Source organism: Panicum virgatum, chromosome 2K, assembly GCF_016808335.1.
Source record: "Panicum virgatum strain AP13 chromosome 2K, P.virgatum_v5, whole genome shotgun sequence".
Classification (NCBI taxonomy): domain Eukaryota; kingdom Viridiplantae; phylum Streptophyta; class Magnoliopsida; order Poales; family Poaceae; genus Panicum; species Panicum virgatum.
Window position 1 is genome coordinate 49262234 of NC_053137.1, and position 57379 is coordinate 49319612.

General features: G+C 48.4%; 2 protein-coding genes and 2 long non-coding RNA genes across 4 annotated transcripts; 2 read left to right on the plus strand and 2 right to left on the minus strand.

Moving 5' to 3' along the window:
- The first annotated feature begins 9163 nt into the window (after positions 1 to 9163).
- Positions 9164 to 10879, plus strand: LOC120696099 (DIMBOA UDP-glucosyltransferase BX8-like). Its single transcript, XM_039979251.1, has 2 exons — positions 9164 to 9840; positions 9919 to 10879. Exons 1-2 carry the CDS (start codon positions 9342 to 9344, stop codon positions 10803 to 10805), a joined length of 1386 nt encoding a protein of 461 aa, XP_039835185.1. The 5' UTR covers positions 9164 to 9341; the 3' UTR covers positions 10806 to 10879.
- A 4071-nt stretch (positions 10880 to 14950) lies between these two features.
- LOC120696100 lies at positions 14951 to 16795 on the plus strand. Its single transcript, XR_005684010.1, has 3 exons — positions 14951 to 15142; positions 15256 to 15810; positions 15924 to 16795. It is a non-coding gene; the product is annotated as an uncharacterized LOC120696100 (long non-coding RNA).
- A 1248-nt stretch (positions 16796 to 18043) lies between these two features.
- On the minus strand, positions 18044 to 22508 carry LOC120682116 (phosphatidylinositol 4-kinase gamma 7-like). The gene is made up of 2 exons (XM_039963874.1): positions 22265 to 22508; positions 18044 to 20630 (listed from the first exon to the last, which is right to left on the minus strand). Exon 2 carries the CDS (start codon positions 20430 to 20432, stop codon positions 18474 to 18476), a length of 1959 nt encoding a protein of 652 aa, XP_039819808.1. The 5' UTR covers positions 20433 to 20630; positions 22265 to 22508; the 3' UTR covers positions 18044 to 18473.
- Positions 22509 to 32601: 10093 nt separating this feature from the next.
- Positions 32602 to 33280, minus strand: LOC120696101. Its single transcript, XR_005684011.1, has 2 exons — positions 32931 to 33280; positions 32602 to 32832 (listed from the first exon to the last, which is right to left on the minus strand). It is a non-coding gene; the product is annotated as an uncharacterized LOC120696101 (long non-coding RNA).
- Positions 33281 to 57379: the final 24099 nt, after the last annotated feature.

Below are 57379 nucleotides of genomic sequence, written 5' to 3' on the forward strand. Positions count from 1 at the left end.
TGGAATAGCCGACCGCTTTCCTCTTGGGCAGGATACCAAACTGATCTCTCAGTATTGCACTGACCTGCTCCACACTAAGAACTCCTGGGGCCGATGGCTCAGCACTCGGCCCAGTAGCGTACTTTGCCAGCCACGCTTGTTTTTCTGCATCTACTCCAGAAGCTCCTGGGCTGACCACCTACATCGAGCGTGTTGGACTAATGCTGTAAGGGATGTAAGTGCACGTGTAACCGTGCGGGATCTCCTTGGGTGGCTCGGTGAGGAATTGGCCTTCTCCAGGATCGCCGCCGATCTTATAGATGACGTAGATCGGCGAATTTCGTGGTCTTGGGGCCGCAAACGAGAACGGCAGCACCGGTCTAGAATGCAGTGTAGCTTCCTCTGTGTGACTCCCCAGGGTTGGCCCCGATGGAGAGTACTGGTTCTTGATTATCTCCTGGATGACGTGGTGCGCCATACGCTCGAGCTCGTTCGTCAGGCTCTGAGAATGCCGATGAAGCGAATGGGCCACCATGTAGTTCATCTCCTGACGCAGGGCCCTAGTGCGCTCCTCTGATGGTACAGACAGGTCCACGTTATCGAGAGCGCCTTCAGGGGAGAATCCCTTCCATCTGATGCCATGGTTGCGGGTCCTCTCAAAAGAGCCGATGAGATCGGCTTCCAGCAGAGCTTTGACCTCGTCATACTTCTTCTTGTGTTCAGGAGAGAGCTCTTCATACGTGACGGGCTTAGTAGCAGGTTCTTGATCTTGAGCTCCGGTCATTGTTGTAGTGGACGTTGTTGCCGAGACGGGTCCCACTGGGCGTGCCAGAATGTGTTGTCGGTCGAAACCCACCGGCGAGCAGCGACAGGCAACACGAAGAGCCGGGAGGTTGCTGGTGAGCTGGCAGGCACTGCTCCCTCGTCGACGGCCCGCAATTCCGTCACGCGCCCGGAGAATGTGTGAAAGCCGGGCGTGCCACCTGACCTATACCCGATCAGGAGGGTGTAGACGTGCTTCGAACAGTTTCCTGCATACAAAGACACGTGTAAACGTAAGTCCGAGCCGTAGTCGGCTTCCCGGGACGACTCTTGCATCGGCTTTAAAGAGCCGATCGAGTCCCGGTGTCAGATGGGATCTGATTGTATCCAGATATGATTAATAAAGCAAATAACTATGAAACTGCTTCAATTAAGTCTAGCTAATCCAATCCACGATGGTAGAAGCTTCACTGCTAGATCGGAACATCCTACACGTGACTAGGCCTAATGAACGTAACAGACAACTGAACCAGAACCCAAAACAGAGGCCTAAGAACTAGTAAGAGCCGATTCCCAGAATAATCCCTATCAAGGCTAAGATAAAGCGTCTACTACTCCACCGGATCATCCAATCCGTCGGATTCCAAGAATCAACCGCTCCTCTATCAATAACCTCTTGATCTTGAGCCGGCTTGAATCAAGGAACTGCTCCACACCTCGATTCCACAAGAGTTGCTCTTCACCACTCCGGTGAGGTGAGCACAAGACCTCTCACAACCGAAATCGGGGCTCCTCAACAATCTCCTTGGAGGAGCTCCACGAAATCCTCTTCTCCAAGCCGTCTAGGGAGCGGCAACTCCCAAGAGTAACAAGTCGATGACGCTTGCTTGAAGTTTCCCTAGTGCCACAAAGCTCAAACTCTTGATGCAATGCATTAGGAAGCCCTCACACACTCAAGAATGCAATCTCTAAGAAAGTGTGTGTGAGAGAGGGATGCCTTAACTCTATAGTGTCAAGTATGCAGTCCAAATGGTCAAGAGAGAGACCCAATGGCCGGGCATTGGGCATATATAGACATCCCCTAAAAAACTAGCCGTTACACTCTTTTCTGCGAAGTCGCGGACCGTCCGATGTTCAAAAATCGGACCGTCCGCCGTTATAAGCCAGTGAGTCAGAGTGCATTTAATGCATGTCAGAACTAGCCGTTACAGCCCTGGCGGACCGTCCGCGCCCCAAGGGCGGACCGTCCGCAGTTAAGTGTTCCACACCACCAGAGACGAACATCGTCTCTGGCACAACTTTGAAATTAGCCGGCGGACTGTCCGCGCCCCAGGAGAGGACCGTCTGCCGTTCATCCTTGAAATCCACAAGAGACAACAATGTCTCTGGTACAAATTGTCAAATAGTCAGCGGACCGTCTGCGCCCCAGGGGCGGACCGTCCTAAGCACAGATCATAAGCCCAACCAGAGAAAACACCCTCTCTGGTACATTTTGAGTTAGAGCGGCGGACCGTCCGCCCACCTGGGCCGGACTGTCCCTCAGTCACATCTAATTTCCACCAGAGCCAAACATGCTCTCTGGTACGGGTGCAGACCGTCCACGCTCCAAGGAGCGGACTGTTCGCACTTGTGCAGTCAGCTCTCAAACTTGTTCTTTTTTAAATCTTGTCAAAGCGTCGTTAGCCCTCATGCATGCACCTAGACATTTTGAGCAAACTGGCACTAAAGACCCGTCAAGCACGAGTACACAACCCCTCTTGATAGTACGGCTATCTATCCAACAAATCCGGTTACCTTTCATCCATTAAATGCCTTGTGACCGGTAAAATACAAAATCCCTATTTTATACCTTTGTCTTGAGCCCGAGCTTTGCATATCATCTCCAAACTTCACACGTTCACAACAAAATCCCTTTCATCCGTGGATCAACCTATGCTCATAATCTCGAATGAAATTGTTAATCCACAAATTGTTGTCATTAATTACTAAAACTTGAATTAGGGGCCTAGATGCTTTCACTCGCTGCTTGGCGGGATGGGTTGTCGTCGGCTTAGCTGGTTTGGGCTGGCTTGGGAATGGCGGCCCATCTTCTCCTTCTCTTCTTCTTTTCTTCTTCTTCTACTGACATCATGGGCTCTCCTGCCGGCGTCTCCGTCTCCCTAAGATTGGTGGGTCCCACTGGTTAGTCTCAGCTGGATCGTCTGCAGCAGCTCGCCGATCCGGTGTGGCTGGTCCGCATGTGTGCGTGCGTGAGCTCGTGACCGGCCGTGCGCGTGCGCCAGGCGCGGGTACGCGTCCGCGCAGCGGCGACGGCAACGGCGGAGTGGGTCCAGGGCAGGGCAAGGTGGAGGCGAGGCTCCAGGTGGGTCGAGGCGGCGACGGGAACAGGGATGGCACGAGGACGAGGTCACGGGTCACCAGCAAACCAAGTCTGCGACGAGGCAAGGCTGGGCACGGGCTCGGCGGCGTGCCGTGTGTGCGCGGCCACTGCACAAGGCAGGGCCACGGCGAGGTCGAATGGGGGCGTGTGCGTGCGGGAGGTTGCGCACGAGACGTGTGGCGCGCGGGGCACCTGCGCTCCGGGCCCGCAGCGGCGGTCAAGGCGATGGCGAGGTACGGAAGGGCTGCAAAGGTTCGTCCGGCGTGCACAGGCGTGTGGTCTCTGGGCCCAGGCGGGCTAGAACAGGCCGACGGCGGCGAGGGCAGGGACGTGAGCACCCGGCTTGCCGGGGCCACAGCGGCGTGGTTAAGGCGTGGCTACGGCGGCTCGGCTTGGCGCGGCCATGACCGGCATGGCGGTGGCGGCGCAGGTCAAGGTATGCGTGCGCAGACTCTTGGTAAGGCAGAGGCGGCGGCGCGGCGACACAGGATGGCGGCGGAACGGCGTCGTGGATAAACAAGGGCGCTTACGCGTGCGAGGCCTGGGCGTGTCCACAGCGGCCGCAACAGAGCATCGCCGGCGAGATTCACGGCGACGGCTTGCCGCAGCGTGCAAAAGCAACGCGTTGGCACGGGTGGCGCACGCGCACGGGGCATGACCACGGCATAGCCATAGCGTGGCCGCGCGGCGAGGAAAACAGGGGAGACAGCTTGGTGGCGGGCTCCTGCACGCGAGGGGGCGGGGTCCTCTACGGCGGCTCAGGACGGCGAGCACGGGTGGACACCAGTGCGGGTGCGTGCATGGGCCAGGTCGAGAACGCAGCGGCAGTGGCATGGCCACGGCACGCGCGTGTGTTCTAGGTAGCCGGGTTTGCGCTCGATGCGGTCGTGGCGTGGCCACGACGCACCGGCGGCGGAGCAGAGCACCACGAGGATTGGACGGGGTTTCCTATGGCTAGCTAGCAGGGTTCATCGGCGGCCAATGGCAACTTCGGCAGTAGGAAGGGGCCGAGTGTGTTCGGAGGTGGGCTCACCCGTCGGGACTGGGGCAGATGAAGCTCGACGCAGCGGAGAGGCAGAGCAGGGAACGTTGATGTCATGCAGTGCCGCGCAGCTACGTCGATGTCGAGGTGCGGGAGCTAGCTTGACGGAGTCCGGCGGTGGTGGCGCCTCCTCCTTCCTCTGCTTTTCCTTTTCTCCTCCTTCCCCTGCTTCTCCTTTGCTTCTTGGTGGCTGTGGCGACGGATTGGGGAAAAGAGCCCGAGGGCTGGCTAGGGTTTGGTGGAGCGGCGGCCGCGAGTCTTATAAGAGGCGCTGAGAGGTGGCTTGCGTCCCACGGCGGCACGGATGCCGAGGATTGACGGATGGGGGCTCAAGGCGTCCGCGTGGCTACGTGGCGGGCATCCAGGCCTTCTCCGACTCGAGGTCGGGTTTGTGAGGGGGGGTTGTGGCCGACAGCGAGGCGCTTTGGCAGGCGGGCGGGTGAGACCGGTGGACTTTGATGTTCGCGCCAAGGCGCGACGCGGGCGGGAGCGCGCACGTGCGCGGGATGTGGCCGGCAAAGGGGCAGGCGAGCAGAGGGGGTAGGCGCTTTTCAGCGGGTCTCGCGGCGTGGAGACCAGGCGGTTGCGGAGCCCTGTTGTGGAGCGGGGAAAGGGAGGCGCGCGCGGCGTGATTGAGAGGGCAGGTGGAGCAGAGGAGGGCGACGGCGTCATCGTCCGCGTGAGGAAGAGGAACAGAAGGGAGAAGTGGAAAGCTGCAAGCGAGGCCCTCCTGTCAGCGGCGGAAAGAAGGAAAGGGGCGGAGCGGGCTGTGGCGGTGTTAACGGGCCGGCGGCAGAGCATGCCTCAACGCAGTTTGGGCCGGTGGTGAAGGGCAGTGCGGACCGGCGCGTGCGTCCGTGGGGCAAACGGGCCGAGGTTGAGGGTGTTGGCCGCTGGGGCTTGGGGCAGGCTGAGGGCAGTGATGGGCCAAGCAGGCCGGTTAGGTTAGGGAGATTAGCAGGCCGGGCTGAGAGGGTTTGGCGGGTTTCGGCCTAGGTTTGGTTAGCTGGGCTGGTTAGATAGGGAAGTTAGATGTTAGAGGTTTATGCTAGCGTTTGTAATTAATTTGAATGGCTTGATTCAAATTAATTACCACTCAGATTCATACAAAGATCCATAAAAATATGTTTGAAACAAAAGAGATTCAATAACTCCAAATAAATCACAATAGCATTAGGGTCCTTATGTTAATTAGCTTTTTAAATCTAGGAATTTAGAGAGAATTAGAAAGCAACCTTATATTATTCTAGCTAATGACACAATCACACAAAAAAAATTTAAAACTCGTATTTTCGGGGAATTTAATATTCCGTGAAATTTACGAGATGTTACATGCCGCCTCGCCAATGCCGCGCCCGTCCATGGGAGCCAGCAGCTCCAGCCTCCGCCCTCCAGTGCTTCCTTTAGAGTGCTCAGACGCTGCCAATGGCCGCATGAGTATCCTCGCCGTCCGCATAGGCATAGCCGTCGGAGTCCGCTGCCAATGGCCTCAGTCATCAACAATCCGCTCGCCGGAGGTGCCACTGCCACCTCGTTGCGCTTGCCGCCCCTCGATCGCCCCCCAGCTCTGAATGGCCAGGAAGCCTTGTCCTCCCTAATCCAAGGCGCTGTCGTGTTCCATCTCTCTCGGTGAACATCCTGCGGCTCAACAAGGACGAGACCAACCGTGCTATTTATGTCTGAAGATTCGACTCATCCTCATGTATGAAAAACTTTAGCGTTCCTGCATTTCCAAAGTTTCCTGACCACGATTGCTCAGCAGTCCGCACCCAAGGAAGGATTGTTGGAGAATCAGAAATCTGAAATTTGTGACGGGGTGGCTCCATTGGCCCCATCCATTCATCATGTCATATTTACAGTATCGATGTTCATGTCAACCCATCAGGGGCCTCTTGCTTTTTCCTCGGTTTCAGAGATCGAGCGTGCAGAAATGCTCCAATTAAGGCCTCGTTTAGTTGCACCCGTAAAATTTTTGAAATAGAATATTTTCACATTTAAAGTATTACATATAGACTAACTACAAAACTAATTACAGAACTAGTCTGTAAACTACGAGATGAATTTATTAAGACTAATTGACTCGTCATTAGCATATATTTACTGTAGCAATTGCTATAATAATTTAGTGTCTAATCATGATCTAATTAGGCTCATTGGATTCGTCTGGTAATTTACAAGCAAACTATGCAATTAGTTTTTTTTATTTGGTCTATATTTAATACTCCAAGCATGTAAGATTCTCATTCGATGCGATAGTTTTGGAATTTTAAAGTTTGCAACTAAACAAAGCCTAACTAGTGCGTGGCCTGTTTCCATTGCATATGGCCCCTTTTTCGATTTTAGTATATGGTTAAGCGAGGTAATTATAAAATGCGCTATTAAATATGACGTGTAGAACCAAGTCAAGATGATACGGGTCGCTCCTTCTTCTTGCGCAAAAGATCTTACCATTTTCGAAGGAACCGAGGCTACATTTCTTTTCCATCCATTCAAGAGTTTCTATCTATTTCCGCGCCCTTTTTTTGAGACCTCGAAACATGAAATGGACAAATTTCTTCTCTTAGGAACGCATACAAGAAAAAGAATAATGGTAGCCCTTCCATTAACTACTTCATTTTCATTTATGAATTTCATAGTAATAGAAATCCATGTCCTACCGAGACAGAATTTCGAACTTGCTATCCTCTTGCCTAATAGGCAGTAGAGGTAGTACGAAAAGAGGTAGAAGGAGGTGGTATGCCTTTTTTGTTAAAAAAATATGAACTTAGATTGCTTCATACTTTATTTATGTGAGTACTATCAGTATTAGATATGGCGCATTGTTGTAGGGTTCGTATGATTTATATTAAGCCGGAAGCTTAATATAACTGCGAAAATGGTATTTTCTTTAAGAAAGTAAGGGTTATATTAAAATGTGATGCATTGTTGTCGAGGTAGCAGAAAAAGGCATAGAAGAATGTTAGTATATTTTTTCTATAAAAAGGTTTAGTTGTACCTACAATAATCTGTGCTAAAAGAGCAGCTATCGTGTGTAAGCATTTGTGCAAATAAATTATGAAAGTATTTTTAATTTTAAAATTTGCTTTATAATTTAGTTATAGTTTTATAATTTTTTATCAAATATTGACCAACCTTTAATTTTAACGTGTTTTGGTGTTCGTATTGTACAAATAATGTTGCTCGTGTAGATGTATCGAATGGAACATGTTAAGGTTTGACTTAATTAAAATCTGAGTGTTTTTTTTTCTAAAAATACTACGAGAGGACCAGGATGGCGGGTTGATTTTTATAAAATCTTAAAACTTTCTTTGTAAATTTCTTATGATGGTTGGACTGCTAGTTGATTTAAGTAAAACATGAGGGGGATTCGCAAATTGTACTGGGAGGGACCCTGGACTGGTATTGATTTTCAGTAAATATAAGAACCAATTTGCAAAATAACTCGAGATTGGCACGATTTGGACGGTCCGTCCGACCGATCCGACAGTCGGTAAAAGCAGGCGATGTGGCCTGCTTCACTAGCCATCCTTTGATCCGTGAATCGTAGTAAGAGATTGGAACCATGAAGCATTGAGGTGAGAACAAATTCCCCTCCCATATTTTTATTGGTTCTGCACGTTCGAGTGTATTTGAAATAACTGAAATTTAAGACCAATCCTTCTTTTTTTTCTTTTAAAAAAAGTGGATCATAAGGATTAAAATTTAGTCCTGTCGCATGTTTCGATGACAAATAGGAGAACTAAATATGAGCTAATTATAAAACTAATTATAGAAATCTATGGCTAATTTATGAAAGAAATTTATTAAGCCTAATTAATTTATAATTAGCATATTTTTATTGTAGCATCACATATGCTGATCATGGATTAATTAGGCTTCATAGATTCGTCTTATGAATTAGTCTATGAATTATGCAATTAGAAATCTATCGCTTTACTATATAGCGAAGCTGTTTAAATTCAAAGCGTTTTCATAATTTATTCAATATAAATATATAACATCTTAATTTGCTAAAAATATAATATCGTACCACTGTTCTTTTATGGCTTCTCATGCTAGCTCCACAATAATGTGTCATATTTTAACACATAACCACTACTTCCGTAAAAAATATAACATGTCTGTTAATTACAATATGATTTCGCAAATACAGTAAGTATCCGACTAATTATGTTCCACCCTCCCTAATAAATAATCTTACCTCTTCTTTCACCACAATTGTTTTTGTAATTCTTCAACATAACATCTTTCTTATTTTGTTAAAAATATTATATTGTACTATCGTTTTTCTATTGCTTCTCATGCGACCTCCACAATAATGTGACATATTTTAATATATTCACTGCTTTTTAAAAAACATCACGTCTATTAATTACCTCATAATTTTGCAACTACATTAATTATATGACTAATTTTAATCCACGCCTACTCCCTCCCTAATAAATTATTTTGCCCTTTCTTTCGCCATAATAAATACAACAACAAATATCATACCTTAATTTCAATACCCAAAATAATATACTACTTAAATAATACCGTCAAGACAATGCCCAAAATATATCAATTTTAACGCCGGGTTGCAGATCATGACATCTATACGAAAATAACAAATCAATGGATTTATTTTAACTACGCTGCTTAAAACAATTATTCATTATACACAACAACTACTACATGCATGAACTACAATTCACATCAACTACCATACTGCGATGCAGGATACGGGCCTTTCCAGTGGTAAGGAATCCTGGTCCCATGCATGGCCTGTAAGAGCAGTGGATACATACGCACGGTTGAAAACTTATTATTGAGCATGTGATGGCACGTGCGTATACGAATTTTGTCCAGGCTCCGGATCGACGGCCGTTCTAGAGCATTACTACTGTTAGTTCTGAGATCGTGCGATGCCCATATGAAGCTATATATATTCTGATTTTCTCGCAGCCCTAGAACTCTGACTTTAGTTAGCCCACTTGGACCTTTTTTAGTATCAGCAACAGTTGTTTATGTAGCATTTGCGGGCCACTCAGCTCGCTGCTAAAGTAATGTAACCTTGCCGCCCATTATTTCCGTCTACTTATTAGTTAGCTTGCAGTTCTTGTCTGCTTCTAACCACGATTGAAGATTTGAAGTCCTAATCCAGAAAGTAGTTGGCATCTAGGTGGCAGATTGGCAGCAATGGCGGCCTCGCCCAGCCGAGCCGGCCGCCGCGTCCGCGTGGTGTTCTTCCCGTTCCCGTACCAGGGCCACTTCAACCCGGTGCTCCGGCTCGCCAGCGCTCTGCACGCCCGCGGCCTCGCAGTCACCGTGTTCCACACGGATCTTCGCGCGCCAGACCCGGCCGACTACCCCTCAGACTACCGCTTCGTGTCTGTGCCCGTCCATGTGCCCACGGATGTCGTGGCGTCGGAGGACATCGCCAGACTCGTGATGGAGCTGAACGTCAGCTGCGCGGCGCCGTTCAGGGAGCGGCTGGCGGCGCTGCTTGCCGAGGAGGAGGACGAGGAAGCAGGAGGCGTCCGGTGCGTGATCACCGACGTCATTTGGTACTCGGCGCAGGCGGCAGCGAGGGAGCTCGGCTTGCCGGCGCTGGGGTTCATGACCAGCAGCGCGGCGAGCTTCCGGAACTTCATCGCCTACCCTACACTGATCGAGAAGGGCTACTTGCCTGTCCAAGGTAACTAACTAGAGCAAATTGAAATCTTTACGCTGACAGCCAAACACCAAAACTCTTCATGTCTTGTTTCCACTGCAGAGGAGCGCAGGGATGACCCAGTCGACATCCTGCCACCGTTCCGCGTGAAGGACCTGCAACGCATCGAAACGAGCAGCCTTGCCGACTTCGCCAGCCTGCTTGGGCACACCGTTGATGGAGCGCGGCGGTCCAGCGGCCTCATACTCAACACCTTCGAAGCTCTCGAGGCGGCTGACCTCGACAAGATCCGCGGGGACATGTCCATCCCCGTGTTCGCCGTCGGCCCTCTCAACAAGCTCGCGCCGCCGATCAAAAGCAGCCTGTACCAGTTGCAGCAAGACCGCCGGTGCCTCGACTGGCTGGGCACGCAGGCGCCTCGCTCCGTGATCTACGTCAGCTTTGGGAGCCTCGCTACCATGGACCCGCACGAGTTTGTGGAGCTGGCCTGGGGCCTGGCTGACAGTAAGCGCCCGTTCATCTGGGTGGCCAGGCCGAGCCTCATCCGCGGATTCGAGTCCGGCGATCTGCCTGATGGGTTTCGTGAAGAGGTAGGTGATCGAGGAAGGATCGTCGATTGGGTTCCGCAGGATGAGGTGCTTTCTCATCCTGCGGTCGGCGCTTTCTTGACGCACAATGGCTGGAATTCGACGATGGAGGCAGTATCAGAAGGTGTGCCCATGATTGCCCGACCATTCTTGGGGGACCAATACGGAAACGCCATGTTCGTGTGCAGCGTTTGGAGGGTGGGAGTGGAGGTTCGAGTGGAAGATCAGCTTGACAGAGGGAAGATCCAGGATGCTATTGGAGAACTGATGGTGAACAAACGAGGGAAAGAGGTTAGAGATAGGATGGCAAACCTAAAAGAGATGGCGGAGAAAGGCATCAAGGAGGGTGGATCGTCTCACACAGCTTTACTTAAGGTGGTTGATCTCATATTGTCAGTTTGAAACATTTGGACGCTACAAAAAAGCATATTTGTGTACTTCCTTTTTTATTCAATTTCCACTTTTTGAACCAGGCACCTAAATTTACCAGCTCGACTGATTCTGGATGAATTGTAACTCAAAACGTTGTGTTGGTTCCTGAGCACAGGGTCAGTCAAAAGTGTGCCCTGAACGCATTATTTGGCCAATAGCCCAATGACCGAATAAAATAAACTATCACTTGAAATTAAAAAAAAATGATTCCACCATTGGAAGCTTAATATAACTGCGAAAACGATATTTTGTTTAAGAAAGTAGGAGTTATATTTTAATGTTATGCATTATTGTAGAGATAGCACGAAAAGGCACAGAAGAATGTTAGTTCTTTTTTATAAAAAGGTTTAGTTGTACCTATAATCTGTGCTTTCGAAGTATGAAAGAGCAGTTATCGTATTGGGCACTTTTTAATTTGAAGACATTCCAGCATTCAAATCGTAGGTACAACGAATCATATATAGTATATAACTATTTATCATGAGCAGAGTTGTTTGGCTTGCGTCGAAGTTCTAATTCGACTAGCCTGAGTTGCGTGAGTTGTGTTAACTTGAGTTGCGCTCGGCGCGTGTTAATGTCCCAATCTAATCCGTCGGTGTTATTTTTGCGTTTTCGTTTCTTTTCTTGGTTATGACCTCCCAAGAATATAATTTTTTTTACTATATTAATAGAAACACACTCATCGAGTGTCGTTCGTTAAAAAAATTACGGGACCCACCACTCAGTGTGGACTGGCTAAGTTTAAGTTTGTGTGCCTAATACTAGGCATACGGTCGTCATGTGGACTGAATACGAAGCTGATGCGCCTCCCTGCCGGCAGGCTTGAGACCGCAGCCCAATAATAGTGGAGGTTGCCGGCCGCCCCGTCGGCCATGCAAGCCCATCCGGTCCGGTCCGCAAATTTCCATTTCTCAACATGGCCCAAGCCGTCGACGGCTTCACACCCCGGAGGTCGCGGACCCGCGTGTGTCCCCCCGTGCGCTGCGGCCGGGTGGGCGCGCCGCGCGCCGCGCCCACAGCCACCGTGACGACGTCGGGCCGGCTCATGATTTTCAAGGGTCCTAGGGCGAGTCAGACACTATTGTTCTGCTCCACATTTTCTTGGCATCGCATGAAGCAAGCATCGTCTCTCATAGTGTGTAGACTGTAGAGTAATGCACCCAATACTCTTTCTTCTTTTTTAGCATCGCTCAAGCCTCACATTATAGAGGTTCTTATGCTAACTATTTTTCATTTGAGACTGTAATTAAAAGAAAGATAACAATTCTAATAATATATGTAATTCAAGCGGATGTCCGAAAGATCTGTGTGTGACTGGTTGCGTGTCTAGCTGTCTGCTCGTATACTCCGAGTTGAGTCAAATATTACTACCTACTGCATACTAAATCTTGGGCCCCCTAAATCTTTGGCCCCGGGCCGTCGCCCTGCCTGCCCCCCTTCTAACCAGATTCATATCCATCTTCCGGAAGAAATTTACTTATCTATCTTCCACTTTATAATTCGCATGCAATCAGTTGCCCGAACGAGACGGGCTGAGCCTGAGCGGCTGGCCCATCAACAGGAGCATGTGGGAGCACGCTGGAGGCTAGTCTGGTAGGGTGGCAGGCTATTGCTAGTGGATGGATCGTTTGATTTTTTGAAGTTCAAACGTGATTTCCTCTCAAATGGTGCATCCAATTTTAATTTTATTTGAACCACTGCATTCTTCAGAATTATTCTAATAAAATGAGGTCCACTATTGTCATATTTTTTTCTATTTTTATTGTTTTAAAATGTCAACATTTTTAAATATATTGGTTCAACATTTTAGTGATACTACTTCAATATTTTAGATATACTATTGCAACATTGCCATATAAATGTTGAACTAGTTGATTCAAAAAGTTGAATCAGATTTGAAGAAATGTTGAATACAGTGTCTCAAAATGTTGAACATAATAGATCAACATAACTCATTTTTTTGCGGGTAGTCCAACGTAACTCATGTTAAGTAAATTATAAAGACATATAGTTTGAAGGAAAAAATTACCATAAATTTATGACATGTGTTGATGGGCTCATGGTCGCACTGTACAAATTTATTAGCTCCAGTAGGACCATGTGCCTCTGCTAGTGCGTTGTTCTCCATTGGCCATTAGGGCCTTAGCACTCCGCTAGTAAGCAGCAACAAATAACAAATCAGGCACGCCTGTTTTTGTTCCGTGGAGGTTCGTGGGCTGCTATAGGCCTATCAGATATATTAGCTGGACTGCTACTAGATCTAAGATGGATAGCCTATCTATTAAGATGGATAGTCTATCTATCTACCAGAAGATAGATATGAGTTCTCCCCCTTCTAAGCCGGGCTCGCGTGGTGCGTCAACAAAAGACCGCGCGCCGCACGCTCTCGACTCGACGCCTCCCGCCCCCGTTCGTTCCGACGCGCCGCCAGATGCCTCGCCGCCGCAGCACCGGGCACGAACAGCCGGCTCCGCACGCTCCGGCCCGGCCGCCGTCGCTCGCCTAGCCGCCCGCAACCTCTTCCACAGTCCTCCCCCGGGCCGACCGTTGCTGACAACGAACGAGACCGTGCGCGCGTCGTCGGGACACGCACTCACGTGCTCCGGAACTGGCCGGGGTGCTCTCGAGTAGTACTGCGTTTCGAGCCGGAGCCCGAGCGCGACACGAGCAGACGACAAGCAGACGCCAGCACGGAACGCCGGCCACTTGTGATTGCACGTTCATGCTGGCGCCCCTCAAAGTCTCAAACCCTCCGCACGAGAACTCCAGTCTCCAGCCTGCCGCGCGCCGTCCGGCTCTGAGTCAAAGATCTGGGACGCCAGAGCCGGGCTCCGGCGCTGGAGTGGAGCAGCAGCAAAGCCAGCAGCCCCACTGTCATGTGGGCCCACGCTCCCGACCGGCCCCACGTTCAGTGCCTCGGGCGGGGTAACCCCCGGACCCCGGGGGCTTGAACCCTCGCGTGATGTCTCGCGCCCATTTTTGTTTAATCCGGCCAGCACGACGCAGTTGGCGCCAGATCTTTGACCGGCCGGGGGGGAGCGCTGAGCTGATTAGACTGAGATCAAAACAAACAAGCATTAGGCCCTAAAAGATTGCTGCTTACTAGGGCCAAGAATCTTGACTGTTACGTAACGTGGCCTCGCATCACTTGGGTAACCTCAAACTAAACCTCCCCGATCAGCTTTAATAATCCGTCTCTCTCTCTCTCTCTCTCTCTCTCTCTCTCTCTCTCTCTCTCTCTCTCTCTCTCTCTCTCTCTCTCACCACTAACCACTGCCGCCACTTGGACCTCCGGTTCGATCACGCTGCGCAGGGTGGTGGCCCGGCCTCGGTCGCAACAAATGGCAAGGCGCCACGTCGAACGGGCGCAGCCGCACAGGCGTAAACAAAAGCAATCGTCTTCTTTAACAGTTTAACTCCGTGTCGTGCAAGTAATTAAGCGCAGATCTTGGTAGCGCTTCTAGCGCGGTGCTGTGGACCTGCGAAGGTAAGGAATCCGAGACCGTCGCTAGCCTAGCCATCTCCCTGACCTGCACGCGCCCAAAAAAAAAAAGCACTGCGCTACAGAGGGCTGGATGGATCGATCTGACGCGACGTGACTGCCGATGTTTTCACCGCGCACCATGGCTCGCCGATCCGAAGACACGGCAGGAGGGCGACGCGTGCGGCTCGCACAGCTCATGCCTCCACTCCGCGTGCGTACGGGAGGATCGGCACGGCAGGCGCCTCAATGCGAGGGAATCGGAGCCCGCGACGGTCGGCCCGGAGTGGCCGGCCGGCGACGCCGTGCGCGCGCCGGAGATCGGCTGAGAGTGAGGCTCCCGGCCGGCCTCGCGTCTTGGCATCCTCCGTTCGGTTCCATGTGCGGGCCGCCAACCGACGCGCGATCGAGGACCACCGCATCGGCGCGCGGGACGCGGGACAAGCCGGGGGCTTAAGAAAAACGGAAAGGCACGACGCGACCAAGGACAGTTTGGTTTTCTAGAGGGGGAGGCGTGTCAGGACGGCGATTTGAATACGCACTGGGCTCGCTTTGACTAGCATCGGAGTTTCGCAGTTCTTTGAGCAGATCACTGTGGGTTCAGCTCCTCTGCGGCAGACTCCTTATAAAACCCTGCACCTGCCACCTAAACCTCTCCTTTCCTTTGATTCCGGTTCTGAATCAGCGGCTCCGTGCAAGACTGCAAGTTGCGAAGCTGCTGAGCAGCAAGGGCGTGGCAACCGGCAAGATGAGGCGCGCAGGTGTTCTTCTGGCGCTTCTGCTCTCCTTGTCTGCGCTGTCTGCCTCCGCCGCTGAAGCACACAAGGTTAGTACAGCTTTGCAGGAACATCCAGTTCATGGCATCATCAGGCTGCAAGTACAACTAGGAACAAATATTCTCAGTGCCAGTTCTGACTTTTTCCGCCGGAAATAATGCAGGTACAACGATTGGGAGGAAATGCGATCCTGTTAACGGGCCGGAAATGGTTGAAAGGCCGGAAGATAATGGCAGCTCTTGGGCATGGAGATGCCGCCAAGAAGGATGAGGTGGTGGAAGGAGAGGGAGCCAAGAGCACAGGTGCAAACACTGTCCATGTCCATGAAGAGGAGAAAACTGTAGAGGATACTGTTGTCGGGTCGAGTGGTGAGAGCGGCGGCGGCAATCACAGATTTGCCGGCCTCGTGCCGTTCAGTGCCGATTACCGCACTCCGAGAACTCACCCACCAAGGAATAACTGAAAATGAAGCAGGCAAATACTTCTCCTTGGTTTCTAGCCTCTGATAATCGATGTCTTCCACCTAATCTTCTGCTGCCACTGCTCATTGCGTAATCAAGTGTAGTTGCTGCTTTTCTGAATGCAAACCACCAGTAGGACGAGTAGAAGTATAGCATGAACGTTGAAGACTGAACAGTGGCCTGAAATGCATCATTTTCTCGTTGCTGCAGGAGCAAATCAAGAAGCAGATGCACCTGCTGAAGCTGTACATGACTCGGTAAGTGCACTGCTCTACCAATTCAGGGTGTCATGCCTTTCTGCAGCACACATTTGCTGACCACTGTCTGCTGTGTTGCTTTGCTTATATATGTCTGCAATCTCCGCTTTCAGGGTAAAAGGAGCAAGGGATCAGCAACTCATGCCACTTTTTCGGCGCCAAGGCAAGGCGATACGGCTGCCGTGGCCCCTGAGGTCCTCGGCATGGATTACAACTTGAAGCTGGATGCCCGTCACCACCGACCCATCAACAACGACGCTCCGCTGCTGGACGATCTCGCCAAGATGCCCTAGGTATTGTGAACTCGGGTATAGCTCCTGGAGCATGGCATATGCTGGATTATCTTGCTTTACAGATACATCTAACCACAGTAGCCATTAGCTAATGGTTAGCTTAGCTAGTTAGGATCGGAGCTCGCTCTCCAAGCCACATGTAGCCCGTTCTTGGCACTCGTGGACCCATCTGAGTTCACTGGAACGGGCAGTTTTGATTGTAATGTGCTTGGATGGAGAGCATCTGCAATTTCTCAGCAGTACTTCTGAGTTCTGAAGTTGCTGACAGTAGAGTCTGATGGTGGTCTTCAGGTAGTATTCACGAATCAGGATCAGGTTGCAGGATGTGGGCCTACAAGGCAAACAGTTATGGAGCTGTGCCCAGACTTTCAGGGAGAGAGATGTTTCGGCCTTCTTGAGCCGGAGCACCGGCCCACTAAAAAGGGGCCGATCTATATTGGGCCTATATTTGGGTTTATGCTTTTAGATCCCTCATACCGATTTTCTAAAGGCTCCAGTACCTCTCATGCTCTCAGAGAAAAAGTTTGAGGTTACGGCACCAAAAATCAAAAAGAAAAAAAAATTGAGAGTTTGACCTGAACCGCGGTCTACGGATTATAAAGTTTTTAGTGGAGGCAGAGACACCTCTGGTGGGTAGCTTATCCTTGGCAGTTTAATTTGGGATCTGGAGCTTGCCTAAATTTTTTTCTTCGTCATGCTGCCTGAATCAGTCTGTACCTTCCTCTCTCTTTTTCAAAAAAAAAAACATAATCGGTCTGTACCAGTTGCAAGATTCAGTATGTTGTAGTTCGTGGCGTCTCCCCCACATAACGCCAACATGCGCCCACCATGCTATCGCCGCTCTGCACTGTCTGCAGGAAGCGAAGAGGCATCATCGCAGGCGTACTAGGCGCGTAGCACACCAGAACAAAGCAGGGCGACACCAACTAGGCAACTTGACCTGCGGGGGCCTGCGGCGACGGTGACGCTTCCGAATCTTGTGCCTGCTTGCCTGCTCGGGGCCAATGGCTGCCGTGGCGGATCACGAGAGCTTTTTTGCACTTTGGGCCCCATGCTGCCCGCCGGGATAAGCCCGCCGCGACGCGGCGCTGGCTGCCAGTGATAGTGGCAGGCGGCCTCGGCCTCGCCCTCTCGCTGTCGCTCGAGCCGCGCTCACCATCGAGGCAAGAGCGGCCTACGCGCATACACATGTTGCTGTTGGACTCGGCGGATGGATGCCACCGCCGGCGATGGACGTCGTCGTCCGCACCCAGACCGGACTGGTCACTCTCCTGCTCCGAGTTTTATCTCATTTTTTCGGTGTGGAACAAAAAAAACACGCGATTTGACTGAGCCGTGAGCCGGACCGGCCACCTAACCCGACGGCAATAAAAAATGATTCAAGGGTCAATCATGTTATAGATAACGAAGGGATAACACCACCGGTGACGAGAACGAGACGTGCGACGACGCCTTCAGACCTTCTCCGGATACCGGAGCCCACAAGATCGCAGGCAAAATCCTGCTGGCGATATCAGGAACTAACCTGCCCAGCCACCGGGCTCGAGCTCCTCCAGGCGCCTGCTTACGTCGCAGCAGGGAACTGAGTCAAAAGATTGGCTCTTTTCGCGACAAGATATTACAGGATATCATAGGAGAGCACAAAAAAGATTACAACAAATTAGTCAAATCAGCGGATGTTAATAAACCATATCTGGAGGCGAGAGAGATCGACGTGAACGTACGAGCCCCACGCCGACGCGATCGACCAATCATTGCAGCTGCGGAGTACGCGCGCGCGGCACATGGGACGCAGATCTGTGGGCACATTTCTTTGACACTTGCTGAACCAAAGTTCCAGATCGTTCCTTCGAAGTATCAACGTACTCCAGTTTTCAGCACGGCTAGGGCACAGACAAGCTCCAATGAAGAGGAATACAGAGACAGAAACTGGCAGAAGATAAAGTGACAGCAGGGGATGTTCATGCACATATCTGTAGCAATATCATAGTTCATATCATCATGGTAAGCGTCTCCAAAATGGTACAGCGGCAAAAGCCGAGACACACAAGGCGATTCATGCCCCAGCAGGCCAGCACGCTCACCACCACCATCATCAGGTACGGGCCGAGATCGAGCCCCGTGTTGCGAGGTAGTAGGAGCACTATGTACATATACAAAGAAGGAAAGAACAAGGGACCCCATATGTCAAACGCTATGCACAGACACACCCCTCTCCCGCAAGCCTCTTATCTCATATGCCAAGGACGGACGGTCTTATTCTCGAACCACCTCTACGGGCTCCATACACCTAAAAGAGTATATATAGTACCTGCTGCAAACCAGAGCTCGAAGAACTACATTACCTTGGTAGCTTCTCTTCTACTGCTTTCAAAACTGGCAAGACGTGCCCAGCCTCAGCATCGGACGAGGGCCGCCACCAGTAGTGTGCTTCCGGGCACGGAAGGCGTTTGGGAGCAGCTCCTGGAACATGTCGAGGAACGCACTCCACTCTCTAGGGCCCATGTCCGACACCTTCACAAAACTGGTGCTGGGCGGGAGCAGCTCATTGGCGCTCCTGCTCCCGGACTGATGCTCACTAGCTTTGCCACGGTAGTTTGTTTTACACACTTTACCCTTTGGGATACCTGTATGGTAGGCTTTAGATTTCCCAACGAAACCAAGCCCCTTCATGGACGAGGATAGCTTTGAGATAGAAGGAATCTTCTGGGGTAATTCATTGGTCGAGGTGTAAGCATCCTCCCCAGTAGTGCAGGCATCATCCTCGTCCTCTTCGTCTTCCTCATCACACTCATCTAACTTGGACAGTGGATTCCTGGAACTTGCCTTCATGCTCCCGAACTTGCTGAAGGCTGGTAGTTCAAAGGCATCATCAGAATCATCCTCGCTGTCAAGAGGGAACTGGGTGAAGTCATCATCGTCATCTTCAACTCCGGCTTCATCAGGAAGAAAAAATTCTCTTTCCTCAACCCATTTCCTTGCTTCCATGCAGAGAAGCTCAAGCTCACTTGGTTCCTCTTCTTTTCCAGTGAACAGCCTGCTCATCATCTCTCCAATCTCAGACAGGCAGAGGCCAAATGTTGCAGCTTCCTTGAGAAATATTGTTGACAGCACCAGCACTCTGATGCACGCCTCACGTATCATGGGTAGCTCCATCCTGAGCATTTCAGCATCTTTAACAGGGTCAAGTCTTGCAATGTAATCAAGCTCCTCCTCAGAGAAAGGAACTGATGCCTGAGGCCAGTGGATCCACTCAAAGTAAGGGTCTTCTAGGCATTCTGGCAGACAAAGACCATGGTCAATAGGAATGAGTTGTGTCTGCTCTCCAAAATTGTCAGCCCCAGGACCAAGCTTCCTGACCAGAAGATTTCCAGCATGCCTATCAGTGTTGAAGATCCTAATGTCAAGTATGCCAATCCTATGCACTGCAGATACAGGGAAGCTTGACGTCCCATGGTCACTGGCATCAAAATCATGTGGAATGAACTGCTGCAGTGATGCAATCTTGCTCACAGCTTCTGACTTGTTGCAGAAAACTTTGCTTTTGCACCCAACACAGTCATTCACATTGAACACGGTGTGTGTTATCTTGACCAGCATGGTGAGAGGAACATTTGCAAAGTGATCATAGTCAAGAAGGTAAGCAGCAACCTCTCGGAAACCTGTCTCACCAACTCGCACAGATCTTTTGAGGCCTGGCTGTCCCAGTGCCTTACCCACAAAACCTTTTGGGTTGTTTGGGGCAAATGGTTCCTCATCAGTTGGCTTGACAATTGCAACACGCTCTCCCCAGATGTTCTTGAAGTAGTAAGCACCACCCATCCCACTGTTAACTGCTACTGGGTCAACACCATTCCTTATGGCTTTGATGACATCCTTAGCAAGCTGCTTCATCCGAGAGGAAGGGCTTGAACAGCCAAGGATTTCAATAAGCCCACTCCTGTCTTGCTTCCAAACATCCTTTCCAGTAGGGGAGAGGCAAGGTGTGGAATTGCTTCGGTGAAGCTGATTCCTTTTGAGAAGCAAAGGTGAGTCATTGCGAATGCTGCTAAGATCATTACTCAAAACCAGATCACCAAAGGTCAGAGAGCTCTCATCAGTGGGCACATTGAGGGCTATCTGCAGCTTCTTTTTCACAGCTTGCACATTTTCACCCCTCTCCAACTCGATGCCTAGGACAGAACCATTGTCAGTTTGGACAAAGACTCTCTTCCAGCTCGGTTGCCTCCCCTCAGTTCTGCTACCTCCAGGATAATCACTGCTGAAGCTCCGATCTAGGACTGCCACAGCCATCTGTGTCTGAACAGGACAGTCCAAGTCCCTGGACATAGAAGAGCTGAAAGGAGCTGACTTTATCTGCTAACTCCTCTCCGTGCACTCAACCAGAGAAGCAAGCAAATAAGCAGCAAGGTGTGGACAAACTCTTGCAACTAGCAGACAGTAATCTTGGAGAAGAGAAGATGCTTTCACCACCTCCGCATCAACTGAAAGCTCGATATCACTGAACCATTGGTTGGTATATGTATCCTGAGATAAAAAAGAGAAAAATGGATAATCAACATATTGCACAAAACAAGCTTCCATGGATTGATAAATGTAAGATTCAAGACGACGACGACAACAACAACAACAACAACATAGCCTTTTTTCCCAAGCAAGTTGGGGTAGGCTAGAGATGAAACCCGAAAAAAATAAGTTCAAGGTTCAGGCACATTGATATCTAGTCTCCAAACGCTCCTATCCAAAGCTATCTCTTTAGAGATATTCCAATCCTTAAGGTCTCTCTTAACCGACTCATCCCACGTCAGTTTAGATCATCTAAATTATAAAACAGCGGGATAAACTTTGATACAAATGGATTAAGAAGCATGTAGCATACTGACAGAGCATCTAAATTATCCCTCTAAATAATATTCTTTCTACCATCTTGTTTGCTGAATCAGGTTGTAGCACTCTTTTACAGAGCAAGAGGTAGCATGGTTTTATGAGGGATAAACCTATTGCAGTTGTTGATCAGAACAAGTTGGGCAGAATACACGGAGAACTTGTAGAAACCTTGCATCTGGTTTTCAAATTTCTTAACAGGAACATATTGATCAATAATATTTTGGTTTGACCATAACAACATTAACAAGAAATAACAGTAAGCTTAGATCTCAATATCAGGGAGACAGTAGAATGAATTGAGTGGCATTCAACATCCCACATAAGAAGGTAACTGTACCCTTGTCTTCTTCACCAAATCACCAAAATGAAAAAAAAACGAACATTTAATTAGCCTCTTATCAGGAACAATGACCATCTGAATATAAATTGAGATCATTTTTCCTTTTTGTACAGAAGGTGATAGTAGCTCATGAGAATCAAGTAAATGAAACAAGGCTACGTCCCTATGGCATGTCTGTAAGACAAACAGATGATTATACGATGAATAGCTACCGAAACTAATCTCAATCGCTTCAGGTATAGGCAGATTTGAGTTGCATGCAAGCAGAAATGAACTGGAATGAACTAACGGTGAGAAGCTCTGTAAGAAATCCACGGTTCTATTGATTGCTCCACAAAGTACTCAGAACAAATCATTTCCCCACGCAGACAAAAAAAAAACTCAAGAGTTTAAACTGGATAAATCCCCCCTTCGCTGACCCGATCAAATTGTTCAAACAGCTCATACGGTTTCAAACCAGCGGGTTGAATCATAAGGAGCGTGTAGATTCCAGTAAAATGGTATTTGGATTTGTGTGCCATTTTACTGGAATCTACACGCTCCTTATGATTCAACCCCACAAATCATCGATCAAACAGCTTTAGAGTACAAGCTACGCATAGATCCTACACGTTTCTTCAGGAATTAAGCCAGCTCCAAATCCCACACATTGAATAACACCAAAAATCACAAAACTGAAACACGCCTCCTGCGCATTTTAATATCCTGTACCTTGCATTCACCGATGAAATTTTTGAGACGATGCCAGCGGTCTTCACTGATGCGCTGGATCGACACGAGAACGAAGCAACACGAAATCACTCGGAGTCGCAGGTTCTCATTTCCATCAAACAGTTCCGCAAAATCCGGAAATTTCCCAAGCCCGCACAAACCCCGCCCGCTGCAGCTCCGGCTCCCGTCAGATCACAGGCCGAGGAGTGAGGTGGGGACTCACCGGCCGGACGGATCCGAGCACTCGCGAGCAAGAAACGGCCAGAGCGCCGCCTCCCTCCTCCTGCGGCGGCGGAGATCCGACGTCCGGTCGCGTCGCCGGCGCAGATCCGGCGGCCGGGCGGTGCACCGTACGCGTCCCACGGTGGCGCGATTTGTGTGCCTTTTTTCCGCTCTTTGTGTGATTTGTCCTTTTCCCTCCGGGCTTAACTCGTCGTAGACCCAAGAGACGGGTTAATGAGATAACCGCGGTTAACGTGACCCCTCCTCGCATTCTTATAGCCTCGCACATTTTCGATGAAGTCCCTCGGAGTTCCGGTATTTCTTGGAGTTGTACTAATTGTCCGCCCCTAACTTCAGGAATAACGACAAGAAAAATTGCGAGTTGCACAATATGGTACTAAAATGTACATCCCTCGTGCAATTGGCCGCATAAATTGCGCACAACAAGATTGATGAGGTCAGCCTGCGGGCTCGTGCGACAATTCGGAAGTTTTTCCTTTTGTGTTTGTCCACATCACAAGATGAAAAGAGAAGTATTATAAAATTGAGTATGATAAAATTAAGGATGTATATAATCATTAATTGTTTCGCTCAATCCATCCTGTTTTCATTGTTGTTTTCTAAACTTCCATTAAATTCTACCATTTTCGTCCTGTTCGGGTGCACTAAATCCGCTGGGCTGGCTGGCTGGGCTAGGTGGTAGGAACGGAGGCTGGTGCACAGGGTCTGAGCGCCGTTTGGCTGGCTGTCGCGTGCCACGGAAGCCCGCAGCGCCCCGAGACGCTACATGCACACGGACCGCCCCGCCACGCGCACACGTGGCGTCCTGGGAGTGGCGTGCGGCCGGCAGACCCCGGATGTCAGCGGAATATCACAGCGATTTGTGTACGCAGCGCGGGTGGGCATAATATGGGAGGAAGGGCGGAACAAACCACACCCTGTATTTATTAATCAGTCCATCTAACGCCGCCGACTAACATCATGTTGGGCTGCCAGCCAGCCCAGCGGATTTAGCGCATCCGAACAGGATCTTTGTTAACATATCTTTGGTAAATAATTTAAGTTGACACCACAAAGGTAACAAAACTTAAGACTTACCCATGTGGCCATGTATTCATGTACAGATAATCAAACAACAATTTAGCTTCTAAAACAAAAACCAAGTTATGAGAGCTAAGAGTAGTTAGTGTAGTCATGTTTAAAGTGTGGCAAGCTATCATACTTTTAGGAGCAAAACCTCTTGGCAACAACTCTGCTTATTAAAAAAAAGGAACAAGTCCATTTTACCCCCCTGAATTTGTCAAGGAGTCCGGATTACCCCCTAAACTACAATAACGGGCATAGAACCCCCCCTCAACTCTCAAAACCGGACAAATCACCCCCCTCGACTGTGTGGAGGTGGTTTCCCATGGTGGGTCCCACTTGTCAGTCCCTCATCTCTCTCTTTCCCTCTTTTCTCTCTCTCCCCAAGCTCACCGCCGCCGCCGAGCTCTCTCTCTCTGCGGATCGAGCGCGCACCTCCTTGCCCTCCCCGTCGGCCATGGACCTCGCACGCGGGCGGCGCAGCGCGCCTCCCTTCCTCGCCAGCCGCCGGCGCCCCTCCTCCCTCCCCTGCGGCGGCGGCGGCGGGCGCGCGCGCAGGCGGGGCGTGGCAGCGGCGGCGGCGGGCGGGCGGGCCATGGCCGGAGCTCGAGCTCGGTTGTTGGCGGAGGGCCACGCAGCGTGACTCTCCGGCCTCCCTCCCTTCACCGCGCGTCGCAGCAGCGGCGACTGGATCCGCCCCTCTCTCTCCCCCCGAGCTCACCGCCGCCGCCGAGTTCTCTCTCTCCAGCGCGTAGGCGGCGGCCGACCCAGGCCTGGCCGGCGGGAGCCCGGCGCGGCGGCCACCACACACAGGTGGCCAGGCCATTGGCTGCGCCTGCTCTCCCCGCATAGGTGGCCGGCGGGCGGAGCTCCAGTGGCGGGGCGAGGCGGCGGGTGGGCGGATGGAGCTCCAGCGGCGGGGCGAGGCGGCCGGCGGCTCGAGAAGGCGTGGACCGGCGGCGGGCGGCGCTGGCGTGCGAGCGGCGCGGGCGTGGACCGGCCCACGGCGGCCGGCGGCGCTGGCGTGCGAGCGGCTCAAGATGCAGGGGTTGGTGAGCTCGGGGAGAGAGAGAAAAGAGGGAAAGAGAGAGATGAGGGACTGACAAGTGGGGCCCACCGTGGGAAACCACCTCCACACAGTCGAGGGGGTGATTTATCCGGTTTTGAGAGTTGAGGGGGTTCTATGCCCGATATTGTAGTTTAGGGGGGTAATCCGGACTCCTTGACAAATTCAGGGGGGTAAAAATGAAAGCCAAAGTGCTAATGAAGTATCGCACATGGCAGACCTGGCTGGAATCAGGAGAGTAGGGCAGCCTTGCTTTGCTTCGCTTTTGGGGTAATGCCATTATGAGCAGTCCTAATCCTACGACGATTGGTCAGCATTTATAAATGTAAGTGATAATTCACTAATTACTCAGGGTCCGTATGGAAAAGGTAATACCAAGTCCCTGTCAAGAAAAATAAAAATATCTACGTACTTTTGTGCAAAACGAGCCCTGATACTTTGATGCGTACAGTAGCGCGCCGAAGACAGACGAAAAAGAAAAAAAATATGGAGCGGAATAAGGACAGCCATCACTCCAACTGTTTGCTTTGGGATCGGAAGGCTCTAGAATCCCCAGTACGACGGCCTCCACATGGCGACGCGCGACGGGACGGTGAGCGCACCGCGGGAGGGGCCCACATGGCAGCCAGCGCGACCGGGCCCGGCCGCTAGTACAATCAGGGTTCACCAAACCGGTCCGGCCCGGTTCCGATTTGGACCGGTACCAAACCGGTCCAAATTCAAAATTCAAATTTAAATTCAAAAAATAAAAAAAAATAAAAAAATCATAAAAATACTTCAAGGTGCGACGGATCTAATGGTGTCAAATTTTCTCAAAAATTCATTCATTTAGTATAGTTTGCGGCGATTTGAAGTTAAACAAAAAAATGTGCATACAAAAGTATACAAATACAATGTAAAAGTAGTAAAAAAAGAATTAGAGGGTTCATTTAGACTAAAACATGTTACAAAAACATTCATTTAGTATACTTTGCGGACATTTGAATTTAAACCAAAAAAATTTTGAATTTGGCCGGTTACCAGTCAAACCGACCGGTAAACCGGTCCGAACCGATTGCACAGCGGCTTTTGAATTCAAATTTGAATTTGACCGGTTCCGACCGGTTACCGGCCAAACCGGACCGGTATAACGGAACCGGACTCCTCCGGTTTGGCCGGACCGGTCGGGAAGGTAAACCCTGCGTACAACACGTCTCCTCGGCTCGTCTCTTCGTCGTTGATTTTGCAGAAAGCACCCTGTTGTGGCTTGGAGACGGAGGCCGCGTCATCTCACGAGACGACGGGAGCGGCTCATGCTCCGAGGTGGAGAAGGCGGCTCCATCAGCGTTGTACGGCTCGTCTCTTCGACTCGACGACGACCGGATCTCGTTTGCATGCGCTCTCCTCTCTCCTCCTCCGTTGCCTTGACGCCCTCTCCGCACCACCCATTGCCATCCTCGACTCCACCATGGATCTTTGGCGACGGCGGCGCCACTGGCCGGCACGGCGGGGGAGAAGGCAGCAGCGGCAACCGAGAAGACGTCTTCGAGCTACGGCTAGGCCTTCAACGCTGTGAGCGAGATCGAGGCGTATGTGATTGTTGAGCGGATCTGCAAGAGGCCATTCTTCTCGAGCTTCTATGTTCTGATGAAAGAGCTATCTGCTTTCAGTTAGATGTGTGGCATGCTTATGTTTAGGAACTTCAATATACTGCCTATTCAGTGATTGCAGTTATGTTTGGCTTCAGAAATTATCTCCTTTGGCAACCATTGTTATGCTGCCTACTCAGTGATTGCAGTTATTTTGATCCCATAAAGAATAAAAAAACTGTTACCTGAATATACAACTATCAGCAGGATGGGATCTGCTTCTGATTTTTTTTTTATTGTTTCGGTTCTTACTTTGATTTATCAATCGAAATGAAGTAAGTTCAATTTGGTCTCCAAGTAGACACGTTACTATCATTGGTAGCAGCTTCTGAAGATTGAAATTGTATGACTGCAGTTTTGTTCAATTCAGAAAATAGAAGTTCTGAAAATACGTATCTAATTTGTAGCTGCAATTGTTTTAGTGGCTGTTAGTGCCTGCGAGCATGCATGCTGTTCTTTGTTACTTTTCTTGGTTATTCTATCTTTCTTGGATTATCTAATTCTTCTGTATTATCTAGTCTAGTTCTGAAAATAGCATGGTTCTAAACTACTATCTGATATCTGTAAATGACAACATAATATTATACAAAATGGTATTTACAATTGATATTGACTACATGCAAAACATTAAATTGCTTGCAGATAACTCACAGTCTGTGGATTGTATCATCTGTCTTTTTAACTGTCTCTATGTCAGATTCCAGTTCCTTAGAGATGACCCGTCTGTGGGTTGTACGTGCCCTAACCCGCGGTGCGCGGTGAGACCGAGACGCGAGAGAGGCGAGTGGCGAGAGCCCCGGGCGCGGTCCAGTGGTAGCGCGCGGTCGTCGAGGAACGAGGAGGCAGGAAAAATCTGGCCGCCCCGCCCATGGTCCGCTCGTGAGCTCCGATGCTCCTCCGACGTGTGCTTGTGGGTTGTGGCTGATTTTTTTTATAATGGTTGTGGCTGAAATTGACCGAGCAGACTAAACGATTGGGTACAACTCTTCGACATGAGAAACTAATAATTTCAACTTTAGCCAAAAATATATAAAAAATAAAAAATTAAATAGATTTAAGATGAAAAAATATTATATAATTAATCTAATAATATTTATTTTATAATATTAATATTAATATTATTTTATATAAATTTGATCAAATTTAAAATTGTTTAACTCGTCGGAGGTAAGAGCTACAATTGTTTTGGATGGAGGGAGCAGTACATTTGGCGCAAAATTGGGCAAACATCTCGGATGACGCTAACAGTTTCTTAAACTTTTGCGTGCCTTTCCGTTAATCCGGTCCATTGTGAGCTGTTTACCTATAATCTAATCAGTTTGGAGTTCGAAAGTCTAGCTGCATGAGCACCTGAGACTGGACCACCTGTTGAATCAGCCTGATTATACCGGTCATATTCTGAACAAGTGTGCAGATGCACTTACCTGATGTTTAGTGGAGTGATTGACTATTCCCGTCATGGTTAGCTTTCCTCAGGCTCTCAGCTGTCTATTTCTGCTTGATGCATGCAGGCATGCAGCCATGCATACGCATGGACCCCAGTACCTGGTCAAACTCGGGCGTTGACACCCGCGAGCGCCGGCGATGTGGCTAGCACGACTGGTCGACTTCTTCTCGAGAATTGGCACAGATATCTTATTTTAGTTTGCTAATTAGCGGCGCCATGCAGTCAGAAGAAATGTGGTCGAGATCTGCGGCTTCGGCCCTGTTTAGTCCAAAAAAATTTATATAGGACATGTCACATCGAATATTCGGACACATACATGTAGCATTAAATGCAATTGAAAAAATAACTAATTACACAGTCTAACTGATTAGCACGAGATAAATCTTTTAAGCCTAATTAGTTCATAATTAGATATTATTTGTCAAGTAACAACAAAATGTGCTACAGTACAAAAATTAATAACTTTTCACCAACTAAATAGAGCTGATATGTGCTAAGTATAGTGTAGAGTAAATAAAAAACAAGTTCTCTGTCCCTAGTCCTAGAGCAAAGAACGTGCATGTCTGTCCGTGAAAGATGAGACAGAGCTACCTGCCCTACTCGATCATTATTCATCAGGCTTGGCCCGCTTGGGCCCAGAGAATCACTTGGCGGTAAAGGACGAAGGGCTAGATAGCCAGGCGCTAACGAACATGTCATTGACCGGCAGCACAAGTGCCCCACTCCACTGCCACCAAAGCGACATCTTTGAACCATCGTTCTCTTTCCTAATCAAATACGCTCTTTATTGAAATAAGGTAATGTCACGGAGGAAGAAAGCATGGCGAGAATTTTTTGCCCCCACCAACAATTTACAGTATTTATAAGCTGCTATTCTAAGATCGAAGCAATGTGAAAATCCGTCGTGCTCGTAATTAGCACACTGCCGCCTACTCCTACCAATAAAAGGCCCCATTTAAGGGGGGAGTGAATTAGGAAAATTGTACGCTGAAATCGAAAGAGCTCCCATTTCAACTGCCAATTGTACGCTGCAAGAAACAGCTCCACCATTTTAAGGGCCGAATGAATTAGAAAAATTGAGAGCCCATCCAGCCAAATTTTAAGGTTTCACCAACTCCCCCGCTATTTTGCAACCATATTAGAGAAGCTCTGGTGCACACTCTAAGATCGCGTTTTGGTTTGGTTGCAATTTTGGTCGCCATTTGGTTGGATGACAAAATTTAACTTGGCAAACTTGTCATCTGGCCAAAGCTCGCCGCCAAATCCATAGCCACCAATTTGGTGACCAAAATTTTGCTAGGCTAGGACATGGCGTAAGCAAGCATTAAAGATGTAACACTCCATCTATCAGCCGCGGCACGCGATGGAGCACGAGATTTTAACCGGCTACAGCGGCGGTGGACGGTACGCCGGTACCGGCTAGCAATTGATACTGCGTACAGTTGTCTGGTAGCAACTAGCAAATGCAGGAAGCAAAGGATCATCCTGAGCCCCTGACGGGTCGAGGGGAGGCAAGGAACCAATGCGCGGCGGGCCATAAGGCCAGTTTAAGTGGGATTGTATAGAGAGTTTTATAACATTAAATATTATCAATTTTACTAACATGGTAAGAGAAAGAAGTATGAAGTTTCATGGGATGTGAAGAGAGTTTCATCACCATAAAACTCATCTGGAACAGTTATCTAGTTTACAATTTAAATATATGTGTTCATAAAACTCCCATCACACTAGCCTAAAAAGTCGCCGTGCCCACGTCCTCACGCGCCCCGCTCTGACTGGCGCTGTAGCGGCCAATTAAACCCTGGCCCAACTGTTCACGCACCACTCGTACGTGACGTGTTCTGCCTACGGGCATACGGCATACGATTCTGGAGTAGCAGTAAAGTCCACTGCACGACACGAATCGACCAGACGCTAAATTAATCCCCCAACCACACATGACACATGCCACCAGATTCTGGTACAGCAAAAATAAAAAATAAAAATTACGCTGACGTGGATGGATTACGCTGATCACCGGATCCGATCGCGAGGCCTCCCTCCGTAAACAAACATATCCTGCGGCTCGCGCTAACCCCTCCCCGGGGCCAAGGCTTACGCGGCAGCGCTCGGTTTGGCGCCGTTCGTTATCCCGTTATCCCCTCGCGCAACCGCAATGAAGCGGGAGCTTAAGCTTTAGCCGATCCGTGCCCACGGAGCGAGCGCTGGCGGGCACGGCGGCAGGCAGGCAGGCAACCAAAGCGGCCGGACGGACGGGCGCGCCCGTCGTGCGCGCATGTGCCGACCGGGGCGGACGAGGACGACGTGCCGGCTACCTTGAGTGAGAGAGAGTGCACGGTACGTGTGGGTACTTCATGGCTAGCTAGGCCGGCCGGCGACCGAGGTGCCGCGCGCTGGCGGCCTGTGCGGGCTGGATCGGGCGGGCACACCTACCTAAGCTGGCTAGCTTGCTACTAGCTTTCCTGTCCCGCGCGTACGGGGGGCGCGGAGGGTTCGCGCGACCGCGACGTGGCGGGGCGCTACTGCGCGCGCCCCCGGCCGGCTGCCGGGCTCGGCAGCGGCGGGGGATTTCGTATCGTCTGGCTGCCGTGCGGGCGGGGGCGCTGCCTCTCCGCGCATGTGCCGCTCCAGTGCCCGTGCCCGCGTTGGAAGCAAGGCATAGGGCCGGGTTGCCGGCACGTTCGGCTTGCCACGCGGCAGGAGGGGAGGGGAGTGCCCGTTTCACTTTTCACTCGCTCCCCTTCTCATTTCTCAAACGAGACAGCCGAGTAGTACGTACGATGAAACTGATTGTGTTTCATCGGACGGCTGAGATCGCGGAACCTACTGTAACCCGAAGAACCCGGCCGGCCGAGAGAATCTATCTACGCTCTTTCTTTCAAAAAAAGAATCTATCTATACGCTCCGCAACAGGACACTGGCCTGATCCCGTAACTGCCGCTCGGTGCCCGTGCGCCTCCCGTCGGTCGGTGCCTGTACTGTACGTAGTAGGAGTACGTGTCCACGTTGGCCGGTGCGTGCGTACACTGAGCGAGCCGCGACCGCGTCTTTATTTTTTCACGAGGGAAGCAGCGTACCGCACTGGCCGCCGCGCGTGTTTTAAACGCGCCGGCCGCGGAGACCACCAACCAGCCACCATGTTCCCCTGGCGCGCCGCAGGTCCGCCGTCCGCGGCAGGCGCACGGTGCCACACCCGGGCCGGGGTGCGCGGCGCGGTGCATGCACCGCACAGGCTCTCACAGCATCTTCAGTTGGGGAACCCCATCTATCCGAACAACACCATCAGAGAAACTGCGACGCGAGAGAGAGAGAGAGAGGACGCCCGGTGTCCCGATAAGCATGTGCTGGTCGGTCCTTCTCCGACAGCTCAAGCCCTTTTCGAAGGCGATCGAATCGAATCCCGTCGCCACCGCGCACCCGTAGCGCGCTTTCAGTGCGGTTTACGTCGCCGCTAAACCAGTTTAATTTTTTAGCTGTCTCCTGCCCGGTAGTCCTCATCACTCACCACTCATCGGCGCAGCACCCAGGCAGGCGGCAGGCCATCCTTACACCAATCGCTCGCGTGCAATCGATCGATCGAGCACATGGCCCGTGGCCGATGCAGACGCGCGGTGGGTGTGGTTTAGGAAGAGTAGGATTAGGCCAGTCTCAGTGGAAGTTTTATGGACATAAATATCTAAACTGGAAACTAAGTAAATGTGCCAGATCAGTTTTATGGTGATGAAATTCTCCTCATATTCTATAAAACTCCATCATTCTTTCTCCTTACCATATCAGTAAATTTGATGATATTTAATATTATAAAATTTTCTATAAAACTCCTACTAAGACTGCTCTGAAAGCTCGATCGAGCTTGCCGGCCGGCCGGGCCGGTCTCGGTCGTGTGTGGCATGATGGCCACGTTAGGTGCGCCGTTGCGACGGTGACCGGCGGCCGCGCGCCACCCGGACCCCTCCCCCAGCGCGGCCGGCCGTCACGTGGGGGGCCGCGCCACGTACACCCGTCTCACGGGACCGGCAGTTGCAAAGGATGGCGATAGGAGCCACCAAACTGTGCCGCGGTGACCGCGGGAGCCGGGCGTCGGCCGAGGCCGAGCGGTGTTCATGCATGCACCTGGAGGGCAGGCTAGCAGCTCTCGCTCTAGGGATTGGCGCCCACCCGGAGTCCGGAGCGTGACTTGGATGGATAACCTTGCTATTATTCGTCGTCTGGCAAAACGGCTGTGGGCGAACGAACGTGCTGTGCCTACTTGCTGGGTTTGGTTCAAGAGCCTTCAAGGCCGGCTAAATGTGGGCTCCCACTTGTCGATGAAGCCGGCCTCCTACGACAAAATAGCTCCAGCAATGTTTCCTGTTGTCGCTTGACATGAATCACGGAGGCAGACGAAGCAAGCAAACTCGACTTTATTCCAACATTGGAAATGGAGGTGGCTGGCACGTTCGGCCATGACCCAAGAGGGTGATGCTTTCATTTAGGCGGAGCTAGGTAATGTGCTCCGGGTGCGGCCACACCTAGAAAAAAATTTATAATCCCTTGACAGTTTTAGATTTTTAACATATTAGCTGCAATATCATACATATACAATAAAGCGTCTCATTCCTTCTATTTTTCTCTAGCTCCGCCCCTACAGAGCACAAGAGCAAAAAGAAAAAAAATTGGAGAGGGAGTGAGAGTTTGATTAATCTACATATAATTTGCATCCACGTTTCCATCACCCACCAATCTAGTACTCCCTCTGTCCCTAAATATCTATCGCTCTCGTTTCTCGAGAAATGGCTTTAATTAATTTTATATAAAAAATATTAATATTTATGATACATAATTGATATCATTAGATAGATCTTTTAATCTATTTTTTAATAAATTTATTTGGAGATACGAATGTTGCATGTATTTTTTACAAATCGAGTCAAACTCGTGGTACGCACATTGAAAATGACAAATAAAAAAGAGCAGAGAGAGTAGGGTCGAAGGCAAGGCCGGAAATAAATAGGGATGACAACAGATCGGGTTCGGTTCGGGTGGAGTGCTTGGGTACCCAAAACCGAAACCCGAACCCGACCTGAACTTCGATTCTAGGGTGAGATTTCATGCCCAAAACCGAAACCCGCGGATAACCTAAACCCAACGGGTAATCCGAAACCCGAATTTTTTTACAAATCGGCAAGCATAATATAGTTAAGATTATTACATTACATACAACCAACACCACACAGGGAGCACTCCAAGTTCAATACAAGTGCAAAACAACACAAATCAACATCCACACAAATCAACCCACAGATTGAGATACAGCAGCAGCTCGAGATCCGCTTGAAGCACCAGGTGCCGACCTGGCTCACTTCCTGTCAAATGCAAAAAAGGCAAACACATACATGGGTTTGGCCGTTTGGGGGGATGATGCATGCAATTCGAGATCCAGGGAAGGGAGATGCCGCCATACGTCGTGGGATGCTTGATTTGTGGATTGGCGAGGCCGAAGCGGACTAGTGAGGCGCGGTCGGCAAGCTAGCTCGTCGGAGGCCGCGGCACTGGGTGTGGACGGCGGCGGCGCGACCTCTGTGCATCCCGCGACCAGCCTCCGCGCGGCGGCCGGAGGGCGACAGCTTCCTCCATGTGACGGTCAGCGGGCGGCGGGCGGGGCGCTCGCTGTTGCTGGGGCATGGATGTGCGGGCGTCGGCCGGGGGCATGGGGCCGGTCGGCCGGGGTGGGCGGGGGCATGGGGCCGGTCGGCCGGGCAGGCGGGTGGCCGCTGGGGGCCTGGGGCTTTCGGACGGTGGCTGCTGGGAGGGATGAGCGTGATGGGTGAGTCGTGAGGGGTGAGGGTGGATAGGAGAGATGGGTTATATACCTAGGGTTATTAATGGACTTTTATTGTACTGATTTGTTTTCGAGCCCCAATGGAGCTCCGCGAGTAGAAATCTGAATCCACCCCAAACCCAAAATAATTCGGGTACCCGAACCCGCAAATCCGCGGATAAAAAATAGAACCCGAACTCGAAACCCGTAAACCCGAAATCTGCGGGTATCCACCCCGAATCCGATCTGCTGCCATCCTTAGAAATAAACGGGAGCTTTTGGTTGGCTGCATGTACACGCCGAACCAAGCTCTCGGGATGCGAATTTCCACCCGATTGATTGTCTGCTCTAGCGATGGGGCCTGTCTCGCGGGATGCAAATGGGCATCTGAGCCAGGTTGCCGTGATACGCAGAAATCGCTACGCGGGTGAACGGGGCACGGGCACTGACAGCAAAAACGGTAGTGCGTGTGTGCAAACTTGCAAGCAAACAAGATTTCCCTATAGTCCGGCTACACTGGCGGTCTGGCCCAATCAACCAAACACCGATCTGTTGCACACGCTGAGCCAGGCCTGTCTCCATGGTGCGGACCCAACATGAAGAACAGAGAGGCAAAGAAAGGCGCGTTACCCTTCATAATTTAGTTCTTTCTCTAATGGCCCGGCCTGCTACACTTTGTGGCCCATATGTTTCAGAAACCAGCCAACGTACTATATTCAGCCCATCATGTGGAAGTCCCTTCACCTTATACATCGAGCATTTCTTACACCCCCTCTAGTGGCCTCCCTCTCCATGCTTCTCCAGAACGCCAGTAGATCGTAAAACTGCACGCACATGATCAGGAACAGTAAGAAAACTACGCACTGAGAACAAACCTACCATAGTAAAAGTGTTAAAACAAGGATTTCGCAAATGCTCACGGTTCTGCAGTAGCTGCTTGTGTCCACGAAGTAAAACCGGCGACGTCGTTCGTCGTCGCAGCAAGGATCATCGCTGCTGGACTCCTCGTCGAAGGAACTGAAACCCAAGCGGCGTTCTTGCTCGAGCCCTTCCCCCCGGGGCCCCTCTTCCGCGGAGGAAGCGTCGTCGTCGAAGCCGCCTCCGGGCGCCTCGGCACGATCGACCTCGACGCAATCGTGAGTCCGTTGTTCGGGCACGCCGCCGCTCGGTGGCTCATCGCGCGCCTGCTGCTGACCGGCGGCCGGCAGCGCGGAGAAGGGCAGGAGGATCCGAGCTGCGGTCGCGCAGAGGAGGCAGGCAGAGGCAGCCATGCAGGCGACGGGGAGGAGGATCACGACGGCCGCGGGGAAGACGAGGAGGAGCGCGGCGATCGCGACCGGGAGCACGCATAGGCTCCACGCGCGCAGGGCCAGAGCAAACAGTGATCTAGCGGCGGTGGTCTTCGTGGTGCCGCCGGGCGCCGGCATGAAGAGAGGACGACATGGGCCAGTGAACTGTGAACCCAGTAGCCCAGTACTGTGATGGTTAGCTAGCTAGGAACCCAGCGCGATTTAATTTGTAGGCTAGCATAGCACGTTGACTCTTTTATATATCACTTCCATCAGAAACGCCGAACAGTGGGATATTAAAGGGAAAGAGAGGGAGGGAGTGGGCGCAGCAATTCTCATCTAATGTCAAATTCTCTGCGGCGGTGCCGCACGCCGCATCTGTGCGACACCACCTAGGATGATTACGTGTGGCGGGTGGCGGTAAATATTGCGATTATGCGGAGGGCCGCGGGAGTCTATTTCACGTAGTTGGAGCCGGCTGCGACCGAGCCGATTCCACAACATGTTCAGAATAGATCGAGCCGCTCCCTTCTCGTGGACTGGATGGAACCCCCGGCCCCAGGCCTGCAATCGCCGCTCGCCGCCAGGTCGTTCTTCATCCTTGAGCTGGACTTCATCTCCATGGCCGGAGCTGATGATGATCTGGATGGTGCGATCTCAGATTCTGAGCAGCTGCTGCCGACTCGACAGAGACAGTGTCCTGTTCGACCATGGGCATTGATGGCAGTAGGGATTGGATCATGTTCCGAGCACTGCATACAAATGTTCAACAGCAGGATTTTCTATCGATGGCACTGGCCGGCAGCCGCAAAATTCTCCAAGCGACTATGAGCTATATGGCTCGATCAGTTTTTCACGGAGCTGTCTGCGGAACGCCGGCCTAATTGATCATGGCTCGAGGGCTCGTCTCCCCTGGTGGCGGGCCGATCGAAGCCAACTCGGACGACCCGGAATAGACTCCCGCCGTCACGGCCCTCACCCGCAAGTGTTGATCGCCACGCGTAATCATCCTGGGCGGTGTCGCACAGGTGCGTCGTGCGGCACCGCCGCAGAGAATTTTTATCCGTCGCGTCTGGCTTTTCTTGGAAGATTCAGGATAGCATTGGCGTATTTGTCTCTGTGATAAGTTGAAACCAGCGCATCAAAGACAGAAAGAGAGAGAGAGAGACGATGAGGCCGAACCTTCGGGCCGATTAACACCCAACCAGAGACCTCGTCTGCATTGCTGATACAGATATACTGCTGAGGCAATTCCAACTCAAGACACTACTAGGTTTCTATATTTATCATGTCATATTGATACTGCTTATAGAAACTACATCTCCAATAGATAGTTTCTTCAAAAGAAATTGCTATCTAATAATATCTCTTCTCTTTCTTTTCTCCCTCCAATCTTATCTTATTTTGTCTTGATTTTCGTATAGACCTGATTTCATGCATGAGACCTTGTTTCTTCATCTTTTTTTCCTTATTAACTCTCTTACCACCTCATCTTTTTATCGCTTACATAACAATGTATTTTATGCTATGAAAACTAGCTAAGTTGGAGAGTTAAAACTACCCTGAGAGAGTCTAGACCACTGGAGCACAGAATGTCGTCCCGACCTCGAGCGCGATGTTGAGATCCGGAACTCGATCTCCAAACAGAAAGGGGAAAAATAAGCTTCGGACAAAAAAGTTCAACACAAGGGAATGATCTGCACAATCGTAATTGCACTATATTGTCTCCAAGTGTTCAACCCCATACAACGTTGGGTGGGGTGGTATTTATAACCCCAACCTTATTACAGTATTCCAGGAATGCCCCTCCGGTTACTACGAAGGTCATGAGATTACATCAGGGGTATTCGGTAATTTCACCAGGTAAGACAATCCGAATTGGACACTCCTACTCGAGTCACATGCAGCATGGCGCATGGCAACCTTCGGCAAGAACCTTCGGCAGGCTTCGTGATGTTCTGCCTCTGTCGTTCGTCACCTCCATGTCGCCCGCTGAGTCCCGGAGGTCCCGGACGTCACCTTCGGGTGCACGACCCTGACGAGTTCCTGAAGACCTTCGCCGCCCGGGAGCGATTGTCGTCCCTTGACGAGCTTCTCGAACCTTCACCAACCGGGAGCAATTGTCGTCCCTGCTCTCACTGATAAATGGAGAAAAATGATTCTTTGTGGTTAGCGAAGGTTACTATCTTCGACGAACCTTCGGGTTCAGCCACCTTCGCGAGGGGGCGAGGTCCGACTCCGACCGACCGAACCCTCGAAGAGTACGGATCGATCAAGACATTTGTGCCGAAGCGTCTCCCCCGAAGGTCGGAGATGGGCGTGAACCGAAGGTGTTTGCTTACACGCGTCGCGGCCTGATTAGCCGTCGTTCTGACTTCTCCTCGATTTTACCGTTGGGTGAACAGTGCGAAGTTACCCCCCTATAAAAGGGGGCGGGGTGAAGAGTCGCTTTCACGTTCTCGTGTTTTGCGAACCTTCGCCAACTTGTCTAATTTGACACGCGGCGCTTTTTGATTCGCCCCATCCTTCGAGGTGTGAAAGTGACTCGTTCCGCCCCATCCTTCGCGGCGCTTAGGGGGTGCTTGAGAAAGGAGTGCTCTACTTAGTCCTTGTAAGTTTCTTCTCCCTTCTTCGCCCATTTTTCGTGCCTGGTCTGTTGCGACTCTAATCGTTTAGCCTGTTTAGGGATGGCCCGGTTGAAGTATACTACAAGACTCATCGGATCCGAGGACGTGGAACCTTCGGTGGAGGAAAGGGTGCAGTTGTCCGAGGGGGAGGAAGATTTGTCCAATGTGGAGGCTGATCCTTCAGAGCTGATGGGTTCCCGTGAGAAGCCTCCTCCTACTCTTATTTTTGGTCAGTCGTGGGCGACTCAGGAGTTGGTTGAGAGTTATGAGGAGAAGGGATATTTTGGCCCTGGAGTTTGTCGCGTGCCTGAGGATGAAATTACTCCTGACCCTCGCAATGGAGAGTGCGTGGTGTTTCGGGATTTCTTTACTGCTGGAATGCGTTTTCCGCTGGATCCCGCGTTTCCAAAGGTTCTGGCTCGGTTTGGTCTTCGGATGCACCACCTGACTCCCAATGCCATCGTGCAACTGTCGAAGTTCTTCTGGGCGGTCAAAACCTTCGAGGGTCCAGTGAATGTGGATGCTTTCTGCAGGCTTTACGAAATGCATCCAAAGACGTGGAAAGTTTCTTTCGACAAAGATCTGCAAGTTTTTCCTGGGCAGAGTGGGTGTTGCTCGTTTCACCCGAGGAGGACTAATAGGACTCAAGGAATTGACAAAATGGAGTTGTCCTACTACCAGAAAAATAAGTGGGAGGATGACTGGGAGCAATACTGGTTTTATGCCAAGATAGGCTTTCCGAGTGATAGTTCTTCGGGGGGAGTTTACTATCCCCTTGCCGCGAAGGTTGAGGAATTCAAGCATGTTAGCAAGGCGGACTTCCGGAGAACCTCTGCCGGCTATAAGGAATGCTACTCCGCATTTGCTTCTGCGGCGCGCATCGTGGGCGGTTGTGATCTAATCGAGGAGTATCTGGCCGCGAAGGTCTGGCCACTGACAAGGGATTGGTTGCCCGGGACCTTCTCGAAGGTTCAGGTCGCTGGTTTGAAAGACAAGCTTCCCTTTCCAAACTTTGGCTTGAGGAAGTCAGACGAAGTTTCTGACGACATGATTGTCGAAGAGATTGAGCAGGAGGCGGTTGCTATCGCTGGACCTTATCTGACAAAGGAGCGCGATTCATTTGAGGCCATTTGCTCTGAGAAGATTAGGGTGAATCAGAGCTTTTTGCAGATGGGAGTTATGTACGGCCCTTGCGAAGCTCTTCGAGAGAGGAAGAGGGGGGCGAATACTTCTGCGCCCTCCGCAAAGTCTGCCGAGGGTCCGGTCGCCAAGAAAGCCAAAAGGTCCAAAGCTGCTGGGACTCAGGCTGCGAAGGTTCCGAAGGGAATTGCTGAGAAAGCTTCGCAAACCTCTACGATCAAGCCTGTGGTGGGGGTGCGAAGGAGTCCAAGGGAAAAGGTATCTTTCCTTATGGTTATTCGTTTCATATTGCTAAGGAAGACTTGGGTAGCGATGCTTTTATGCGAGAGCTTCGGGCTACGGAGAGTAGCGTTCCCTGGCGGTCGCGAACTGGTGAGAGGGTTCACCTGTATCTTGATCAATTTGGCTCGTTTCGTGCAGAGCCAGATACAACGAGCGCCATCCTGTTGGCGGTTCAGAGAGGGGCAAAAGCCTCGCTTCGAGTTGTGAATCTTCTCGACGAGGAAAGTGACGGAGATGTGCCTCCATCACCGTCGAAGGTGTCGCCTGTGGAAGGGTCGAAACACCCCCTCCAAGCTGTACACGAGGAGATTCCACCTTTGGTGAAGGATGTTGATAGAGAGGAGGAGAAGAATGCTCCTGCGGGCGGATATGATGATGATGGCGGGAGGGATGGCTCTGTGGGGGCTCCGAAGGAGTCTGTTTTGTTGGCCATTGACGACGAGAAGGCTCAAGAGGCCGAGGGGACTAGCAGCCATTTAATTGGGGCTAGATATAGATTTTCTGAATTAGGTACTCCCTCGATTTCTAGACGCCTTGCTTTCCAAGGACCTGACATTGACCCCTATCTTCGATATGCCCTTCAAGTAGATGTTGCGAATGTGATGAGGGAGCTCGGGGAGTTGCTGGGACTGGAACCTCCGGAGACCGGGACTTCTCAAGTCGTGTCGAAGAGTCAGCCTGCTCTCCCCGAGGATGTGGAGAGTTTTGATGCCGAAGGTAAGGTGCTCCAGTCCTGACTTTCTTTTGGAAGTTGTGTGTGTATGGCCTTGTCATGTGCCTTAGCGTGTGCAGGATTCAAGAAGAGTTTGGGGGTTTACGGGACCAGGAGTCTTGGCCGGATCATGGCTTCACTATGCACGAAGGTTTGTGCTGTGAGATGATGCGTTGAATTTTTGATTGGTGACCTTGTTTTTGAGCCTGGTCTTTGTTTCAGGCTCTGCTTGCCAGTCGTGCAGTTGTAGGTAGCGCAAGGAAAGACGAACATGGTTATCTGGCTCAGTCTGCTGAGAGGCTGCGACTGGTGGAGGAAATCAGCGCTCTGAAGAATGAAAATGAAGCCTTAGAGGACCTTCGTGGCTCTTTGAAGTCGGAGAAAGAGCTTTTGAAAGGGAAGGTTTCGGAGCATGAGGAGACCATCGCGAAGATGCAGGAGAAGATGAACCTTGATGAAGGTGTCCTCGAGAACCTTTGGAGTATTGTGGAAAAGGATGTTGCGAAGGTTGTTAACCTTCAAACTGAGGTTCGTCAACTTAAGGCTGATGTCGAAAGAAAAAAAAAGGCAAGATCTCAGAGCTTGAGAAGGAGGTTGAGGAGGACCGTGCGATGTGGGAGTCCGCCTCACAGGACATCTTAAACAAGAGTACGACTATCCGCGAGGAATACCGCAAGGCTTTGGCATCCTTTGGTGCGGAGCCTTCACCTTTTCTGGAGGACGCCGAAGATGACGCATCGGGGCTTCTTGATTGGCTGCTAAACGAGTTCAAAGATTTAAGCCAGATATTGGCCAGCGTGTCAGACAATACTGCAGTTGTGGCCTGCGAGAGTGTTATGGCCGTTCTCGCCCACGAAGGTTGCCCGGATCTTGATAGGATTGGGAATAGGGACTACGTTTTCTCGGAACCTTCTGAACTTGAGGAGGGTACTGCGAAGGTCCAAGCTGTGAAGAAGCTTTTTCTTCGCAAGTTTTGGAAGGTTTCTGGTAGAGAGATGGTTCGGGAGGCACCGCAGCAGAGGCTTGAAGCGGTCGGTGTTCTCTTTTCTTTTTACCCTTTTGCAGGACTGATCTCCTATGGAAGGGGTATGCTAACACATGTTTTGCTTTTTCTTTGTAGGTGAAGCGGGCTCGGGAAGCGGCCAAGGGCATTGTGGAGGAGGGGGCGCAGCCGGAGGATATCGGCGGGAGTTCTGGTACCAGTCCACCGAAGGATTCCACCGACGGAGGAACCCAGGTGTAGATTTAGTCTCTAGGTGAGGAGAGTTTGTTTCTGAAGCTTTTTGGAAGTGATAAACTGCTTGCTACTTTGTGTTAGGTGATCGTGCCTGTCGGACCAGCTTTGGTTGTTTGTCCGTTGCGGATTCATGGTGGTGGCATTGTTGAAAGCGGTTCTGACTGGGAACTGTTTAGTTTCGCTAATCCTGGTGCCAGCGTTACAGAATTTTTGCAATCGCATGGCCGAAGCTTGTAATTAACCGGTTGTTGGTTGACTTGGTGATGCTTCACTACAACTTGTCCCATCCTTCGTGGTTGCTTTGTAACTGCTGAGATACATTCTTGTGATGGTGTGTCTGTTCCATCCTTCGTGATGGCTTGGCTTTATGTCTGTTCCATCCTTCGAGATGGTTTGGTTTTAGGTCTTCGGAGGGACAAGAGCTTTTGGTTCTAAAAGCGTCTCCCCCCTCCCAAGCTCTTGTTTCTCCGAGGGTTGTTCCTTCGAGGGTAGTTTGCAAATATTTTCGCGAGTGACTCCCCGCTCTCCTTGCAAACTTACCCCGAAGTAGTGATTTTGTTTTCTTTGCGAGGCATTGTCTTTGGAGGAAGGCTGCAGTGTTTTTGCGGTGTCTCCCCCCTCCCTTGCAGTCTTGCTCTGAAGACTTTTGTAGTAAATACTTTTTAGTGTGCGATATACACTTTTGACTTAGCCAAAGGTTTCATGGCTGCGGCTCGTCTCGAGTTGTTAGCCCCTTGGTGTTTTAGTGTATAGTATACATTTTTGGTTTGGCCGAAGGTTTCTTGGCCTCGACTCGTATTTCGAGTCTACAGCCCCTTGGCATTTTTAGTGTATAGTATACACTTTGATTTTGGCCGAAGGTTTCGTGGCTTCGACTCGTGTTTCGAGTCGTCAGCCCCTTGGCTTTTTAGTGTATAGTATACACTTTTATTTTGGCCGAAAGTTTCGTGGCTTCGACTCGTGTTTCGAGTCGTCAGCCCCTTGGCGTTTTAGTGTATAGTATACACTTTGATTCTAGGCCGAAGGTTTTTTGGCTTCGACTCGTGTTTCGAGTCGACAGTCCCTTGGCTTTTTGTTTGTATAATATACACTTTTGATTTGGCCGAAGGTTTCTTGGCTTCGACTCGTGTTTCGAGTTATCAACCCCTTGGCGTTTTAGTGTATAGTATACACTTTGATTTTAGGCCGAAGGTTTTTTGGCTTCGACTCGTGTTTCAAGTCGACAGCCCCTTGGCTTTTTTAGTGTATAGTATACACTTTTATTTTGGCCGAAAGTTTCGTAGCTTCGACTCGTGTTTTGAGTCGTCAGCCCCTTGGCGTTTTAGTGTATAGTATACACTTTGATTTTAGGCCGAAGGTTTCTTAGCTTCGACTCGTGTTTCGAGTCGACAGCCCCTTGGTTTTTTGTTTGTATAATATACACTTTTGATTTGGCAGAAGGTTTCTTGGCTTCGACTCGTGTTTCGAGTCGTCAGCCCCTTGGCGTTTTAGTGTATAGTATACACTTTGATTTTAGGCCGAAGGTTTCTTGGCTTCGACTCGTATTTCGAGTCGACAACCCCTTAGCTTTTGGTTTGTATAATATACACTTTTGATTTGGCCGAAGGTTTTTTGGCTTCGACTCGTGTTTCGAGTCGTCAACCCCTTGGCGTTTTAGTGTATGATATACACCTTCAGATAAGTATGTACAGCTTGTTACGGTTACGAGCTGTGCTGACTTAGTTATTTTCAGCCTTTGCGTGAATGCGAAGGTCGATGTTTGCGATCCTGTGATCGCTTCGACATGAGACATTTTTCTGAAGGGAATTATTCATAGATTTTGGGGAATTTACATAGGAACCGCATCGTCAAAAACCTCACCTCCGAATTGGAGTTCCCTTCTGTGAGGAAAAGAGTACGGTCCTAGACTTAAAAGGAAAAGAAAATGACGCGAAGGTCTGAGCGTGCTTATACTTTTACCGCTCAGCCTTTTACAACTTTTACTCTAGACATGATACTTTTTGAGACTGTTAGCATTCCAGGAATGCTGCAGCTCGTTTCCTTCGATGTCTGCCAAGTGGTAAGATCCTGGCCTGTTGGAGTATAACACAATGTAGGGTCCATCCCATTTGGATTGAAGCTTGCCGATAGTTTCGGCATTTGGCTTTCTTCTTAGAACCCAGTCTCCTTCGGTGATGTCTCTGTTGACTACTTTTTTGTTTCACCATTTCCTTGTCTCTTCCTGGTATGCTTCTAAATTTTCCGAAGCTTGCAAGATGTCGAGTTCTATGAGATCTGCTTCCATCGAAGGTTCGATGTTGTTTAGAACTCTGACACTTTTGTGTTTGAGTTCTTCCGGGCTCATGGCCTTGGCTCCATACAGCAGTCTGAATGGGGTAAATTTTGTTGCTCTGCATTCAGTTGTGTTGTGGGACCAGATGACCTTCGGTAGTTCGTCTGCCCATTTGCCCTTTTTCAGTCTGAATAGGCATTTTTTGATGGCGGTGAAAATTAAGCCGTTGGCTCTTTCCACGGTACCATTGGACTGAGGGTGATAAACTGATGCGAACATGAGCTTTGTTCCTACCGAGTGGTAGAATTCTCTAAACAGTTGAGAATCGAATTGCTTCCTGTTGTCAACGGTTAGCTCTTTTGGCACTCCGAACCTGCAGATTACGTTTTACCAGAAGAATTTTCTGACAGCTTCGGAGGTGATGTTTACTAGTGGTTTTGCCTCTATCCATTTTATGAAGTATTCCACTGCAACCACAGCGTATTTGTAGTTGCCTTGAGCTGTTGGTAGAGGACCAACCAGGTCCATGCCCCATCTTTGGAGTGGCCACGCCGGAGGTATGAGTTGTATTGGTTGCGAAGGTCCGCTTGATTTAGGTGCCATCATTTGGCATCTTTCGCAGGTTTTGACTATCTGTTCGGCGTCTTTCAATGCAACTGGCCAAAAGAAACCTTGCCTGAAGGCTTTGGCGACCAGAGGTCTTATGCCGATATGAGATCCGCAAAATCCAGAGTGTATTTCCTTCAATAGCTCCTGACCTTCGGCCGCTGTTATGCATTTGAGCCAGGGGGCTACTACACTAGATTTGTAGAGCTCGCCTTCTGACAATGTGTAGCTTCTTGCCTTTTGGAACATTCTTTTTTCTTCTTTTTCGTCCGAAGGTTCGAAATGTCCCCGAAGATATGCCATGATTGGTGATCACCAATCTTCGCTTGCTATGGCGTTGATCTGTTTTTCTTTTTTTTTGTTTTGTGGAGGGCTTCGTAATTTTCTCGTAGAAAACATCCGGAGGTAGTGGCTCTTTGCGAGCAGCAGCCTTTGCTAAATTGTCTGCTTCTTCGTTCTGGCTTCATGGGATGTGAATAGCTGTGAAGCCTTTAAAATATTTTTCCATGGCTCTTACAACATCTAAGTACATCTTCATTTCTGGCTTCTCTGCTACGGACTCTTTTTCCACATAGTCGGTGATGACCTTCGAGTCAGATTTGATAACAAAATTTGGATGACCCAAAGCTTTCATCTTTCTGAGGCCTAGTAGTAGTGCTTCGTACTCTGTGGTGTTGTTTGTCCAGGGGTCTGGATCGCTGAATTCCAGACGCACGGCATATCTTAGCTTCGCACCCGAAGGTGACTAGATGATTGCTGCGACGCCGACTCCTTCGTTACACCATGCGCCATCGCAGTGTACTGTCCAGGGCTCAACTGGGGCTTCTTCCTCGAAGGTTGGGGAGGTCCAATCCACAACAAAGTCTGCCAGGACCTGGAACTTTATGGCTGTTCTTTTTTCAAAGTCAATGTAATGTTCCGAAAGTTCTGAGGCCCACTTGCTTACTCTTGCCGAAGCTTCCCTATTATGGAAGAGGTCATGCAGTGGTTGATCAGTGATTGCCACGATTTTGTGACCTTCGAAGTAATGTCTCAATTTTCTTGATGCCATGACAACAGCATAAGCAATTTACTCTAGTTCAGAATAGAATAGCTTGGAACCGGAAAGTGCCTCTGAGGCGAAGTATACAAGCAGTTGTTTTTGTCGACCTTCGACTGTTCTTTTCACCACCAGGGCTGCACTAACAGCCGTTTGGGAAGCGGATGTGTAGAGTAGGAGAGCTTCTTCGGGGTTAGGTGAGGTCATCTTGGTCAGGTTTTCCAAATATTTTTTTAATTCTCTGAATGCTTTCTTTTGTTCTCCCCCCCCACTCAAATTTACTGGAGCTTTGGAGAATTTTGAAGAACGGTAAGCTTCGGTCCGCTGAGCGAGGGATGAATCTGTTCAGTGCTGCAATTCTGCCTGTCAGTTTCTGCACATCTCTTACAGATTGTGGTTCTTCCATGTTTCGGAGTGCTCTAACTTTGTTTGGGTTCGCCTCTATGCCTTTTGTTGAAACAAGGCATCCGAGGACTTTGCCTTTGTCTACTCCGAATATGCATTTTTCCGGGTTCAGACTGAGGTTTGCCTTTTGAAGGTTGGCGAAGGTTTCGGCCAGATCTGCCACAAGATTCTCTCTTTTCGCACTGGTGACCACTATGTCGTCGACATATGCCAGTACATTTCTTCTGAGTTGAGGGCCCAGAACTTTTGAGGACATTCGCGAGAATGACTGACCGGAGTTTTTCAAGCCTTCTGGCATTCTGACAAAACAATATGTTCCGAAAGGGGTTGTGAAGCTTGTTTTTTCTTCATCTTCTTTCTTCATCCAGATTTGATGGTAGCCGGAGGAGCAGTCTAAGAGTGACATTAGTTGGTTGTTAGATGCATCATCAACAACTTTGTCGATTCTTGGTAAGGGGAAGTCGTCCTTCGGACAGGCTTTGTTTAGATCGGTGAAATCTATGCACATTCTCCATTTGCCATTTTTCTTTTTTACTGGCACAGTGTTGGCCAGCCAAGTGGGGTACTTCACTTCTCTTATGACCTTCGCGTCGAGAAGCCTTTGGACTTCTGCCTTCACTGCTGTGACTTTGTCATCAGACATCTTGCGGAGCTTCTGCTTTTTGGGCTTTATCTTCGTATCAATGTCCAGCTTGTGTTCTATGATGTCTTGGCTGACGCCGCGAAGGTCGCTGGCTGACCAAGCGAAGACATCCTTGTTTTTGTTTAAGAACTCCAAGAGTTCGTGCTCTTCTTCTGGTTCAAGGGTTGCGCTGATTGTTACTTGTCTATCTGGTAAGTGCTTGTCAAGTGGCACTTTTTTTACTTCGCAGTCTTGCTGGAAAATTTCTTCTTTGTGCCTCTTTGGCTCTTTGAGTGGCGGGGTTTCTGTCTGCTTCGACCAGATGGACATTTCTTTGTCCCGGAGCGACACCTAGTTCAATGTCTCTAGCCAATTGTTGGTTGCCTCGGACTGTGATTACTCCTTTAACTGCAGGCAGTTTTATGCACAGGTAGAGCTGATGGACGGTTGATTCAAACTTGTTGATGAGGCCACGACCGAAGATTGCATTATAGGGGTAGTTCATTTCCACAACATCAAAGGTTACAGGTTCAGTCCTTGGGTTTGAGAGATCACCGAAGGATACTGGAAGAGTTATCTTTCCTAGGGCATTTACTCGTTTGCCCCCGAAGCCGATGAGCGGGATATCCGCTGGCTGCAGAAGGTTGCGGTCGATGTTCATGTGGTCGAAGGTGCTTGAAAAGATGATATCTGCGGAGCTTCCCGTGTCGACTAGGATTTTTCCAATGGTCCAGCCTTGTATATTGGCGTCGATGACTAATGCATCTGTATGGGGGAAGCTGAGCAGGTTTACATCTTCTTCAGAGAACACTATGGGCATGTGAGACCATTGTGTTTTCTGGATGGGTCCATCCACCATGATGGAATGGACCTGTCGAAAGTAGTTTCTTCTCTGCTTTTTGTTCTCAAACTCTAGGGATGATCCCCCTGATATTGGCATTATCATGCCGAAGGTTGGTAGTGCCGCAAGCTGGGCATTTTGGGTGGTTTGGTTTTCTTGTTTGAGTGGTGGACCTGGCGGAGGTGGGGGCAACTCTTCTTGGGTTGCTTGTGTTGTGGGTGGAAGAGGCAGCCTTGGGTGGTTTTGTTGTGGAGGTTGCCAGTTGATTGGATAGGGGTTATAGCCGAAGGTTGGCATTGCTTGGAAAGGATTGTTGAAAGTTGGCTGCGGAGGTTGGAATTGTTGTGTCTGCTGGTTGGGCTAGCTGGTGTGCCCCACCAGTTTGGCTTTCTTTTCAGCTTCCATTCTTTCAAGCGTTCTTTTCTTTTTGGGGCATTGATTAGTCCTGTGGCCAGCATCTTCCCCATGAAAGTGACAGTATAATTTTTGCGGGCCTTGCGGGGGTCCGCATCCTCGGCCTCTCCCTTTTCCACGGCCTCTGTTGGGCCTGCCCCTTTGGTTGTGTTCTTTGGAGTTGTTATTGTCTTGCTCCTTCGTGGGTTGAGTGGAAGGTGGGATTATGTAAGGATCAAATTCTTCTGGCTGATCCGTGTCTTGCGAAGGTTCCACAGGGAGCACGTACTGATTTTGCAGATTGGTGTTTGTCTGATTGTTTTGCTGCCAGCTCAGCTGTTGCCTCATCAACTTTCTTTGTTCCACACGTCTTTTGTGATCTGCGTCAGACTTTGCATATTTCTCTACCTCTGCGTACAGCTCTGACAGGCTTCTTGGTGGTTCTCTGTCAAGGTGAGATGCCAATTGGCTTGGGAGGAGACCTTCGATGAATTTTTCTATTGCATCTTTCTCAGAAAAGTTTTGAGTCTGTGCTTTTTTCTGCACAAATCTCCGAAGGTACTCGGGTAATGGTTCTCTGTCCATTTGTATGCAGCTAAATTGCTGCAAGGTGTTGATGGATAACCTTTTGAAGACTTGAAAGTCTTGTTTGAGTCTTTCCTTGAGCTGCACCCAGCTTTGAATTGACAGGGGTTGAATGTAAGAGTACCAGTTTGCAACTGGACCTTCGCAGGCCATGACAAAGGACTTTGCCATGATGGGATCATCTCCGCCAGCTGAGGCAATTGTAGCTTCGTAAGTCATTATGAATTGTGCAGGGTCGACTGATCCATCATATTTTGGCAGCTGGACTGGCTTGTAGCCGTATGGCCAGGATGTTCGCTGCAAGGCAATTGATAGTGGTGATGTTGGGTCAAATGGAGGATTTGGTTGGAAGTGTTGATCTTGGTGTATGTGGTTTGCTTGGCGAAGGTCTTGACCTTCCTGGTGTCTGGATGTTCCGGCAGCTGCTTGTGTGTTTGGTAACTCTTGCAGTTGCCCAACTTCTTATTGCATTTTCTGAATTTCTGCATGCATTCCTGTGACTCTGCGTTTGGCTTCAGCTAGTTTCTGGGTTTGCTCAGCTGCCCTCTTTTTGGTCGCCAGTTGGTTGGCTAAGTGAGCTTTCTTCATTTCTAGAGCTCGAAGCTCAAGGTTGAGTTCATTATACAAGTTTTGTTCCAGCTGGTCATTTTCGAGTTGGGAGAGGTTGTTCAGTGTTTCAGGTTCGGCTGTTGTTGCTGCTGAGGCTGCTGCTGCCTTTTTGCTTGCTGCTGAAGCTGCTGCTGCTTTCTTGCCTGCTGCGGCGGCCTTTTTTGCCTCGATGGCACATTCTGCTTTGATGCGCTTCTCCTTCTCAATCAATTGTGTGGAGGTTAGCTCATTAGGTGAGGATTGTCCGATGGGGACTTCGTGAAGGTTAGGACCTTCGGTATCTGGGGCGCCTGCGTTGGTGGTTTTCTTTCTTTGTGGAGCCATCGTAAGGTGATTTTCGAGCTAAGAACACGGGTGGGCGCGTCTGTTGAGATCCGAAACTCGATCTCCAAACAGAAAGAGGAAAAATAAGCTTCGGACAAAAAGTTCAACACAAGGGAATGATCTGCACAATCGTAATTGCACTATATTGTCTCCAAGTGTTCAACCCCGTACAATGTTGGGTGGGGGGGTATTTATACTCCCAACCTTATTACAGTATTCCAGGAATGCCCCTCCAGTTACTACGAAGGTCCTGAGATTACATCAGGGGTATTCGGTAATTTCACCAGGTAAGATAGTCCGAATTGGACACTCCTACTCGAGTCACATGCAGCATGGCGCATGGCAACCTTCGGCAGGCTTCGTGATGTTCCGCCTCTGTCGTTCGTCACCTCCATGTCGCCCGCTGAGTCCCGGAGGTCCCGGACGTCACCTTCGGGTGCACGACCCTGACGAGTTCCTGAAGACCTTCGCCGCCTGGGAGCGATTATTGTCCCTTGACGAGCTTCTCGAACCTTCACCAACCGGGAGCAATTGTCGTCCCTGCTCTCACTGATAAATGGAGAAAAATAATTCTTTGTGGTTAGCGAAGGTTACTATCTTCGACGAACCTTCGGGTTCAGCCACCTTCGCGAGGGGGCGATCCCCAACACGCGATGATGCATGATGATGCACGAATGCAACTACTGGTTCTCCGGCCACGGTCCCGAAGCTGCCCGTGCTGTCAGCAGTATTTTGCTGTCCTCACAGTGCAGGCTTGGATCTCTGTAACGAAGGGAAACCCAATTCTAGAAGTGAATCTTGCATGTATAGAATATTAAATGAAATTTATATGCAACTTTTCTCGACGAGTCTAATGAAGATAATTAATTGATAATTGGCTACATTGATGCTACAGTAACTATTTCCTAATCATGCGGTCAAAGGTCTCATTAGATTCGTCAGAGTTCATAGCGCAGCGGTTCTGAAGTTAGTTTTCTAAACTGCCTTTATTTAATACTCCTAATTAGTGGTCAAAATTATGAACAGTTCCACTTCTAGGAAAACCAAACAGGGCCTCACATACATAATAGAAACTATCCATGCTCCTTGGAGCTTAGAATTCTCATTCGCAACGCAGGCAGCGGACTAGGCACATGTGTACATGATATAAACTATCCATGCTTCTTAGAGCTTAGAATTCTCATTTGCATCGCACGCAACGGACTAGGCGCAAGTGTGGACCCCACAAACGCGTGGTGAAGAAATCGGTCCTCTCCCCCCAACGCGCGTTTGCAGGTTTCTTGGCTCATCAGATTGTGCGTCGACACTGTTTCCGGCATGGGAAACGGTTGTTTAGAGTTGTAGTACTTGAATGTAAAATGAGAGGTATAAAACGGAGATGAATGAATTCTTATATTGATCTCAAAAGTCGAGAAGTAAAATTAATGACGACATCAACTCAATGATAGAAAGGCTATCTCTGTTACTATTATTCCTCTAATTCTATGATAATACTCTTTAAGATTAATAACATTACTACTCGGTATCAGTACTTAGTTACTGGGTTTTTGGAAATCGAAGTTAGGTTACACTGCACAAACTGATTTGATTACTCAATCAACTCCCACTCGTCTGCTTGCATCTTTTCATTCCTACAAGCAGATCTCAAAAAAATAAAATGAATAAAATCTAGTAAAATAGATCACAAGGGAAATCTCCCACATCCGCATGCGCGGGCAGAGCTGCGTGGAATGAATTTCTGTTGGGAATAAAAGCTTCTCTAGCACCGCATCTGCAATAGGAGATTGATTTTTAATACAGTAAACTACATGATGGGCATGTGACTAGAGAACATCATTGTGCCAAGTACTCAGCAGTGCTAGAGTGTCCCCAATAGGGTCTGCGGCAGTGGTTGAGGAACAGGATCTTGGAGGAAGAAGATTGATCATCAGATCGAGAGGCCACCTAACCTGTATCGTGGCAAATTAGTACACCGTCAAGGACATCATGAAGGGAGGGCAGATTCAAGGAATCAAGGTTGCAGGCACGGAAGTAACCGTGGTCACTAGACAACAAGCCATGCGTGGCCGCTGGACAACAAGCCGCTGCGCCGCAAGGCCTGTTGACCTCCTTGGATCAGGAGTTCAGGACAGCAGCAGAAGGATCTCGCTTTAGCCGCCGAGGATCCTGGTCAACAATGCCGCTGATGGGGAGGGAACTAGAGCCGTGGCCGCCGCCTACGGCCGCTTAGGGGCTCCACTGCCAGACACCACCGTGCTGCCGGTCTCAACGCAAATCCACGCTAACATATTAGAGATGAGCAGAAAACATGAAACATTAGCAAATTAATTGACGAGGCCGGACCAGCAATGGGATTCGCGGGGTGGGGGCCGGGGCAGGCGAGGCGCCGCGTAGGGGATGTCTGGCGGTGTGGTGGTCTGGCATCGAACTCCGCTGGTGGTTCCGCCGGAATCGCCTGGGTGGTGGGCGAGTGGGTAGGAGTGGTGCCGGGGATTAGATTTGGGGAGGGGAAGGCGTAGCAATCAATGGCGTGATTTCCGAGATTTTAATCAGATATATTTTATCCATAAACCACTTTCACCATGCCACCGTAAAAGCTAGTATTTGGACCGTAAATTGTTTGCATTTGCTGGATGTTCACGGTGTTTGTTTTTAATAGCTTTGAATGTGGTGTGCACTAGTGGGTAGTAAATATTGGATGCCGTGGGTTATGAATTTTACTCGCCGGAGTAGGGTCAGCGTCGCCGGGGCGTTGAATTATATTCAACACCCTATGTGTTGAATAGACAATAGGTATATATATATATATATATATATATATATATATATATATATATATATATATATATATATAGACACACACACATGGGGAAGGGTGCCATGAAGAGACATCAACGAATAGACACCCAGTGGATGAGATCACACCAGTTTTATTCCTAACACTCTCCTTTGATCAAATCCATCATCCTTAAGATCAAAAATCATTCATAAATTCTGCCAAAAATCCAGTGGAAAAAATATGAGGAATATATATGGACATGCCATTAAAACTCCTTCAAACCCTATGAGAAAAATAAGGAGAAAATGATATGGCATATATGATCACAGCTCAGAGAGCAATGCACATCCTTAATATGTCCTGAATATCTTTCTCATAAAAACCCCATGGGGGAAAATAAAAAATATGACATATATCCTTGTAATGATATTGCCTCATTGAAAACTTTTATATGAGAAACCTCAAGAGAAAAACTCATAAAAAATAGTGCAATATGATACCTAACAGGTTAAAATCAAGAGGACAATCCCCCTGAACCTTGCAAATGACAAATTCACCACGTACCAATTCAATCAAAACACTTCCAAGTGTGAAATATGGTAGAGACCTTATAATAAAATTTACGAAATAATTGCATATTTAATTTGCAAGGTATTTGTTCCTCAAATGTATCACAACACATGATGATAAATCATTTTGTGAGGAATATTGCATCCACATAATCTGTTTGTATCCAAGCAATACAAGTAACCTTATTTCGATAAATAAGGTTAGTGATTACAATGACCACTCAATGAAATCAAAATACATATGTTAGATTTCTGAATGATATGTGAGAATAAACATTAGAGTTAATGCAACTTCTATGAGAATTCTACCACAAAGACATCATTCAGTGATACACATTAACGGGGATTATAGTTGTGCAGTATCTTCATATCCCTTTATGATCCTATTCAACTCATCCAATGATAAATTGAGAGTCTTTAGTACCATATAGATATCCATTGATATCTTCTAACTCCCACAAAAAAGGCCTTACTGGAGCGGAGCTATTTGAGCTAGCAAATATCTGCAAATGCTAAATCAAGCCCGTTGCAACTTGCAAGATACATAAGCACTTTGTTGGTACTAGGTTCAATCCCAGTGTCAAAATCTAATAATCCATATTTAGGGATTAAATAACCATAAAAGCTAATGGATATGATGTACTGATGTATGCTTAAGTTACATACTTAAGCGTGACTTGGTTTTACCCAAATCTTCTTCTTATAATCTGTCATAAGATGATTGCATAATTAACTATGTGATCGAAATGACACAAAATTCTTTCAGGATTTCAATACGGACACATCTATACATCCATCATTTTTGGAAGTAAACTTTCTAAAGAAAGAGCTCACCCAATCAGTGTACCACAAACACTGACTATATCAAGTCATGCATTGACTTGAGTTGTACACGATGTATGTTGCAATTTTGATTACTAACACAAAGTTCATTGACCTGTGTATCCGAATCCATCAAATTCCAAAGATCTGCCATTGATCAAATGTGGGAACATAATTTTCACATATCAAGATCTCTGTGCGAAACCATATGCTACAAGCTCTTGCTATCTCACCACCATGATTGACTATGTCTGTTATAGGCCGAGCTTCCGCAACGGGTGCTGCCCAAACACTGGACAATTCCACAACTCGACAGACCCACTTTGATGCCCGTAGCGCATCAAGGTAGATGGTGTCCGTCAAGAGTGAGAACCTCCAACTCTTTGACGACCATTTCACCTACTAAAAATGGATGCCAAATATATCTTATTTGGCAATAGACAATACTTCTTGCATTGTATGCGAATTAAATAAACTTGAATTGCAGCATAAATTCTCAACTCAATTGGAATAATTATGATGGCAATTATCAGCATAGAGTAGACCTTATAACTCAAAATTCAAGATTGGATACACGATGATAGTCACCATGTATAACATAGTGTAGATCCCGCAGCAGTATAAAATATCATCTTGTGTATGACCAATTTGAAAATGAATCAAGGTATTCTCTAACATGATGTAGGTCTTTCGAATTCAATCTTCAAATTGAACTCGTGGTAATCACCAAGAAAAGTGTAGACCCTTTGTCCAAATTCTATATTGGAATCTCACTTGGGAATAATCACTATATAGAAACATAGCGTAGATTTCTTCTTGTGTATGACCAACATTCAAGAATAAGGAACAAATTATTCCAAAATCGAGAATCAATACATTGCATTGTATGAAGCATATAATAATGGATCATAACAATATTTTGCCAGGTAATATTCATTGAAAAATGACATGGCAATGACCAAACTTCAGTACAAATATATATTTTCGATCACATATGACCATCAGAAAACTACTGATGCCTGAACAATACTTTATAACATAAACCACAATGGCTAAAATATAAAAGTACTGCATGTTTCAAATTAAAAATAAAACGACAGAGATAACATGACAGTCAGGTCAGAAATTTGCGATTTCCGGCCCACCACCGCATCACTGTCCCTTCGGCCGCAGCAGGCCGCTCAGCGTCTGCAGCCGCGCCCGCAATTGTTAGGAGTAACGAGCGCGTCTGCCATCCGATTCATCGCCGAAGCATACGTCCGCGTGGCCCGTTCGCTTCTTTTTGTTTTCGACGGCCCATTAGTGGTTTGTGGCCCAGTTGTGTTTCTGTTTCCTTCCTGTTTCTGCTTCCTTCCTATTTCTTCATCCTGTGACTTCTATCTGCACCGCCGGTGCCGCTTCATCGCTGCATGGTTCGCCATCTCTCCTTTCTCCTCCCTACAATTCCGGTGGAGTGCAAAATTGCTCGATCTCTCTTCAATTTTGCTTCTTCCGCCTATCTTTCACTGGATAGCTTTTTGTATCCCTAATTTTGTGTTGGAGACGGTTTAAGGGTGATTCATCGAATTCGTGGATGAATTCTTCATATATTATAGAATCAGATTGATAGGTATGATTTGTTCTCCAATATATATTCCATCTATTCAACGATATTTTTCTCATCTGTTTCCTCAATTCATTTCTCTCTTTTTCAGGTTGTGTGATTCAATTTGAGAATCTTGGTTTGCACATGCAATTGGTAGATGTGATCAATTTATTCCATCCCATTACGTACCTATTTGCTTGCTAGTTTTGCTTACCCAATTGTTGTACGCAATCATGGAAGTGTTTGGAACAAATTTAAATTTCTCAAAATGGAATATAGTTTATACCGAACAAACTAATAGATTAGTTCCAACAGAATAATTTTTTTGATTTAGAACAAATAATAATTCAAATTCAAATTAATCATGTGGAACAAAACATGAGAATTGTTACAATGTAACACATTGTTCATGTGAACAAAAAATGGATTCAATTACAAAACAAAATATTTCATTTGTTCCAGCGGAACAAAATTGCTACAATGTTCTCCTTTGGAACAAATTTGAATTTACCAAAATGGAACATAATTTATATCAAACAAATTAATAGATTTGTTCCTATGGAACAATTTTTTGATTTTAGAACAAATTATGATTTAAATTCAAATTAATCATGTAGAATATAATTCATTTTGATCAAAATGCGAGAATTTTTCCAATGGAACACATTGTTCATTTAGAACGAAAATGAACTAAATCACATTTGTGTAGAACATATATGCTTTGGAACAAATTATTTCATTTGTTCCACTGGAACAAAAAAATGTTACGATGTGGAACATAATTCCTTTGGAACAAAATATGAGAATTTGTTCCAATGGAACACATTGTTCATTTTTGAAAAAAAAATCACATTGATGGTGTAGAACATATGCTAAGAAAAATTTATTTCATTTGTTCAACCGGAACAAAAAATGTTACAATGTGGAATGTGCTCCTAGCATATGGAATTTGTTATTTTCATATGAATTTTTAGAAAATAATTTTGCATCTCAACTTTTGTTACAAAGTACATCTAATGTTCATCGTTTGAAATATTTTAGATACTTGCAACTATAATTTTTGAAGGAGTTTTCATGTTTCCACCGAGAAGATGCTTTCCATCGAATATTTTCCCGTGTAATCTTGAAGATCTGCATTTATTTTGGAGACATTCAAAAAGGTCCTTTCAGAACACTGCATTTCTTTTGGCAGTGCAAGCAAGTTTTGGAACATTCAAAAGTAATCGAGCACATTTACTGGGCCCTCCTTAAAGCATCTCCAAGAGTATGCTATTTCTCTTCCCCATCCTTGTTTTTTGGAAAAAAAAGTCAAAAAGTCACTCTCCAATAGTTTCCCATCCTAATTCTTCATATCCTAACAATTGGCAAATTGGATTCTCTTGTGTGTAAAAATACGCACGTCTTCGTCGCTCCCCATCGCCCCTCCTCCGTGACTCTTTTTTTTGTCGCACCGTCTTCTTCCCCGCACCATCCCTTCTTTGCGCCATGGATCCAATCCATTCTTTTGGTTTTTTTCCACGCTGGGATTTAGGGCTTAGTTTCTATGGCTGTCGTCGCCGCTGTTGGCCTGTCCGCCATGGACTGCGCCCGCCACCACTTCTTCCCGCATTGATTCTGGCCGCCACGGTGCATCACCGGCGCAAGTAAGAGGTAAAACGGAACCCACCCGTCGTCCTCTTTCTTTTCCCCCAAATTCCAAGACCTCTCGTGCCCTAAATCACCAGCAATCTAACCTGTAAGAAGCTCCTGTCTGCCAGCCATGTCCGCCAGCCATGGAAGTTTCTCGTGAAATTATACTTGTGGGGCCACAACTTCTCATTTTTGGAAGTAGAAATAGAAAACTATTTTTTTTGGAGGACAGAGGCTTGATTATCCCTAGGTTCATAGAAACCCTAAGTAGAGGGCTAGGTTCTCTCTATGATACGCCTGGCCAGTGGCGTGATCACTACCAGCGAGCCGTTTCAACCGAGGATCGAACTCGGCACCCCATGGTTTGGAGTTTGGCACCTAAGCCAACCGAGCTACGACCCCCTCCTAGACTCTTTTTTGCCTCCCTATATTTATTTGGAGAGTTGACAAACAACAAGTTTTAGGAAAAAATATTAGAAACTCTTGGAGATGCTCTTACGAGCCCTTTTCATAATAATGAAACCAATTAACATTCTTTTTTTAATTTTTGCTCAGGTCGTTGAATCTAATTAATGATGGAATCTTTCTTATGTATCCTGTAAATTAATTGTGCATTGTTTCTAGTTCAATTCTAAATAAGAGAGCACGAAGAAAAAAAATAAAACACCTAACGGATGAAGAATTCGTTACTTCCAGTTCAACAAATCGCGAAATCCGAAACCATCAAAGAAATTGTTCCCGCGAGGAACAAATCTCACGCGCTACATGAACTAATTGGGCCTTTCCAAATACGGCCCATTGAAGAAAATATAAATCGCGAATTAATCGCGCCTCCGAAGCTGCTTCTGCGACGGATTGAATTCCTGTAACGCGCGTTACTGCCAACAGAACCCGCCGCGCCTGGCAAAGTCTATTTATCGCGCGCGCTACCCAGTGCCATGCCATCGCAGAAGCTTGTTGTCTCGCGCGGCCTGCGCCCTTTGTATTCCGTTTCTTTTTTTTAGGCCCACTAAATCTTTTTCCGGCCCATATTAAGACTGCCCACTCATCTTCCATCGTTTCTTCGCCGCCGACTCCATTCCCCGTTGTCGGATTTCTTCACCGCCTCGCTTTAATGATGTTTGTTAATTCCTTCCTAGCATCTTCGAAAGTTTCTTTTCCTCTTATCTCAGTTGTTTTTCCTTCTCGTAGTTCTTTTCTGTCAGATGTTTATTTATTTTCTTTTTTTTCTCTCTCTGTCCCCTCATGTCGAGGTGAATGGTTAGATAGGATTATTCAAAATATAGTACGGAGTATGCATGAAGAATCATCGATTAGTTACTTTATCATCTTGTCCCTGTTGTTCGTTCTCCCATCTCATTTATGTCTGTGTTCAAATGTTTGCCGACTGATTTTAGTTCCATTTTTTTGTCCTATGTCTTTAATGAACTCTACTCATTTTCACGGAATCTCATTAGATCGTTTGCCGTGGATGTTAATTCTACAAGATTGGTTGATTAGCATGTCTGTGTTCATATCGTTGGCTTTATAGTTTTCTTGTGCTAAATTAGCAACAGTTAGATAGTTTCTTAAACTTTATTCATTTAATTAATATTTTAATCACTCAAAACATTATGAAATGTTTTGAACTTTTCAAAATGTTCTAATGTTCCAGTAGAAATCTGAAATGTTTGCCCAAACATATCTGAAATGTTTTGGAACAAACTGAAATGTTTTCCAAACAAA

Coding starts and splice junctions, on each gene's coding strand:
- LOC120696099 (XM_039979251.1), top strand. CDS start 9,342: ATGGCGGCCTCGCCCAGCCGAGCCGGCCGCCGCGTCCGCGTGGTGTTC. Junction 9,841..9,918: donor GGGCTACTTGCCTGTCCAAG/GTAACTAACTAG, acceptor TTTCCACTGCAG/AGGAGCGCAGGGATGACCCA.
- LOC120682116 (XM_039963874.1), bottom strand. CDS start 20,432: ATGTCCAGGGACTTGGACTGTCCTGTTCAGACACAGATGGCTGTGGCA.